This window comes from Callithrix jacchus, chromosome 6 (assembly GCF_049354715.1).
Source record: "Callithrix jacchus isolate 240 chromosome 6, calJac240_pri, whole genome shotgun sequence".
Lineage (NCBI taxonomy): Eukaryota > Metazoa > Chordata > Mammalia > Primates > Cebidae > Callithrix > Callithrix jacchus.
In genome coordinates, this window is record NC_133507.1 from 137,101,619 (window position 1) to 137,162,566 (window position 60,948).

The 60,948-nt window shown below is 41.3% G+C and overlaps 1 protein-coding gene and 1 non-coding gene across 4 annotated transcripts; both read left to right on the forward strand.

Moving 5' to 3' along the window:
• The first annotated feature begins 15,355 nt into the window (after positions 1-15,355).
• LOC118155189 (small nucleolar RNA U13) lies at positions 15,356-15,455 on the forward strand. Its single transcript, XR_004745403.1, has one exon. It is a non-coding gene; the product is annotated as a small nucleolar RNA U13 (small nucleolar RNA).
• Positions 15,456-21,159: 5,704 nt separating this feature from the next.
• Positions 21,160-60,332, forward strand: ATIC (5-aminoimidazole-4-carboxamide ribonucleotide formyltransferase/IMP cyclohydrolase). Of its 3 annotated transcripts, none has more exons than XM_078328439.1 (16): positions 21,160-21,262; positions 21,599-21,725; positions 23,176-23,252; positions 25,010-25,076; positions 30,364-30,452; positions 31,077-31,228; positions 31,896-32,052; positions 39,288-39,413; positions 40,414-40,521; positions 41,954-42,039; positions 43,231-43,320; positions 46,593-46,721; positions 51,913-52,005; positions 53,842-54,024; positions 56,911-57,066; positions 60,224-60,332. In XM_078328439.1, exons 1-16 carry the CDS (start codon positions 21,244-21,246, stop codon positions 60,248-60,250), a joined length of 1,686 nt encoding a protein of 561 aa, XP_078184565.1. In that variant the 5' UTR covers positions 21,160-21,243; the 3' UTR covers positions 60,251-60,332. The 3 variants fall into 3 exon arrangements, with proteins under 3 accessions (XP_078184565.1, XP_002749795.2, XP_054113889.1); XM_002749749.5 differs by lacking the exon at positions 60,224-60,332 and adding an exon at positions 57,348-57,568; XM_054257914.2 differs by lacking the exons at positions 23,176-23,252; positions 60,224-60,332 and adding an exon at positions 57,348-57,568.
• The last annotated feature ends 616 nt before the right edge of the window (positions 60,333-60,948 follow it).

Here is a 60,948-nt window from a genome sequence, read left to right on the forward strand (position 1 = left end):
AGAGAGACCTGATAAGTGAGAATCTCGAGGAAATAGCACAAATCCATTGGCCCCAAAGTAACTGCAGTTGTACATCCCAAAGTTCACAGGTTGATCACATTCTTTATCACGGTATAGCAGCTATAGAAATGCGTTAAACCTGGAGCTCATGAAATCCAGTAATTTCTTTCTTGTGCTTTTTTAAATTTTATTTTAAAAAAAGGAAGAATGAAAGATAAGAATGTTCATCATCAAATTTCATAGAATGCCTTAGTTTTAATAATCCATTCACCGGGACACAAGGAATCTGAGGTGTGGGAGAATTAAAAGCTGAAATAGGATGATCAGGCCTGGCGCAGTGGCTCATGCCAGTAATCCCAGCACTTTGGGAGGCCAAGTAGGGCACGAATCAACTGAGGTCAGGAGTTCAAGCCTAGCCTGGCCAACATGGCAAAACCCTGTCTCTACTAAAAACACAAAATGAGCCAGGTGTGGTGGTGAATGCCTGTAGTTTCAGCTACTCAGGAGGCTGAGGTAAGAAAACTGCTTGAACCCAGGAGGCAGAGATTATAGTGAGCCAAGATCACACTACTGCACTCCAGCCTGAAAGACAAAGATTGCGCCATTGCACTCCATCCTGACCGACAGAGCAAGACTCCATCTCAAAAGAAAAAGAAAGAAGAAAGAAAGAAAGAAAGAAAGAAAGAAAGAAAGAAAGAAAGAAAGAAAGGAAGGAAGGAAGGAAGGAAGGAAGGAAGGAAGGAAGGAAGGAAGGAAGGAAGAAAGAAATAGGATGGTCAGAGCAGACATTGCCAAGAAAGTGCCATTTAAAGAAATCAAGTGAATTAGCCATACAAGGGTCTGGAGAAAACATTGTTTGACCAGAAGGTATGATCTCAGCTCACTGCAACCTCCACCTCCTGGGTTCAAGCGGTTCTCCTGCCTCAGCCTCCCAAGTAGCTGGGATTACAGGTGCATGCCACCATGCCTGGCTAATTTTTGGAATTTTAGTAGAGATGGGGTTTCACCATGTTGGCCAGGCTGGTCTCAAACTTCTGACCTCAAATGATCCATCCATCATGGCCTCCCAAAGTGCTAGGAATACAGACATAAGCCACTGCACCCAGGGTGTCCTTCAACTTCTCATTTCTCAGAGAGACAGACATATGCTTCTAATCCTTGTAGTTCTAATACAAAAGGAAAACAGATGGATTTTTACCTGTGAATTGTACATTTTGGGTTTCATATATTTTCAAAATATCTCTGAACTCTGAACCCTGATTAACAATTTTTTTTTTTTTGAGATGGAGTCTTGCTCTGTTGCTCAGGATGGAGTGCAATGGCACGATCTCAGCTCACTGCAACTTCTGCCTCCCCAGTTCAAGCAATTCTTCTGCCTCAGCCTCCCAAAGTGTAGCTGGGATTACAGGCCTGCACCACCATGCCTGGCTAATTTTTGTATTTTTAGTAGAGACAGGGTTTTGCCATGTTGTCCAGGCTGGTCTCAAACTCCTAACCTCAGGTGGTCTGCCCATCTCCTAATCTCAGGTGGTCTGCCCATCTCCTAACCTCAGGTGGTCTGCCCATCTCCTAACCTCAGGTGGTCTGCCCATCTCCTAACCTCAGGTGGTCTGCCCATCTCCTAACCTCAGGTGGTCTGCCCATCTCCTAATCTCAGGTGGTCTGGGATTACAGGTGTGAGCCACCGAGCCCAGCCTATAAATCTTAAATTGTGCTTTTTGTCCTTTTTTTACTCATCTTTAGGAAGGTATAAGTGACAAATAAAAATTTTATATACTTGTAGTAGAAAATAAATAAATAAGATTTGAAAAACAATCCATTTACCAAAATATTAATTATTAATATCCATTAAGCTAGATCTTCTCATATAGAAAAACTGATTCTGCTCTAACTGTCACTTTTGTATGTTGTAGCTTTATCTGACACTAACCTACCCTCAGGCTTCTTTTTAACTCTAACTTACTTGTCTTATCCAGAGATTGTGGATTCCCTGTCATCAAATCGGTCTAAAGGGTGTTAAAACCCTGCAGCCCTTATTTCTTTGCCATAGGCTTTAGGTAACTTAAAAAAAAAAAAAAAGTACTCTCACTATCTAAGGACTGCCTCTCTTAGTATCTCTACATAGGCAAGAAATTGGTTTTTCTGTTTTATCTGATAAAAGAGAGATATGAGAAAGAGATAGAATTCTTTCTTGAAACAGAGAGAAATATTCCTATCTCCTATCAAGTATTTTTATCGTTGAATTTCCTACACTAAGTCCAACAGGATTTTATACCAAAAGCAGTAGCTTTTCTAAAGTCTATTTGGTACTCGTTTTTTGCCGAAGTCTATTCTCTCTTAAACAGATTATATTTTTTCAAGCAACGTTTTACACACATTCAAATGAGAGAAGCTTCTCTCAGAGGCTTTGCGCATGTATCAGGCAATTTTCTCACTCATTATATGTGCTTCTGTGTGATACATTAAGCAAAATACTAATGTTACTCTATTATTCTATTTTTTTGCAGTGACTCCGTGTTGTTTTTTAAATTTCTTTTTTCGATAGGTAGACTCAGGTTTCAGAATGTCTATTTTTAAATTCATACTTGCTACATGCGTTCATGGTAGATTATTTGCATATTACCAAGAAGATTTTGTCAAGGGACAAATTCAGTAATTTGTTTTAGAATACAATAGGAATACTGCTTTTTTTTTTTTGAGACGGTGTCTTGCTCTGTCACCCAGGCTGGAATACAATGGCATGGTCTCGGCTCACTGCAGCCTCTGCCTCTCGAGTCCAAGCAATTCTCCTGCCTCAGCCTCCCAAGTAGCTGGGATTACAGGTGCCCACCAGCACGCCTGGCTGTTTTGTATTTTTAGTAGAGACGGGTTTTCACCATGTTGGCTGGGCTGGTCTGGAACTCCTGACCTCATAATCTGCCTGCCTCAACCTCCCAAAGTGCTAGGATTACAGGCATGAGCCACCATGCCCGGCCAGGAATACTGCATTTTAAAAAAACGTGTTGCCAAACTTAACCATCAGTACCCCCACAGGATAAACACCCTCTGTGTGAGCTGGACATGCCACTTGAAAATCTATACTCCAAATGAGTACATTACAACTATGGTGCAATGAGGTCATTTTCCCCAAGTTACCTTGCTCACTGGTTTCCACAGGACAGGCAACCTAGCAGGGCACTCCCTTTATGAGGTTATGAAAAACACGTTGTACTCCTATAGACCACACACAGAACCCTCCCACATCATGCTTATTGCCAAATACTGAGCTTCCTGATGGCTTGGTGTTCAGTCAGAGAGCCAGGAAGTCCAAACCCAGCCAGAAAAATGCACAAGAGCTCAGCAGAAGCAGCTTTAATAGGAGCTTAGGGAAACTTCCATTGCTCCCATCCTGGGAAAGCATGAAACAGCACAAACTCTAGCAATGGACAGGCCTCAGGTGATATCCTGGAGCTGGCTGGGCTACTGGCTGGGTTGTCTCAGATAAGGTCATGTCTGAGCTTCAATTCCATCTTTTCAGCTCTTTGTAAAATGGAAATGATCAGCATACTACCTACAGTTGAACCCACTGGTCAAAAGCCCTTGCCAGGTCTGCCACTGTTAATCTCAATGTCTGAATGATTACTGCAGGCAGTCTATGTACAGGAATCTCTCTGGCTTGAGCCATTTCCCCAGTGGTTGGCACTGTGCCCTTTTTTCCTCTCTAGATGCAATCTAGAACCCAGGAACCTAGTTATGCATCCTCTCCACTACAGTGTCTTGGGAATCCTTTTGTATTTAACTGCTTGGATACTAGAGGAGATTGAAGTTCTAGCTCAGTAATTCCCTTCCTAGTTCTTCCTTCAATATCATCAAAGCTGATTCAACATGTAACAGACTGTTCAACTCTGTTATTTTATTAGAGAAGCTATCATAAGTTAAAATCACTTCACATATAAAATTTGTAGTATGTTAGATGGTGATAAGGCTACATAGAGAGAAAACTGTGCGAGGAAGGGAAAGAAAATGCAGGAGAATGTGAGGTGGTTTTGCAAATATTTGAGTAACCTACTGTCTTCTCCTTCAAGTCTTTGTTTATATATCGTCTTAATGAGGTCACCCTGATAACCAGATTTATGTTAAAAAGCATTACTCATGCGGTGGCTCATGCCTGTAATCCCAGCACTTTGGGAGGCTGAGGTGGGTGAATCACCTGAGGTCAGGAGTTCGAGACCAGCCTGGCCAACATGGCGAAACCCAGTCTCTACTAAAAATACAAAAATTAGCCAGGCATACTGGTGAGTGCCTGTAATCCCACCTACTCGGGAAGCTGAGGTGGAACAATCGCTTGAACCTGGGAGGTGGCAGTTGCAGTGAGCCCAGATGGTGCCACAGCACTCCAGCCTGGGCAATTACATGAGACTTCATCTGTCTTAATAATAATGGTTTAAAAACCGTTACTTTTGGTCCTCCATAATGTGCTCTACTTTTTCTTTTCTCCTTAAGATTTAGGGCCAAATTTTATGTCTTTATGATGTTTATTGCCTATTCTCTGTCTCCACTTGCTCCATGAGGACAAGCATATTTGTCTGTTTATTCCTAAGGTTCTAGAATATTGCACGGCGCAGAGTAATCAATAAATACATACAGAATGAGTGAAAAGCGTAGTTGAGAATAGCCTCTCTGAAAAGTTGACAATGAGGGAAGATGTAGAGTTGGTGAGGGGGTCAGCTCTGAAGGAGGAGGCATGGGCAGGCTGTTGAGGCAGCAGAGAGTCCACTGTGCTTGCAGTGGGACCAACAAGATGGCGAATCACAGAAGGAGGCAGCAAGGGACCAGACGGCATCCAGTCCGTAGGTTATTATCAATACAAGTACTCTGGCTTTACTGAGAGTGAGAGGGGAGGCTACTGGAAGTTTTAGAGCAGAGGTGTAAGATGATGGGATATGTTTTTAAAAGCACTGCTTTGGCTTCTCTGTTTAAAATAGACTGCAGTGAGTAAGGGTTGAAAGAGGCCATTTAAGAGGCCATAGCAATAACCCAGGAGGAAGATGCCAATTACTTGGCCAAGCTGATGGCTGCCCAGAGTGGCCAGAGTCTGTATACATGTGAAAGGTAGAGTTGATGGGATTTGCTGACAGATTAGACATGGAGTATGACAGAAAGATGTTCAGGGTGACTTTAAGGTATTTCACAGAAGCAGTAGTTGAATAGAAATCCCATCAACTAGATGTAATGGCTATGGGAGGCATTCTTGAGGGAAGAGAAGCAAGTGTTAGGAAACAACACTTTTCTTCCAAAAACCCACCCTTCCCCGCCTAGACAAACACACACACATCCCACATCACCTATGTGGATGAGCTGCAAAGGTTAGGATTAAATTCTAGGCCACAATATTTAGCCATCCTTTGAACCCAGGCTGCTTGGCAATAGCATATATTCACTTTTTTCTACGTATGTTTTTGTTTTCTGAGACTGATAACATTGAGGACCTACAGCAGTAATAGATATTTAGAGCTGAAATGACCCTTTATAAATCATTCTAGCATGGTACTTACCAAACAAAATTGAATTTCCACATCCAATCAAAGATGCCATTGATCGTAATATGCACCATTATTTTTTGCTTTGCTAAGAAAGAATAACAGCCACTTGAAATATGATTGATATTTTCTTATTTATCTATGACTTACTTGGACATGGACTTTTAAAAATTCATATGCTCTTATGCATATGTAAAAAGGAAAATACAAGCAAAGTATTTCCAAAATGTTTTCATTTTTTAGGTAATTAATTACATTTTATTCAATGTTACAAAGTTCTCGCTTATGCAACTAGAGTTAGAACATTATGCCCCTACAGTCCGTAACTCTTTCGCTTTCATGCAGCTCCCGTCAAAATTTAAAAAAAAAAAAAAAAAAAGAACATTATGCCCCAATTAGTATTAAGTTCATCAATTTCATCAATAAATTATAGGAAACATGGATTAGACAAAATAGAAAAGAGAAAGTAGAAAATAGGCCAGAAATTAAGGGCAGAAAATAGAAGATAGGTTTGGCCTCTCCTGCTACCAAATTATGTTTAAGTCTAACACTGATTTTAGATCAACCGTTAAAACTAGATAGACCAGCTTTAGTCAGTTTGGGTTGTAAATAAAGCATGCATCATTGTATGAATGCCTTTGGGCCCTGAAACTTCCTGGTATTCTGAGTCCGACTCCTCTGAAACATTTCATTTAAACCTATATTAGTTGTGCGACAAAGTACTCCCAAATTCAGGAGCTTAAAACCACAAACAGTGAATATTTCAGTTTCTATGGGTCCCAAGTCCAGGAGTGGCTTACCCGGGTGGTTCTGGCTGGGAGCCTCTCCTGAGGTTGTGTCTCACTGTTAGCTGAGGCTGCAGACTTCTGCAGGATTGACCGGGGCTGGTCCTTAGGTCCTTGCTGGCTGTTGGTTGGAAACAAGTTCCTGGTTACTTGGGCTTCTTCGTAGAGCTGCTCACAACGTGACAGCTGGTTTCTCCTGAGCCAGTGATCCAAGAGAGAGGAAAAGCCAATGAGAGCCTGAGAAGAAAGCTGCCCCATCACCTTCACAGGATGTTACGGGGCTCAGCAACCAACCCTGCTGCAGTATAGACAGAATCACACAGAGGTGACAAGACGGAAGGTGAGCATTACTGGGGCTATTTTGGAGGCTGACTTACAAATTTAGTTTTTTCAATTTCCATGTTTCTCTGCACGATAACTCCCAGTGTGCCATCAAGAGAATTGACAATGTGGTGGGATGCAGTGGTTCACACCTGTAATCCCAGCACTTTGAGAGGCCAGGGCAGGCGGATCACCTGAGGTCAGGAGTTTGAAACCAGCCTGGCTAGCTTGGTGAAACCTCACCTCTACTAAAAAAAAAAATAAATAAATACAAAAATTAGCAGAGATGGTGGCTTGCACCAGTCATCCCAGCTACTCGGAAGGCTGAGGCAGGAGAATTGCTTGAACCCAGGAGCCAGAGGTTGTAGGGAGCTGAGATCACGCCACTGCACTTTAGCCTGGGCAACAGAGCAAGTCTCCATATCAGGAAAAAAAAAAGAGAAAGAGAGAGAGAGAGAGAGAGAGAGAGAGAGAATTGGCAATGCAATATTTGCTGGGGGGTTGTTTGACTAATACTTCCTTCCATAAGGAAGCTGGGAGAAAGGATTTCTGCTAAGCTACTGGCAGCCAGTTTGCATTTGATGTTGGCACTGTCTTGATCTTAGCAAGTATCATTGGAAAATTTTTTTTGTCTGAAAACTATTTATTTATCTTAATGTTCCCAGAACCAATCTATGCGCAAGACACCTGATAGGTATTCTATAAATATTTGTTGAATGAATGAACTTCTCAGATGATCTAATCTAATTTCTTCATTTCAGTATTAGCCCATGGTTTCTAAGCCCTTCAAAAACCCCGGCTATCGAAGCAACGATATTTCCTACTTACTAGAGTTGCCTGGTCATCATTGGCAGGTGGAAAAATACATAAGGCAAGAAAGAGGGAGGCGTAAGGATGCAACATGATAAGGGTGGAGAACAGATTCACCCCCTAGCGTTATTGAAAGGTGTTGCAAAGTCAATCTCCACCAAAATATTTTCTCTTTGATACCCATTACCACTACTACCTGATCTAAAACTGGGTATTGCCTTTTTAAAAGGAATAAATACTTTTGAGAAAGGAAGAAAATGAAAGGATTCTACCCTGGCTTTGCTAATGAATCAGGACTGAGCTGACAAGCATCACTTTGAAATTTCGAATGAATGTTGGCCTTAGGGCAATGAGATGAAAATGAAGACATTTCAGTAAGAACGAAAAAGAGGGAGCATTAGGGACACAGGCCAAGGATGACAAGAGCATAGACCCACTGTCCCACTGTGCGTCCTTCTCTAAAAGACTGTCAGCACATGCTCAAAAAGGATACTGGAATGGTTTATAGATACTATTTTCTGAAGTTTATAGCACGCATTTTTTTTTAATATTTCAATTTTCTAAAATTAGAATGCGACGTAATGTGGAATGTTATACTTCTCCTCAAAAATAAGCACTGAATACCTATCCTCAGAAGCAACGAAGAGAAAAGCAATGGCACACAGTCGAATTCTAAAATTCAGTGGTTGCTCCTTTCCAGGCTGAGATGCATGCTCCAGGAGGGCACATTATAATTATTTATTTAGTGACACAGTGTTGCTCTGTTGCCCCAGCTGGAGTGCAGGGGTGCAATCTCGGGTCACTGCAACCTCCGCCTTCCGGGTTCAAGTGATTCTTGTGCCTCGGCCTCCCAAATAGCTGGGATTGCAGGCACACACCACTGCATCCAGCTAATTTTTGTATTTTTAGTAGAGACGGTGTTTCACCCCATTGACTAGGCTGCCCTTGATCTCCTGACCTGAAGTAATCCTCCTGCCTTGGCCTCTCAAAGTGCCGGGATTACAGGCATGAGCCGTGGTGCCCAGCCCAGGAGGGTGTCTTTTAATAGTTAGTTCTCTACGCCTAATTAGCCCAAGCATTAGGCTAGCCCATGCTTACTTCAGAGTAAGAAAAGGCAGTTTCAAGTCTACCACTTCCTGGCACTGTGACCTTAGAACTTCTACAGGTCTTAATAGAATGTCTGTCTTTGGGTTATAATGAAAATGATTGATAAGAGCATTTCATTAGCTGGAAGTCGTTGGGCAAATGTAGTTGGTTGTCCTTGTCTTTGAAATTCTGAGTTGATACCGATGCCTCAAGGAACAACCTTTGCTGCTCCCTAGTGGTGGCATGTTCTTCTGAAAGCACAGCCCCTAGAAATAAATCAATCTCCTTTCAATTACCCTTGGAGGAGATGCTTCTCTGTTGATATGCTTAAAATTTTGTGTGGAACAGCTGCATGAACTCATTGCATAAAGAATACATGGAGAGGTCGGGTGTGCTGGCTCATGCCTGTAATCCCAGCACTGTGGGAGGCTAAGGCAGGCAGATCATGAGGTCAGGAACTCGAGACCAGCCTGGTCAACATGGTGAAACCCCGTGTCTATTAATAATTCAAAAATTAGCAGGGCATGGTGGCACATGCCTGCAGTCCCAGCTACTCAGGAGGCTGAGGCAAGAGAATTGCTTGAGCCTGGGAGGCAGAAGTTGCAGTGAGCTCGCACCACTGCACTCCAGCCTTGGTGGCAGAGCAAGACTCCATCTCAAAAAAAAAAAGGAATACATGGAGAATAATTAAGCAGGGAAAGGTTGAAGTGTTCTCCGCTTGCACCTTCTTAACCTTCTCTGTTTCTCCACCCTTGTTAAGCCTAAATGTCCTCAATGCCCTCCTTGCATCCATTTCCATTTGCCTTGTCTTCTCACCAAAGTTTTGGTGAGAAGGAGAAAGTCTATAAATAAATTTGTGCTGTGGGCACTTTGATAACTCACATTGATGTTCTGTTAACTGTAGGTCTCTGTCCTAGCTTGCATCATCCTTAAAAATGAAAGTATTTTTTAAATAAAAAAAATGTTTATTTGTGTGTAGCTTTTTCTAGATTCCTTTCCCTTTAGTCAACACAAAAGTTTTTCCTGAGGAGGCAAGAATCATGTTTATTCTCTCCCTCTCTCTTTTTTTTTTTTTTTAGATGGGTCTTGCTCTGTAGGCCAGGCTGGAGTGCAGTAGCCTCAAACTCCTGGGCTCGTGCAATCCCCCCACATCAGCCTCCTGAGTTACTGGGGCTACAGATGTGCACCCACCAAGCCCAGCTAATTTTCTTTTTAGAGACAGGGTCTCACTATGTTGCCCAAGCAGGTCTTGAACTCTTGGGCTCAATGGATCCTCCTATCTCAGCCTCTCGAAGATTACAGGGATTACAGGCCTGAGCCATGGTACCTACCTGTTTATTCTTTATTATGTTGATTTAAGAACCCCATCCTTGCACCCGTACTCTCCTCCTATTCATATTCATGCTGACTCAACTCTGTAAGCAAATAAAAGAGACACATAAATTTTCTTTTTTGAGATGAAATCTCGCTCTGTTACCCAAGCTGGAGTGCAGTGGCATGACCTTGGCTCACTACAACCTCCACCTCCTGGGTTCAAGCGATTTTCTCACCTCAGCCTCCTGAGTAGCTGGGATTACAGGTACCCACCACCAAACCCAGCTAGTTTTTGTGCTTTTAGTAGAGATGGAGTTTCACCATATTGATCAGGCTGGTCTCGAACTCCTGACTTCAGGTGATCCACCTGCCTCTGCCTCCCAAAGTGCTGGGATTAAATGCGTGAGCCACTGCGTCCAGCTGAATACACATTCTTAAATGCTGATTGAAAACCTAGCATTAAAGAGCCAAAGTAAATTATATTTTATTCCTTTTTTTTTGAGACGGAGTTTCGCTCTTGTTACCCAGGCTGGAGTGCAATGACGCAATCTCGGCTCACCGCAACCTCCACCTCCTGGGTTCAGGCAATTCTCCTGCCTCAGCTTCCTGAGTAGCTGGGATTACAGGCACTCGCCACCATGCCCAGCTAATTTTTTGTATTTTTAGGAGAGACGGGGTTTCAACATGTTGACCAGGATGGTCTCGATCTGTTGACCTCGTGATCCATCCTCCTCGGCCTCCCAAAGTGCTGGGATTACAGGCTTGAGCCACCGCGCCCGGCCTATTCGTTCACAGTAGATGAGGAGAAAGAAAAGAAATATATATATGTATATATATATATATATATATATGTTTTAAAAGGATAAAATTATGTTTGGGGTTTCACAATACTTGAACTGAAAATTTGTATTTATTTATGGTTGACATGCCTTAATATCTAATGATAAAAAAATGTGATAATAAATTATACTGACTGATGCTATTCCCAAATGTTGCTTCTGCTTGAAGGATCTTTTGACATTTAGGTTCAATAACAAATAGATGCAATGTGTGGTCTCTTGGGTCTGATATTTAATCTTAATCCTAAACTAGATTGTTTAAAGGAAAGAAGACATATGACAGATGACGATTGTGTTTCATCTTATAATCGAGCATATGGAGTCTTTCTTCTTACTCCTGAAGGGTGACACATTTTCTGCTCCAAGAAAAACATCCAAGTATTTTATTATGCTCTTATTGTTCCAAGAGATCCAAAATATTTTTCTTTTGCTATTGATTTTTATATGGATCTTTTCCAGATATTAGATTGAAGATTTTAGTTTAACCTTGTAGACTGAACTTTTCTTTCAAAATGCTTAGGATAGTGGTTCCAAGTTCTGAAAACATGATGTATCATTAAAGGTTTTATTTCTTCTAAATAAATTCTAAGAAAGTACATCTGATTCAATGAGTTCGTCTATGTAAAGTGTAGACAACAGCGTGTGGCATGTAGTAGTGATATATGACTATTAGCTATATACTTATACTGGGCATTGTCATAGCTATACATTTATAATGGGCACATATACATTGCTAGACATCAGTATATTTTGTTGAATAAAGTTGTATCAATAAATCTATACAAATTATTTTCCCTAAAAATGAAGGCAGATGAGGTTTTTTGAAAAAATCCTTAAAATACGGAAATTTACTTTCCCAGGTATTCAGCCATGATATATACTTTTAAAATTTATGTATATATTCAATTATTTTACTTTGAAAATTACAGAATTGACATATTGGCAAGCATCCCTAAGATAAAATAGTATTTTCACATGGTGATCAGTTTTCAGCCCTCAAGCATGTGGGAAAGGACTCAGTTTACCCTCCTCCTCAGAGTTTCATATAGAAATAAAAGGATAGTCTGTATCAGGCTGCAGATTACTAAAGCTTTACTGGGACTGCCATAGCTTACTAGGGCTGCCATAACGTAATAATACATACTAAATGGCTTAAAGCAGAGAAATGATTTTTTTACAGTTCTGCAGTCTGGAAGTTCAGAATGAAGGTAACGGAAGGTTTGGTTTCTTCTGACTTCTCTCTCCTTGGCTGGCAGATGGCTGCCTTCCCGCTGTGTCCTCACATAATCATTCCTCTGTGGGGGCGCATCCCTGATGCCTCTCCCTTTTCTCATAAGGACACTAGTCATTTTGAATTACGGCTCACCCTTATGACCTCATTTAAACTTAAGTATCTCTTTAAAGGCCCTATTTCTAAATATAGTCACATTATCTCTCACATAGTACTGGGGGTTAGGGCTTCACCATGTGAATTTGGAGGGACACAATTTAGTCCATAACACAGGCCCTGTTCTACTTTTTTCTAATGTTAATTACACTTTTATTCTTTTTGGTTTTTTTAATTACACTTTTTTTCTTTAAACGGAGTTTTGTTCTGTTGCCCAAGCTGGAGAGCTATGGCACAGTCTTGGCTCACTGCAACCTCTGCCTCCAGGTTCAAGTGATTCTCCTGCCTCAACCTCCCCAGTAGCTGGAATTACAGGCATCTGCCACCATGCCCACTAATTTTTGTGTTTTTAGTAGAGACGGGGTTTCACCATGTTGGCCAGGCTGCTCTCAAACTCCTGACCTTAGGTGATCCACCCGTCTCAGCCTCCCAAAGTGCTGAATTACAGGAGCGAACCACTGCGCCCAACCAAATTACACTTCTAAAATAAAGTTTTAATTTAACTCTTCTTATTATTAGAGACATAACCAATCATAGAACTCAAAATCTAGAATTTTAGAATCAGAGGAACTTACATTTCTGATCTAAAGAATTAAAATAGTACAATATACATTTGTCCCTGTATATTACTTAGCAACCTAGAAACAAGAGTAAGATACAAAGAATACATCTGTAAGGGTCTGGTACCAAAATTCTGAATTTATGCAAGCTAGATTCTATATAATCAATTCTGAGTCTCTGGATTTTTAAAATAAATTCTGGCAAAACCAAGCATATATTGGTTACCCCTTTTCTAGTTTCAGATAATTTCTAAAATTTGTAACTTATAGTTGAATCATGCTATATAAATACTAGTTTAAAAGTGTTAATATAAACCTTTTCAAAAAATTCTATGCCTTACCTCAGCTAGCAATCGACAGACAATTCTTAGATTCCACCTAGATCAGTGCCGTCCACTGGAAATATAATGGGAATGACATGTGTAATTTTATTTATTTATTTATTTATTTGAGACAGAGTCTCACTCTGTCACCCAGGCTGGAGTGCAGTGTCACCATCTCAGCTCACTGCATCCTCTGCCTCTTGGGTTCAAGCCATTGTCCTGTCTCGGCTTCCCGAGTAGCTGGGATTACAGGCATGTGCCACCAAGCCCAGCTAATTTTTATATTTTCAGTAGAGATGGGGTTTCGCCATATTGGCCAGGGTGGTCTCAAACTCCTGACCTCAGGTGATCTGCCTGCCTCGGCCTCCCAAAGTGTTGGGATTACAGGTGTGAGCCACTGTGCCTGGCCAACATAGGTAATTTTAAATGTTCTAGTAGCCACATTTAAAAACTAAAGAGAAACAAAGTTAATTTTATTAATATATTCCATTTAACCCAATATATCCTAAATATTGTCATTTTAACGTAATCAATTAAAATTATCAGAAATATTTTATATTATTATTGTTCTGGTCTAAGTCTTCAGAATGTGGCCTTTGTTTTATACTTACAGAACTTCTCAGTTCAGGTTGGCTGTGTTTCAAAGTGTTCAATAATCACATGTGGCTCATTGCTCCTAGAACACAGTGCAGATCCAGATCGTTGGTTACTTCAACAGTCAACAACACATGATATTAGGTGTGGATCCATCCCATCCTTTGCTAGTGTGTTTCTGAAACCAGTATATTTATTTACTTTTAAAAATAAATATACTGGTTTCAGAAATTTAAAAATAGCTTAGGATGTTTTCGGTTACTTCTATAGATTTCAAGTCTACTGGCTTCCACAAAAATGACATTGCTTACTCAAATAATAATGTTTGAGAGTAGGATGACCCAAGATTTGGTTAATTCAAAGCCTTCGTAATGACGTAAAAAACCCCAGGCTCCTCTCATCTTTTTCTTAAACGTCAAGATTCTCTCATAGTTAAAGGATGGCTGTCATGGTTACTATAATCATATCCAATAGAAGAAAAGGCATTGCATCTTCCTTAAGCTTCTTTCTAAGAGATAGAAAAAGTTTTCCCAAAATATCCACTTAATACAGAAAAGACAGTAAAAAACCAGAGGAACAAAAAAGTTAGATATATAGAAAAACTAATAGCAAAATGTCATAATTAAATATATCAATAATAATATTAAATGTGGGCCAGGTACAGTGACTCATGCCTGTAATTTCAGCCCTTTGGAAGGTTCAGGTGGGAGGACTGCTTGAACCTCGGAGTTAGAGAATCAGCCTGGTAAACACAGCAAGACCTTGTCTCTACAAAGAATAAAAAATTTAAAAATTAGCTAGGTTGAGGTGGCAGGATTGCTTGAGCCTAGGAATTCGAGTGTGTAGTAAGTTATGATTGTGCCATTGCACTGAGCAACAGAGCAAGATGCTGTCTCAAAACACCACTACTAACAACAAAAAACATTAAATATAAATGGACTAAACAATCAAATTAAGAAGCAGAGATTGTAAAATTTGTCCTCGTTTGGACAATAAATTATGGTTTACCTAAAAATAATATATTTTTATTTGGTTGTAATGTCATTAATAGGTTAAAAACTCATATTGAAATTCTAATTATAATAACATAATTGTAGGACTTTCTCAAGGACAATTCTAAGGAATTACACCCAGAATTTGGTATTGATGTAAAGTATTTAAGGTATCTTTCTCATTCTTGGAATCAGAGATTGAAAAGCAAGGATATTCGATGAGCCAATGATGGGGATATTGACCTTAGCAAAATAATGTAGGAGTTGAGGTAGAAAACAAGATTGTGAACCAGGTCCCCAAATCTCTGTGAATGAATGTCTGTGTCCATGAATTGGAGGTGATGGAAACTAGGAGTAGAGAGCAGTATAGACAGATCTTTTTTCTTTTTTTTGATATGGAATTTTACTCTTGTTGCCCAGGTTGGAGTGCAATGGCACGATCTCGGCTCACTATAACCGCTGCCTCCTGGGCTCGAGTGATTCCCCTGCCTCAGCCTCCCAAGTAGCTGGAATTACAGGCATGCACCACCATGCCCAGCTAATTTTTTGTATTTTTAGTAGAGACGGGGTTTCTACATATCAGGCTGGTCTCAAATTCCCAACCTCAAGTGATCTGCCACCTCGGCCTCCCAAATTGCTGGGATTACAGGCGTGAGCTACCCAGCCCGGCCAGAGACAGATCTTTTAAGTCTCTATAGTTAGTATGTTATCTACTAGTTATTATATTAGGCACTCAGATAAGCACAGAGAAATAAAATGTAGTCCCTGTCCATAAAGGGGGGTTCAATGTGATAGGGGAGACAGCTTTCTAAAGAAATAATTGTGATCCTTTTGCAGTACATAAGCATGATGTTTGGGTTTTTCATGTGCATCTGTGATAAGTACCTTCCTCAAACCCTGTTACAATGGTGGCTCACATCTGTAATCCCAAAACTTTGGGAGGCCAAGGTGGATGGATCTCTTGAGGCCAGCAGTTTGAGACCAGCCTGGCCAACATGGCAAAACCTGTTTCTACTAAAAATACAAAAATTAGCCAGTTGTGGTGGGCCACGCCCATAATCCCAGCTATCTGGGAGGCTGAGGCCCAAGAATCACTTGAACCCAGGAGACTGAGGTTGCAGTGAGCTGAGATTGCATCACTGTGCTCCAGCCTGGGCAACAGATCAAGTCTCTGTCTCAAAAACAACAACAACAAGGAAAGAGAGAAAGAAAGAAAGAAAGAAAAAAGGAAGGAAGGAAGGAAGTAAGGAAGGAAGGAAAGAAGGAAGGAAGAAGGAAGGAAGGAAGGAAGGAAGGAAGGAAGGAAGGAAGGAAGGAAGGAAGGAAGGAAGAAAGGGAAAGGGAAAGGGAAAGAGAAAGGAAGGGAAGAAACAAAAACAAATCTTGGCTGGGCACAGCAGCTCACGCCTGTAATCCCAGCACTTTTCAGGGGATGAAGTGGGCGGATCATGAGGTCAGGTGTTCAAGACCAGCCTGGCCAACATAGTGAAACCTTGTCTCCACTAAAAATACAACAATTAGCTGGGTGTGGTGGCACATGCCTGTAGTCTCAGCTACTCCAGAGGCTGAGGCAGGAGAATCGCTTGGACTCGAAAGGTGGAGGTAGTGGTGAGCCAAGATTTTGCCACTGCACTGCAGCCTGGGCAACAAAGTGAGACTCCATCTCAAACAAAACAAAACAAAAAACCTAGTTACAACGTCAGAACATTGGCACATTTCCTATCTAACATTAAAAAAAGAAAGAAAGAAAGGAAGGAAACAAATGAGCACAATTCACTGACACACATGTTATAATTAAATAAGCTCCTGGATCCAAAAAGGGGAAAGAATCAGTACCTCACATGGAGAATATAGCAATCAAGAGAGCCTTTAGAGAGAGAGGTAACATAAGACCTATTTGCTCTTGGATTCATTTTGACATTTTATTTGTAGAAACATTGGTAGTAGGAGTCCAGGTGCTGAGAAAGCTGTAACAACTATTAATGCTGATGGTGGCTATTCAGCCAAGTGTGAGATATGATAGAGACTGGAGTCAAGCGGTTGACATAAGTAATCTAAAAGGCAGAGGCCAAGCACGGTGACTTATGCCTGTAATCCCAGCACTTTGAGAGGCTGAGGCAGGCAGATCACAAGGTCGAGAGTTTGAAACCAGCCTGGCCAATATGGTGAAGCCCTGCCTCCACTAAGATTCCCAAAAAACTTAGCCAGGTGTGGTGGCTGAGGCGGGAGAATCACTTGAACCCAGGAGGTGGAGGCTGCAGTGAGCCGAGATCCCATCACTGCACTCCAGCCTGGGTGACAGAGAAAGATTCAGACTCAAAAAATCAAAAAACATTTGAGTTTTTGTTTTTTTTTCTCTCTCAGGTTATCTACCAGACCTAATTAAGCAAGTTTATTTTCTTCCAGGCTTCAACTACTACTTGAATTTCATTAACTTTCCACATTTATTTATTTTTAACCTCACTTTCATTCCTGAATTTCATTTGTATTTCCAACAATTTGCTGTTTCATTTTGACTGTGTCCTCCAATTATCTAGACTTTAAAATCAATATTTAGAAACTCAAACATATTTACCCAACCACTCACACCGACTTTACATTAAAATAAGCACATGCCACAACTATTCTTTCTCTTACATATATTTTTATATTTCGGGTATTGCCTCAGCAGCTACTCGCATGACAAAGCTAGAAACGATGGCATAATCCCTAGTTCTTTTCTAATATTTCCTAAATCTAATTGATCCCCACATCCTGCTGATTTTACTTCTTTTCCACCTTCTTATGTGTGAGTGGATGCAAAACCTTCCTAACCAGTTTCTCTACTTCCTGCTATTCCAATCCATTCTTTGTATTACTGTCAGCTTTATATTTCCAAACACCTCCAGAACCTTCAAGAAAAATGTCTGCATTTCATAATAGGTCATAAATTTAACTTAAACTTCTGAACTACGGTACAGTGGAATCTTGTACCAATCTCCTGGGAATCACTTTATATAACAAACTACATCCATTTGAGTGGACAAACCCTTGGAGCAAGTCAGCTCAAGATGATGCAGCTTTATTAATCCTTGAAGTCCAATAGGAGATCCAGGATTTGGAAGGGAGATGGAGGTTTTTCAGGGAACGTGCTGAGTTTACACAAGAAACAAACAACATAAGGGCAAAACCAGATTATAGCACCTTCAAAGAACTGAAACAACTTGTGTACATTAAATATTTTAAGGAATATTAATACAATTTCAGGGTCTTTGAGCTTCCTGTAGGAGGTGTGTGAAGTAAAAAGAAATGAAAATGTAATCGTTATAGTGCATATATGTTCTTTCTGTCTTTCTGAAACAATAATGCTATGATAAATGACTGGTGAAAGATGCATTCTTATCTTTGTGAAAACATCTCCCATTTCTAAGAGACTAGCTTGCTGGTGACCAGATCTTTGAAGACATACTTTGGTGCCCAGAAAGATACCTGATTAGCTAGAGCAAGGGAACCAAGAAGGAGATTATATCTCTATGTTACTCTTAGTAGTCTCTTTGCAGTTGTACTTTCAGTAGGCTACCTGTACTTAATTTGCTTCTTAAAATATGATGAAGACTGCAGAAAAAATATTATGACCATATTACAGGTAAAGCAACAAAGGTCCCCAAAAGATGGAGTGACTTGGCCAGGATCACAAAGCTAGTTAAAAACTCATTTACTCTTTATGCCATTAACATATTAAGTCCTATCAAGTCAGGATTCTAAAACTATGGTAGAATTAATCAGAGTAAATATCTTTGTTTTCATTTTTTGAGACAGAGTCTCGCTCTGGTTGTGCAGGGTCTGTTGTCTCAGGTCACTACAACCTCTGCCTCCTGGGTTTAAGCGATTCTCCCGCCTCAGCCTCCCAAGTAGCTGAGAGTACAGGCACCACCATGCCTGGCTGTTTTTGTATTTTTTTTTTAGTAGAGATGGTATTTCATCATGTTGCCTAGGCTGGTTTTGAACTCCTGAGCTCAGACAATCCACCCACCTCGGCCTCCCAAAGTGCTAAGATTACAGGTGTGAGCCATGTGCCTGGCCTACTTTTTGTGTTTTTAGTAGAGGTGGGGTTTCACCTGTTGGCCAGGCTGGTCTTGAACTGCTAACTGCTAACCTCAAGTGATCCCCTGCTTCAGTCTCCCAAAGTGCTGGGATTACAGGCATGAGCCACCATGCCCTGCCGGTTATTTTTTAAAAATTTTCTTTAGGAGACAGAGTCTTGCTCTGTGGCCCAAGCTGAATGCAGCTGAGCAATCATAGCTCACTGTAACCTCGAACTCCGGGCAAAAGGGATCCTCCCACCTCGCCCTCTCAAGTAGTTAGCCCAGGCTGGTCTCAAACTCCTGGACTCAGGATTCTCCTACCTCTGCCTAAGTACTGGGATTACAGAGATGAGACACCACACCAGGCCCCAGAGTAACGTCTTTAAATGAAAGAGTCTGCAACGTAAGAGACTCTACAAAATCAGTTTAATGCTATGTTTTCTCTTTCTATTAATATTGTTTTGTTATACTTTCTGTGTCTACATTCTCATTCCATCATGAGCTCCTCAAGGACAGTGCTTAGGTGATATTTATCTCTGTCTTCTGACACTGTCACTGACACCGTATTTCTGGCATTCAAGCAGAAAAAAGCTCAATAAAAATGTATTGAATCAAATGAATATTTGTAATTCACATGACAAATGCCTGATGGCTAAGCAACTGTTTATTTCTCCTCATCAATAAATGTCAGCATTGTTTTCTCCTTTCCCTGCTTTCTCTTTTTAATTTTTTATTAATTTTTATTTTTTTATTTTCTCCTTTCCCTGTTTTCAATTGAAAGCTGTAAAACCTAATGGTGACTGGCCAAGGAAATTTCCTTTTTAAATTCAAAGTTGACAAACACACTGAAGACATTGTGATAATCTTAATCTATTCCTCTTAAGTATTCAGAGCAAAGAGTCAATATATTTAGAGGTCAAAAAATTGATTTTAGTAAATAGGTTTTTATTTTGGGGAGTAAAGAGATGGGAAGAATTAGAGAAAGATGAAAAGCAAAAACAAATAGCATGTGGATAATGAGAAAATGACTACGTTTTACAGCTGTTTGAGTTCAGACTAAAAGATAAGCAATGCTCTTTAAAGAAAAAAAAAAAAAGGGCCGGGAATGGTGGCTCAAGCCTGTAATCTCAGCACTTTGGGAGGCTGAGGTGGGTGGACCAGCTGAGGTCAGGAGTTCGAGACTATCCTGGCCAATATGGTGAAACCCTGTCTCTAAAAAAATAAAAATAAATTTAAAAAAGAAAGAAAAATTTTAAAAAAGATAAGCAATGCTATTTTCTTGTAATATATTTCTAATATTGAACATTAAAAAAGACTTGTAGACCGCGATATGTATTTGTTTTGTGGCAAAGATGTTATTTTTAGAAAGAAACATGTACAATTTTGTTTTCCCTGTTTTTAATAAATTAACTTTTAACTGTCATAATTTCTCTAATCCAGGCTTGGGGAAAAGTAATATTTACAGGTTTGCAAGAGAAAGGAGAAAATAAAAATATTTACAAGAAGACACCATCTTTAAGGAGCATTTAGGCACTTTTACAATACTGCCTAAATATTACAAGATAATATAAAAATTAATTTATATATAATACAAAATTTATAATATAAAATTAATTTATATATTATGTAATATATATTTATATATTTAATATATTAATTTATATATATTTAATAATATATAAATATATGAAAATTTATATATTATATAAATATATTTTTAAAAGTATAACTTTACAACATGGAAATCAACAATGAATGTCAATTTCACATTTTGACTGTCATCTGTGGCCTCTGAAGTCCCTCACTTAAACCACTGGGCCTAGGTTTAATTTTTTAAGACTATTAAAAAGGAGGATGGGGCTGGGAGTGGTAGCTCACATCTGTAATCCCAGTACTTTGGGAGGCCGAGGTGGGAGGATCATTTGAGGTCAGGAGTTCAAGACCAGCCTTACCAGCTCGGTGAAACTCTACTAAAAACAAAGTTAGCTGGACGTAGTGGGTACCTGTAGTCCCTCCCAGCTACTCGGGTGGCTGAGGCAGGAGAATCTCTTGAACCTGGGAGGTGGAGGTTGCAGTGAGCCGAGATCACACCACTGCGCTCCAGCCTGGGTGAGAGAACGAGACTCCGTCTCAAAAACAAAAAAATCCGGAGGATGGTAGATGACTGTCCAGATACTTTCCAGCTTTGCCGCTATATGAACTATTCCTCTTGTTTAGTTTGTTTTCAGCATGGGTGCTTCTGGCACTTTTATCTACATTCCAGCCTGTGGGGACTGGCTGCCTAGGGTAAGAGGCGTTTGCCCCAGAGCCCGTGGGATGGCCTCACTTTGGGGGCGTGGGCAGATCGCTGGCTCCCACGCCTTGACTTTGGGATCGCCGGCGGGATCATTTCCAGCCCAAGCTCGCCGCCCAGGCGCGCCACGCAGAGCCCCGCCCCACCTCGTCGTCCCCTTCCGCCCCTGGGCAGCGATTTTTCCTATGAAATTGCGCGGAGCAGGGAGCGGGGCGGGGCTGGCGGGCCATGTGGGAAGACGGAGACAGCTCCGCCCATCTGCTTCCTGAGCCGCTCCTCAGAGCCGCCCTCCTCCCTGCAACACGTGGTGTCGCCGGTGCTGCCTCCCGCTCGCCTCCGACCCAGCGCCTGCCGTCATGGCTCCCGGCCAGCTCGGTGAGCGCCTAGCGTAGCGGCGAGGTCTGCGTCCCCGCTTCCGAGCCCTACGCTCCCGCCATGGCGAATGCCGGCGGGACCTGGCATGGCAGGGGCGGCGCTGCGGGACTGAAATCCAATCCCTACGCCCCGGCCCGCCCCAGCCCGCGTGGGTCCCGTCTTAGAGCAGCTCTCGGGTGTAGGACGTGGGAAGGCCCCCGTCAGGCCTGCGAACGCTGGGCCCTGGTGCTGGCCTTGCGATTCGAGACTCTCCTCCCCCAGACCCTCCCAAGGCCTTGCAGAACACAGTGCAACAGTGTGCTGGGAATCATGAAAAACAATGTCTTCTTTTTTTAGCCTTGTTCAGTGTCTCTGACAAAACCGGCCTTGTGGAATTTGCAAGAAACCTGATCTCTCTCGGTTTGAATCTGGTCGCTTCCGGAGGGACTGCAAAAGCTCTCAGGGATGCTGGTCTGGCAGTCAGGTAAGGCTCAGCTAGTCCCATCAGGAAAAAAGTGTGATCACATTAATCAGGAAGTGTTGTATGGCAGCCACCAGGAGCAGAATGCCTTATTTATTCCTTCCAGTAGCCCTGTGAGATTGGTGCATTACTTACCCAGTTTATGGAAAACGAAAGTGAGGCTCAGAACTTTTAAGACCCTGGACGGCCGGGCGCAGTGGCTCACATCTGTAATTCCAGCACTTTGGTAGGCCAAGGTCGGTGGATCACTTGAGGTCAGGAGTTCGAGACCAGTCTTACAACATGGTGAAACCCAGTCTCTTAAAAAAAAAAAGGTAGTAAAAATGGATCGTAATTCTTAACATGTTAATATATATTTTTCTAGCATGTTTATAAGCATGTACTTTATTTCATAGCTTACACAGAAGAAAGATGCAGTTTTGCTTCCTGCTTTATTTATATATTTATTTATTTGAGATGAAGTTTCGTTCTTGTTGCCCAGGCAACAAGATTGTGCAGTGGCGCAATCTTGCCTCACTGCAGCCACTGCCTCCTGCCTTCAAGCGATTCTCTTGCCTCAGCCTCCTAAGTAGCTGGGGTTACAGGTATCCACCACCATGCTCGGCTAATTTTTTGTGTTTTTTTTTAGTAGAGATAGGGTTTCATCATGTTGGCCAGGCTGGTCTCAAACTCCCAATCTCAGGTGATCCACCTACCTCAGCTTCCCAAAGTGCTGGGATTACAAGCATGAGCCACTGCTCCTGGCCAAGGTTATTTTTAATGCTTTTCGTTATATACTGCCAAATTCTCAGTTGTATTTCTTAGTAATATTTAATTCGTATGGCATATGATTCAATTTCTAAATTCTCTGAAAATTATAAAACTAGTACTGGACTATTTACCAGCTTTTTCTGAACATACAACATGTAGGAGATACATTTTTTGTTTTTTTAGATTTTTTTTTTAAGAGATGGGGTCTTGCTGTGTTGCCCAGGCTGGAGTGCAGTGGCTACTCACAGGGGCAATCCTACTACTGATCAGCATAGGAGTTTTGACCTGCTCCATTTCCGACCTGGGCTGGTTCACCCCTCCTTAGGCAACCTGGTGGTCCCCACTCCTGGGAGGTCACCATATTGATGCCGAACTTAGTGCGGACACCCAATCGGCATAGCACACTACAGCCCAGAACTCCTGGACTCAAGCGATCCTCCAGCCTCAGCCTCCAGAGTAGCTGGGACTACAGGCACGTGCCACTGCGTCTGGCAGGAAATATGTAAAATAACATTTTTTTTTTAAAGTAAATGGAATTTTACATAAGAAATCGAGTATAGCGGAAGACTGAAAAAACAAATCAGAATTTTCTTGTTGAATTCAGGCTCAAAATCTTTTGGAATGAAAACAGTAGATGCTTTGAATAGTGTAAAGTAATAATTCAGCCACACCAGTAGTACTATTCTGTTTATCTGTTTTTCAGAGATGTCTCTGAGTTGACAGGATTTCCTGAAATGTTGGGGGGACGTGTGAAAACTTTGCATCCTGCAGTCCATGCTGGTAGGTGGTTGGTATCGTCAGTGTAAAACAGTGATTTTCAGGAATACGTTAGTTGATAGCATCCTAAAATAAAGGAAGAAAAAGGCTCAAGAGAAATTTACATATAAAGTTAATATTATGAAGTTGCTGCCACATTTCATAAAACGTTAGAACCTGTTTAAAATTTGGCTTGTCTTATTACTTGATGAATTTAGATTGTTTTCTTCCACTTGGTATTAGTCCTGACCTGGTACCTAATGTAGAGTCTGGTATTTCCTATGTGTTGCTGAAGATATTTAGATTTTGTAGTAGGAAAGACTTTTATAATAATTCAAACTTAGAATAAAGCATCACAATGTAACTGATTTGCAAAAGAATTTTTCTTCAAAGTGCTTTTACATTTGTTCACTCACCTGAGAATGAATTGTATATAAACCAAAATGGCAAGTAACTAATATACTTCTAGTTTGTCAGTTGTGGTACAATTTGAATAAAGCTGAATGGCTACAGATCATCAGACAAGCCATTGACTTATGGGAACACAGACTGTTCTGGAACTAGCAGCAGTTTTGTAAAATTCCTTTTACATTCTTTGCATTTTATTGCTCAAGGAAAGGGGATCAAGAACTAAAGAAAAAGATTTTTAAATGTGTCTTTTTTGGGGGGCGGCGGAGACAGGTTTACACTCTTGCCCAGGCTGCAGTACAGTGGTATGATCATGGCTCACCACAGCCTGTCTGCCTCCTAGGCTCAAGCAATTCTGCCAACTCAGCCTCCCATACAGCTGAGACTACAGGCATGTGCTACCATGCCCAGCTAATTTTTGTTTTTTTTAGAGACAGGGTCTCACCTTGTTGCCCAGACTGGTCTCGAACTCCTGGGTTGAGGTGATCCTGCTGCCTTAGCCTCCCAAAGTGCTGGTATTACAGGTATGAGCCACTGTGACCAGCCAAATTTATCTGCTAATTGTAATTTTTTGTTTAATAACTCTTCAGCTATATGTAGAGTATAATTCTATATGTAGAGTAGAATCTTTAGTATTCTTTAATTAAGAATATTACGCCAGGCATGGTGGCTCTAACCAGTAGTCCCAGCACTTTGAGAGTTGAGATAGGAGAATTGCTTGAGCCCACGAGTTTAAGATCACCATGGGCAACATGGCAACTCCCCCCTTCTCTCTTTTTTTTTTTTGAGACAGAGTTTCGCTCTTGTTACCCAGGCTGGAGTGCAATAGCGTGATCTCAGCTCACCGCAACCTCCATCTCCTGGGTTCAAGTAATTCTCCTGCCTCAGCCTCCTGAGTAGCTGGGATTACAGGCACGCGCCACCATGCACAGCTAATTTTTTGTATTTTTTTTTTTTAGTAGAGACGGGGTTTCACCATGTTGACCAGGATGGTCTCGATCTGTTGACCTCGTGATCCACCCGCCTCGGCCTCCCAAAGTGCTGGGATCACAGGCTTGAGCCACCGCACCCGGCTCCCCCCCCCCCATTCTTTTTAAAAAATAAAATGACCAGCTGCAAGGGGTTGGTGCATGCCTATAGTCCCAGCTACTTGGGAGGCTGAGGTGGGTGTATTGCTTGACCATGGGTGGTGAGGGCTGTGGTGAGTTGTGATAATGCCACTGCACTCTAGCCTGGACAATAGAGCAAGACTGTCTCAAAAAAAATTTTATTTTTTAAATCAAGAGGATTTCGTTTGATGGAAGACACCATTGAAAGAAATTTTTTAATCTGACCTGTTTTTTGAACCTAATACTTTAACTTTGTTAAATTAGGAATCCTGGCTCGCAATATTCCAGAAGATAATGCTGACATGGCCAGACTTGATTTCAATCTTATAAGGTAAAAACCTGAAGCTGAACCTTTAACACATTTTGGACCAACGACAAAGACTATGACAAACCCGGTATCCCTGTTTTTTCTTACTCGCTATAAACCTTTACTGTGTACCTTCTGTGTGACTTTGTGTGTAAGCATTGCCAGATTTATATTACCAAAATACATACTTAAGTTTTTTAGGAAGTTATCATCTAAATTTAGTATGTGTAGATTGAGTATTCCTTATCTGAAATGCTTGGGACCCAGAAGTGTCTTGGATTTCAGATTTTGTAATATTTGCAGATAATATCAATTGAGCATCTCTCAGAAATCCAAAATGCTCCAGCGAGCATTTCCTTCAAGTGTCATGTTGACACTCAAAAAGTTTCAGATTTTGGAGCATTTCAGATTTCAGGTTTATTTGGAGCATTTCAGATTTTAGGGATTATCAGCCTGCACAACCAACTGAAGTTATTTGCATAAAGATACTGGCTATTTCTTTTAAATATATGTAACAGCTCTATTGAGATCTAATCCACATACCACATAATTCACCAGTTTAAAATGTATAAATCAGTGGTTCACAGAAGTTTTGCAACCATTACTGTGTTAGTCTGTTCTGCATTGCTATAAAGGAATACTTGAAGCTGCGTAATTGATGAAAATAGGTTTATTTTGGCTCGTGGTTCTTCAGACAGTATAAGAAGCATGGTGCAAGCATCAACTTCTGGTGAGGGCCTCAGTCAGCTTATAATCACAGTGGAAGGCAGAAGGGGAGCTGGTATATCACATGATGTGAGAGGAAGCAAGAGAGAGTGAGAGGAGGAGTTGCCCGGCTCTTTTATTTTATTTTTTTAATTTTATTTTGAGGCAGAGTCTCGCTCTGTTGCCTAGGTTGGAGTTCAATGGCACTATCATGGCTCACTACAACCTCTGCCTCCCGCATTCAAGCAATTCTCCTGCCTCAGTCTCCCTAGTAGATGAGACTACAGGTGTTTATCACCACGCCTGGCTAATCTTTACTATTTTTAGTAGAGATTGGGTTTCATCATGTTGGTCAGGCTGGTCTTGGAACTCCTGAGCTCAAATATTCCTCCCGCCTAAGCCTCCCAGAATGGTGGAATTAGGTGTGAGCCACCGTGCCTAGCCTGCCTGGCTTTTTTAAACAACCAGCTCTACGTGAACACAGAATGAGCACTCTTTATGGGGAGGGCACCAAGCCATTCGTAAGGGATCTGCCCCCAGGCCCCAGTCAACTCCCACCAGGCCCCACCTCCAGCGTTGGGGATCACATTTCAAAATGAGATTTGGAGAGGGCACACATCAAACCATATTAATTGCCACATCCAATATTCGAACGTATTCATCACCCCCACCCCAAACCCCATACCCATATGCATTTACTCTCCATTTCCCCAACACCCTCCAGCCTCGGCAGCCATTGATTGTTCTGTCTCTGATTTGCCTGTACTGGACGTTTTCATGTAAACAGAATCCAACAGCATATGGTTGTTTTCTTCCTGGCTTCTTCCGCTTAGCGTGTTTTCAAGGCTTATCCGTGTTAGAGCATAGTATCAGTACTTCATTTCCTTTTTAGTGCTGAAAAATAATCCACTGTGTGGTCATACCCTGTTTTATCTATGAGCGCATTTGTTGATGGGCGTTTGGGTTGTTTCTGCTTTTTGAATATTGTGAATAACGCAGCTCTAAATATTTGTGTATGAGTGTCTGTGTGGACATATATATTCCTTTATTCATTTCATTGGGGTGTATACCTAGGAGTGTAATTCCTTGGTCATATGGTAACTATGTTGAACTTTTGAGGAACTGCGACCCTGTATTTTAGGGTGCTGCAGTGTTTTACATTGCCAGCAGCAGTGTGCTGGTTGGGGGTCCCAGTTTCTCCACATTCTCATCAACATTACTATCTGTCTTTTTGATTCAAGTCATTCTAAGGGGTTGTGAAGTGGCATCTCATTGTTATAATTTGCTTTCCAAATAATGTGAAACACCTTTGCAGGTGCTTCCTAGCCAGTTGTGTACCTTCTTTGGAGAAATGTCTGTTCAGATCCTTTGCCCATTTTTAGTTGAGTTACTTATTGAGTTGTAAGTTTTCTCTCATTCTGTGGATTGTGTTAGCCTTTCTTGATGGTGTCCTTTGAGTGTCACAAGTTTTTTTTTTCGAAGATAGAGTCTCGTTCTGTCACCCAGGCTGGAGTACAGTGGTGATCTTGGCTCACTACAACCTCCCTCTCCTGGATTCAAGCGATTCTCCTGCCTCAGTCTCTCTGACGGCTGGGATTACAGGCGCATGCCACCACACTTGGCTAATATTTTTGTATTTTTAGTGGAGACGGGTTTTCACCATGTTGGCCAGGCTGGTCTGGATCTCCTGACCTCAGGTGATCCGCCTTCCTTGGCCTCCCAAAGTGCTGGGATTACAGGCATGAGCCACCGTGCCCTACCCACAAAAGTTTTAACTTTTGATGATGTCCAGTTTATTTTTTCTTTTGTGGCTTGTGGCAATGGTGTCATAACTAAGAAATCATTGCCTAATCCTGGGTGATAAAGTTTTTTTTTTTTTTTTTGAGATGGAGTTTTGTTCTTGTTACCTAGGCTGGAGTAGAGTGGCATGATCTCGGCTCACTGCAACCTCCACCTGCTGGGTTCAAGCAATTCTCCTGCCTCAGCCTCCTGCGTAGCTAGAATTAACAGGTCCCCACCACCACACCTGACTACTTTTTTGTATTTTTAGTAGAGACAGGGTTTACCATGTTGGCTAGGCTGGTCTTTAGTAGAGACAGGGTTTACCATGTTGGCTAGGTTGGCTCAGGTGGCCTGCCCCCATCAGCCTCCCAAAGTGCTGGGATTGCAAGCATGAGCCACTGCACCTGGCCTGTGTATATTTTCTTTTAAGAGTTATTTTAGTGTTAGCTCTTATCCTTCAGTCTACGGTTCATTTTAAATTAGTTTTTATATGTAGAAATGAAACAGAGGTCTTTATTTTCCATGTGGCTGTCCAGTTGTCTCGAACTCCTGACCTCAGGGAATCCACCTGCCTTGGCCTCACAAAGTGAGATTACAGGCATGAGCCACCACCCCTGGCCCAATTTCGTTTTTCTTATTCAACATTGCTTTGACTCTTCAGGGTCCGTTGCATTTCCACATGATTTTTAGAGTCAGCTTGACCATTTCTGCAAAACAACACAGTTGGAATTTTCGTAGGGATTGTGTTGTATCTATAGATCAATTTGGGAAATGTTACTATCCTAAGAATATTAAATCTAGTCCTTGAACATGGGATGTCTTTCTATTCATTTAGATTCTCTTTAATTTCTTTTAATATTGTCTTGTGAGGTAGAATTGTTTCTTAAATTTTTTTCTCATTCATTGCTAATGTATATTTTAATTCAATTGATTTTTGTATATTAATCATATATCCTGCAGCTTTGCTAAACTCATTTATTTGTGCTAAGAAGTTACTTTTTGCAAGTGCCTTAGGATTTTCTGTATACTAGATGATATCATCTGCAAATAGAAATAACTGCACTGCTTTCTTTCCAGTCCCGATGGTTTGTATTTTATTTGCTAATTGCCCTGGCTAGAACTTCAAGTACAGTGTTCAGTAGAAGTGGTAAGAATAGACATTCTTGTTTTATTTCTTTTGAAACGGAATTTCACTCTTGTCACCCAGGCTGGAGTGCAGTTGTGTGATCTTGGCTCACTGCAACCTCCACCTGCTGGTTTCAAGCGATTGTCCTGCTTGAAGCGATTCTTCAGTCTCCCAAGTAGCTGGGATTACAGGCGCGTGCCACCTTTCCCTATATAAAAATAGCCTACTATTTTTAGTAGGGACAGGGTTTCACTATGTGAAAGACCAGACTGGTCTCGAACTCCTGACCTCAGGTGATCTGCCTGCCTCGGCCTCCCAAAGTGCTGGGAAGTGTGTGCCACCACACCTGGCTTCTTGTCTTGTTTCTGAGTTTAGGGGAAAAGTATTTAGTCTTTCACCATCAGGTATGATGTTAGCTGTGAGTTTTTCTTACACTTTGTCATGTTCAGTAAGTTCCCTTCTATTTTTAATTTGTTGAGTGTTTTTATATGAATAGCTGTTGAATTTTGTAAATGCTTTTTGTACATCTATTGAGATGATCAGGTGGTCTTTGCATTTGTTAGTGTTTTGTTGAGAGTTTTTGTGTCAAGATACCTAAGAGATACTGGTCTCTAGTTTTCTTGCAACATTTGTCTGGTTTTAGTAGGAGGGCGTAGACCTAATAAAGAAGGGCTTCGAAGTGTGTCCCTTCCTCTTGTTTTTCTGTTTGTTTGTTTTTTTAATTAGTTTTCAGCAGTTAGACTTATTTCACTAGGGAGCCTGTCCCAGAGCTCTTCACACTACAGTCCTAGGGATGGAAATGTACTTCACTGATGGTTAATTTTAGATTACTTCTGTATTTAATTTAATTTTTTTTTTTTCTTTTTTTTTGAGAGAGAGACAGAGTCTCACTCTCCCCCAGGCTGGAATGCAGTGGCATGATCTGGGCTCACTGCAACCTCCACTTCCCAGGTTTGAGCAATTCTCTTGCCTCAGCCTCCTGAGTAGCTGGGATTACTGATGGACATCACCACACCCGGCTAATATTTGTATTTTTAGTAGAGATGGGGTTTCACCATGTTTGTCAGACTGCTCTCGAGCTACTGACCTCGTGATCCACCTGCCTCGGCCTCCCGAAATACTGGGATTACAGGTGTGAGCCACTGTACCTAGCCTACCTCTGTATTTCAAATCATTCTTTTGGCATTCCTGCTACCATCATTTTTATGACCTCTCTGAAGGCAAAACAAATGTCTCACCCTTAGAATGCACCAGTATTTTTCGTCATTGTACTAATCCATTGGAAAGAGAATAAATTCTAATGTCCTGGACAATAGTGATCACATTCCAAAATGAGGATGTTATCTGTAATCTTGTACTTTATACTTCTGTTAAAATGTTTTGTAAATTTTTGAGGGCTTGGTGGTGCTAGGTAGCTAAGGTTATGCAGGCAGTAGCATAGCAGTGTGGCGTGGAGAGAGGGAGTACTGTATCCAGATGCAGAGAGCACCTGCTGACTGAATTACCTCTGCTCTACCCCAGCAGGACACCCTGACTTTTTAACACACTCTTTAGAATTCTAAAAGGTCAGGCTCACAGTTTATATTTTAGTTCTTATGGCTTTTGGTCACATTAAAAATACTGGCTTGTTTTTTCCCTTGGATAGCTGTAAATCATGAGTGGAGTTTTTAACGACAGCCAAATTCATCTTTGTTATAGAGTTGTTGCCTGCAATCTCTATCCCTTTGTGAAGACAGTGGCTTCTCCAGGTGTAACTGTTGAGGAAGCTGTGGAGCAAATTGACATTGGTAAGTCAGAAAAACCATTTTAGAAGACTGAGAGAGGAGAGGATTATTTACATTTTAATGAGATTTCACTTTGACTTTCCTTATTGAGGAAATAGAAAGATACTTCTACTGGATTTTGTTGGGAGATTATTATAATTTATCTATATTTTCTAAGCTATTTTTTTTGTGTGTGCAGAGATTCATCCAGGTTATTTCCTGATTTTTTTTTTTTTTTTTTTGGAGACAAGTCTTGTTCTTTTGCCCAGGCTGGAGTGCAGTGGCACAATTCCGGCTCACTGCAGCCTCCACTTCCTGGGCTCAAGTGATTCTCCTGCCTCGGTCTCCTGAGTACCTGGGATTACAGGCGCACATCCTCATGCCTGGCTAATTTTGTTTTGTATTTTTAGTAGAGATGGGGTTTCGCCATGTTGGCCAGGCTGGTCTTGAACTCTTGACCTCAGGTGATCCACCTGCCTCAGCCTACCAAAGTTCTGGGATTACATGTGTCAGTCACCACGCCTAGCTTATTTTTCTGATTTTTAAGTCAAGAATTAAAATGAAAGTACATGCATAGTAGCTTTATTTGAAAGAGGTTTGTAAGCTGATGGGGACATACAAAATCAATACATCTTTTGTTCCTCAAAGGTGGAGTAACCTTACTGAGAGCTGCAGCCAAAAACCACGCTCGAGTGACAGTGGTGTGTGAACCTGAGGACTACGTGGCAGTGTCCACAGAGATGCAGAGCTCCGAGAGCAAGGACACCTCCTTGGAGACTAGACGCCAGTTAGCCTTGAAGGTGGGATGCACATTCACGATATTGTAAGTTACATCCATGGAGTGCAGTGTTTGCCAAACCAAGCAGTATTCAGTTACCGATAGACTGTATCACCTACCAAAGCTCTGTTTGGAGCTGCTATCCTTCTGTTAAAAATAGAGAGACCAGCTATAACAGGTATTCTGTCAAAGCCATTGAAAGAGGGCTGAGTGCAGTGGCTCACGTCTGTAATCCCAGCACTTTGGGAGGCTGAGGCGGACGGATCACCTGAGGTTAGGAGTTTGAGACTAGCTTGGCCAACATGGTGAAACCCTGTTTCTACTAAAAATATAAAAATTAGCCAGGTGTGGTGGCATTGCGCCTGCAGTCCCAGCTACTTGGGAGACTGACGCAGGAGAATCACTTGAACCCAGGAGGCAGAGGTTGCAGTGAGCCGAGATCGATCCTCTGCACTCCAGCCTGGCAGCAGAGTGAGACTCCCTCTCAAAAAAAAAGATGGAAAGAATTGGAAAGGGGTCATTTGTTGGGCTGTTCAGTTCTTTGCTGTCATTCATATGAGTATGTGTTGTGCAGCCACCAGATAGCACTAAATGGTGAGGACATCTTGTTTGCTGTGGACCTAGAAAATCTTTGTGTCCCCACTTTGGAAAGTGCTGCTAGTGTCTCACAAAACTTCCGCTCTTTGTAGGCATTCACTCATACGGCACAATACGATGAAGCAATTTCAGATTATTTCAGGAAACAGTACAGCAAAGACGTATCTCAGATGCCCTTGCGGTATGGAATGAACCCTCATCAGACCCCTGCACAGCTGTACACACTGAAGCCCAAGCTTCCCATCACAGGTAAAGCCTGAGCGTTCCATGGCATGGTTTGTAGTGTCTGGAGACGTGTGTGTTTCTCCATTGCATCTGGTGTGGTTCACATTTAGAAGATGATACATTCCATAGTGCCTCTTGTAGCCATCTGATAACCATCTGGTTTGAGATGCCATTTGGACTTAAGAGTACAGATGTTGAGGTACTCTGGAGTTCTGAAAAGATGTCACCAGGGAGATGGAGATTGGAATGTCTCTGCCATATAGATGTTTTTGAACACATGAGACAGGATGGGCTGGCCTGGGTTTTATAGAGAGGAGGATCAAGAAGAGTTTGCGGGACTTCTAGGGTTGGTGGGTATACAGTTGATGAAACAGCAGAGAAAACTTGTGCAATTCCAGCCTTTTCGAATGCATTTGAGAACAGAAAAGGGACTGTTTGTTTTGCATATGTTGTAAGAAGAAACAATTTCTTTGTAATGTTGGATCTTGTAGCCCGATTGAAGTGGGCCAAAGTAGAACTGTGATGTTAAGAACTAACAATGATGAAGATATTTCTTGGTGGCATGTGCCTATTGGATACCAGCCCCAACCCCATACGTGGGTACCCGTACTCCTGGCGGTGACAAGGGCTTGAGGAAAGGAAATAATGACAGACACAAGAGTAGAATTTACAGCGTGGGTCCAGGGGACCAACACAAGCATGGGAACCGCATGGGCCCCGAGCTCTAGGCTCCAAACACTTTTATTATGTGCCTAATGTCATTGATCTTATGGGCGCGAAAGGGGAGGTTGAAGAGGTAGGTAAGATGGCAGGGAGCACATGAGCTCCTTCTAAGACATGCTAAACTAGCTGCACCAGAAGTATAGTGGATGAGGAGCCACCCGGTCTGACCACACCCAGTGCATCAAGGGGCTTTTGTCTCTCCATATTCCGAGAACCTAGGCAGAGCCTGAGGCGTTCCCTGATCTCTGCCCTTGCCAGCTCCCATCTGCAAAGACCCTCCTGGATCTTGTGAGCAGAGTTGCCTCCCTTCTCAGAGATCTTTGCACAAGCCCTCTTTATGAGACCCTCTTGGAGTCTCCATGTTGAGCAGGCATTCGTGGGACCAGAGCAGTGTTGCCTGCTCTGCAGCCACCCCGCGGTGTTCCCCGGTGTTACTGTGCTCTCAGATGGTCTTTACCTTAGGCCTCCTGTTGCCGCTTGATTTCCAATTAACTGCGCCAATGATATAGATCAGTTCAGTGTATAAACTTCAGTGTACTCTGAGCCAAGCAAGCTTATGATTATTTAGCTAGAGTTAACATAGGTCTCCCCTGGCCATCTTGACCCACATGCACCTGCAGTCCCAGCTACTGAGGAGGCTGAGGCAAGAGAATAGCTTGAACCCAGAGGGGGAGGTTGCAGTGAGCCTAGATGGTGCCACTGTATTGCCTGGGTGACAGAGAGTGAGACTCCGTCTCAAAAAATCAGAAAAAGAAAAAAAAAAAAAAAAGAGAGCTGTCTGGGAACAGAGATTAGGACTTCCCATGGGTTTGTAGAGTTATCAGAGGGTTTTTAAACTTGTGTCCTGTTTTGTTCCAAAGGTGTGCTATGAGAGCCTGTCCTGCTCTGATACACGGGAGAGTGGGGGCAGGGACAGAGGTGAGAGCCACAGGCATACTGGCCTTGGAAGCACTGCTGGGTCAGCTGGCCTTGGGCGAGAGCAAAGGCAGCCTCCTTCTTGCCTGGAGCACGTGGGTCAGCATTTGGTGGGAGGTGCAGCCTGGCCTTCCTTTCCCTGTCACCAGCTGAGAGCGGGAGAAGAATCTGAAATAGTCTTCATGTTTAGTAGATTCCCACATTCTATTGTTCCACCTCAGCTAGATTTTTTTTTTTTAATTAAGATGATGGAGTCCCACTCTCACCCAGGCTGGAGTGCAGTGGCACGATCTTGGGTTCAAGCAGTTCTCCTGCTTCAACCTCCCGAATAGCTGGGATTACCAGGCACCACCATGCCTGGTTAGTTTTTGTATTTTTAGTAGAGATGGGGTTTCACCATGTTGGCCAGAGTGGTCTCAACTTCTGACATTAAGTTACCTGCCCACCTTGGCCTCCCAAAGTACTGGGATTACAGGCGTGAGCCACCACACCTGGACTCAGATACGTTTTGACGCTAACACTTCCCAAGTCCCCACAGACACCTGTAAAGTCCCCTAGACTGAAATAATCTTAATTAATTTGTTTTTTCTCTTGGCCTTTCTGTGCTTTGCAGCACAGTAATCTTTTAAAAATGGAATCAGATGATGTCAGACCCTACTTAAAACCATTGCTTGCCTTTTTGTTTTGTTTTTTTGAGAGGAATCTTGCTCTGTCGTGTACGCTGGAGTGCAGTGGTTCCATCTTGGCTCACTGTAACCTCTGCCTCCCAGGTTCAAGTGATTCTCCTGCCTCAGCCACTAGAGTAGCTGGGACTACATGCACACACCACCACGCCCAGCTAATTTTTGTATTTTTGGTAGAGATGGGGTTTCACCGTGTTGCCCAGGCTGGTCTCAAACTCCTGAGCTCAGACAGTCCGCCCGCCTCGGCCTCCCAGTGTGCTAGCATTACAGGTGTGAACCACCTCGCCTGGCCTCCTTGGCTTTTCTTAACGCACCTTGTCCTGCCCACAAACCCTGTGGCGCCTGCCTCCCTCCCGTCTGCCCCATCTGCAGCTCTCTGCCCCTGTTCCTAGTGCATCTCCAGTGGGCCCAGCTCTTTCCACTCCAGTGGCCCTGGCTCCTTGTCCCCTTCACCCAGAATTCTTCCCTCTGCCCTTCATGATCCTGGTTTCTTGTCATTCAGGCCTCACCTTCTTAGAGAAGCCTTCCTTGACCACTCAGACCAAAGCAGCTGCCCATCAGGCTTTCACCCTGTCATCCTGTTTTGCTGCACATGTTTCTGTTCAGTCTGTTAAAGTTGTCTTCCCCTCATTAGAATGTCAGCTTCTTTTTTTTTTTTTTTAAGACAGAGTTTCACTCTTGTTGCCCAGGCTGCAGTGCAATGGCGTGATCTCAGCTCACTGCAACCTCTGCCTCCCAGGTTCAAGTGATTCTCCTGCCTCAGTCCCCCAAGTAGCTGGGAATACAGGTGCCTGCCATCACACCTGGCTAATTTTGTACTTTTAGTAGAGATAGGGCTTCATTTTATTGGCCAAGCTGGTCTTGAACTCCTGACCTCAGGTGATCCACTGGCTCAGCCTCCCAAAGTGTTGGGATTACAGGCATGAGCCACCACGCCCGGCCTGGATGTTAGCTTCTGAGAGCAGAAACTATCTGTTTTTGTTCGTTGCTGAATCCCCACTGCTTAGAAGCCTGCTTGCCACATTCCCTAAATGTTTACTGAATGAATAATTAGAAACCTGACATTTTACACAAATTTTTACTTCTAGGAGTTGAAACAGATTGGTCTGCTGTTATATCCGAGATACTTCCTGCTTGTAGTTTATATTCTCCATGAAGATTCTGAGGCAAAGAGTAACCCACATGTATTTTCAGTTCCCATGCTTTTCATTTTCCAAAGGATTTTCATTGGACTATATAAAAGTCTTCATTGTTCCTTAGTTAGACTGTGTTTCTTTCTTTTGAAGTTTAAAGTATTGTTTGTGGTAAACATGGCAGAGGCAGCCCCGGACACATAAATAAGCGTTTCTTGTGCAAGATTCCCACAGTTTCTACCCAACATGGGCTTTTTTCCACAGCAGAAGAGGCACTTTGCCTTTTCATATGGTTTGAGTATTTGGCAGTGATGTTATTACAAAGTGTACAGTTGTATTTGTGTCTGAAACAAAATTGAAGCAAGAACGAAGAAGGGGCTGTGTGAATGTGCGTATGTGTCTGAGATTTTAATGATTGGTTTGCTTATGATTGGAAACAAGATTCCTATTTATTTCAGCTGTTTACTAGATTAAGCAACTTTCATCATTTATGTGACACTTTCTATTTTGAATGTCTTTGAAAATTTGGGTTTTGAAGGGGAACCAGATACTGTTTTTTTTGGAGGGGGGTGGAGTCTCACTCTGTCACCCAGGCTGGAGTGCAGTGGCATGATCTCTGCTCACTGCAACCTCCGCCTCCTGGGTTCTAGCAATTCTCCTGCCTCAGCTTCCCAAGTAGCTGAGACTATAGGCACACTCTGCTATGCCCAGCTAATTTTTTGTATTTTAGTAGAGACAGGGTTTCACTGTGTTGCTCAGGCTGATCTCAAACTCCTGAGCTCAGGCAATCCACCCACCTTTGCTTCCCAGAGTGCTAGGATGACAGGCGTGAGCCACCGCACTGGGCCACTCTTTATTTTTTTTTCTGAGACAGAGTCTTGCTCTGTTGCTCAGGCTGGAGTGCAGTGGTATGATCTCGGCCCACCTCAACCTCTGCCTCCTGGGTTCAAGCAATTCTCCTGCATCTAGTTGGGATTACATGAATGTACCACCACACCCAGGAAATTCCTGTATTTTTGGTAGAGACGGGGTTTCACCATGTTGGCCAGGCTGGTCTTGAACTCCCAACCTCAGGTGATCCACCTGCCTTGACCTCCCAAAATGTTGAGATTCCAGGCATGAGCCACTGTGCCTGGCCACATACTCTTAACTATGAGATGTTTCAGAAAGTTTCTCCCACTTACCAACCTTAGCCTAAACCATCTATGAGGGGGAGATAGAGAAGTTGTATATATAGTGTTTTTTGTTTTTTTTTTAAAGACAGCGTTTCACCATGTTGGCCAGGATGGTCTTGAGCTTCTGACCTTGTGATCCGCCTGCCTTGGCCTCCCAAAGTGCTGGGATTACAGGCGTGAGCCACCACACCCGGCCCAGTGTTTTGTTTTATACTGCATGTCGTATGCCGTAGAGGATATCGTTTACTGTTTATTGCCTAGTTTGTTTCTTCTCTGCCTCCCATAAATTTCATGAAGACAGTGATTTCGACTTGATTTTTGGTTGGGGGGAATTCGTTTTTTCAAGTTCTTTTTAAAATGGGCTTTATTTTTTTAAAGTGGTTACAGGTTTACAGAAAAAATATGCAATGATTTTAGGGAATTCCCATATATGTTCTCTTCCCCACAGTTCTTCCTATTACCATCATGCATTAGAGTGGTATGTTTGTTACAATTGATGAACTGATTTTGATTCATCGTTATTAACTAAGATTCATAGTTTAACATTCATTCTTTGTGTTGTACATTCTGTGTATTGGGAAAAATGCATAGTATCATGTATCCGCCACTACAGTATCGTGCAGAATAGTTCCAATGCCCTGAAACTCCTGTATGCTCCTCCTCCTCAATTCTCCTTTCCCCTCTCCCCAGCCCTTGGCAGCCACCGTCATCTTTTACTCTTCTTTTGACTCTGTACCCATTTCCAGAATGTCAGATAGTTGGGATCATAGAGTATGGAGCCCTTTTGGACACTTTCACATAACAACATGCATTAAGTTTCTTCCATGTCTTTTTGTGGCTTGGTAGCTTTTTTCTTTTTCTTTCTTTTTTTTTTTTTTTTTTTTTTAGATGGAATTTCACTCTTGTTGCCTAGGCTGGAGTGCAATGGTATTGTCTTGGCTCGCTGTACTCTCGTCTCCCGGATTCAAGTGATTCTCTTGTCTTAGCCTCCCAAGTAGCTGGGATTATAGGCACCCACCATGCCTGGCTAATTTTTGTATTTTTAGTAAAGATGGGGTTTCACCATGTTGGTCAGGCTGATCTTGAACTCCTGACCGTAGGCAATCCGCCCGCCTTAGCTTCCCAAAGTGCTGGGATTATAGGCGTGAGCCACTGCACGCGGCTGGTAGCTTATTTCTTAGTGGGGAGTAATATTTCATTGTGTATGGATGTACCCACAGTTTATTCATTGATGAGGAGCATCAAAACCTCAAGGACAATTTGTGGGAGTTTATGAACAAAATTGCTCTAATCATTTGTATTCAAGTTTTCAACTCATTTTGATAAATACCTAATATTTTCTTTTATTTTATGCTATTTATTGCCTATTTTTTAATTTGCTGCTTCAATAAGCTCCATAAGGACAGTGCCCTTTTTTTAAGGGGGTACTAGGGACAGTTTTTTTTTTAATTGATGTATCCGGAATACCTAGAACAGTGCTTAATAGCATAGTAGGCATTCAGTAAATATTTGGCAAGATCTTTGAAAACTGTCTTAACAGGCTGGGGCAGTGGCTCACGCCTGTACTCCTAGCATCCTGGGAGGCTGAGGAGGGCAGATCACCTGAGGTCAGGAGTTCCAGACCAGCCTCGCCAACATGGCGAAACCCCATCTCTACTAAAAATACAAAAATTAGCGGGGTGTGTTGGCACTTGCCTATAGTCCCAGCTACTCGAGAGGCTGAGGCAGGAGAATTGCTTAAACCCAGGAAGTGGAGGTTGCAGTGAGTGAGATCACACTACTGCAATCCAGCCTGGGAGACAGAGCAAGACTCCGTCTCAAAAAAAAACAGCAATGAAGAAAATCCCCAAAAAACTGTCTTTACCCATGAAGGACATAAAATTATACATTTTTGTTTTTACTGCTGGCCCACCATTTCTTTCTGTGTGCTGAACTTCTTATGTTTATTCACAAGAGATATTAGCTCCTAAAAGAATTCCACCAATGTTAAGAAATTAGGTAATGGAAAACTCTGAAGTTGCAATCTTTTAACTACAATTCCACTTTAGGCAGAGTCTGCTGAGTTTACCATAAAAGAAGAAGAAAAACCACATTATTTCCTCTCCTCTTCTCCCACCCACAGCTGTTGCTTTAGCTTGTAATATAATTTCTTAAATCGATAAGGTTTATAACTTAAATTTTGTACTGCCTCTGTAATTGTTTCATCTTAGTTTTGTATTTACACGAATCCCTGACTGATAACAAGTGTTGTCATAGTGTCTCTCATCCCTAAATCTCTATTGTGAATTTATTTCTAGACTAGCTGGATCCAGTCCTCTAGATGTAGCGCTCGCTCACGAGTGCACGCGTGCCCACGTGTGCATGCCCATGTGTGCGTGCGCGTGTGTGTGTGCGCGCGTTTATGTGTCTGTGTGTGTGTGTGTTCATGTGCACATACATTTTTTTTTTAATGATGGGCTCAGGATCAGTTGCTTTGTTCTTTATCATCAAGATTTTACGTTGGTGTGTATCTGTTTGCCTCTTAATTATACTTAAAACATTTGTGTAGTCATGTTATTTTGTGAGACATCTGCATACATCTGACCTTATCGATCCTGCTTAGTAATGTGAGTGTATATTTTTACATTCAGTTCTAAATGGAGCCCCTGGATTTATAAACCTGTGCGATGCTTTGAATGCCTGGCAGCTGGTGAAGGAACTCAAAGAGGCGTTAGGTATTCCAGCCGCTGCCTCTTTCAAACATGTCAGCCCAGCAGGTAAAGCTCTGTGCTCTGGAACACTGTGGAATTGTTTGAAAGGCATTTCTTCTTAAAGTGTTTTGAATATTAACAAATTTTAATGTGAATATAGACATTCTATGAAGTCCGAAAGTCACTTGTTAACAGTATCAATGTAATAATATAAAATTTGATCTCACACACACACACAACACACACGCACACATACATAGAATTGTGTAATATTGTTAGGAAAATGAGGCAGGAATTTTTTTGCAGGATGGAAACATAAAAGTTTAGAAAATAAAAGTAAAACGTCCTAATGCAATAGACTAAAATAAGTCTTTCCCACATGTTTGAAAATGTAACTGAGTAAACATAAAGAAGAATTTGTTCTTCTGACTCTTCATCTGAAACTTTTTTTTTTTTTTTAAGACAAGGTTTCACCATGTTGGTCAGGCTGGTCTCGAATTCCTGACCTCCAGTGATCCACCCACCTCAGCCTCCCAAAGTGCTGGGATTACAGGTGTGAGCCACTGCACCCAGCTTAGCTAAAACTTCATATAGTCATTGTATGAGACACTTTTTTTGCCTTTGTGTTTAAATCATTAATTCAGCAATCAAGTTGTCTGTACACCACATCTGCTGACAGTTCAGCGCATGATTTGTTCTCAGATGTTTATTGGATGTTAAAGTGATGTGAGTGGGGAAGAAATAAATGATGTGTGATATCAAAGGGATACCAAGCAGAACAGGAGAGAGTGAGTCCATAATGAAGTAAACCAGTTTCACATGTACGCTGGGTGCTGTCAAGCTTCGGTGACTCTGGTTTCAGAGCCCAGAGAGGAGACTTCCATCACACTGCTCCCATGACTGTATTTTTAGCGTTTAATTATCTGGCTAGATTTCTGTTTAATTTAGCACAGGCGCTAGAAAATATGCTGTATAGACTGGATGATAAGAAAAATGTCTTGATTTAGGAGTTGACAGGTAGTAACTTCAGTTTTTTTGGTGTATTATTTTACTGTTTTCTAACCAGGTGCCGCTGTTGGAATTCCACTCAGTGAAGATGAGGCCAGAGTCTGCATGGTTTTTGATCTCTATAAAACCCTTACACCCATTTCAACGGCATACGCAAGAGCAAGAGGTCAGACTAATAGGGCTTTTTGGTTTTGGGGGAGAAACAAAAAAGCAATATTTTATCCGAATAGAATAAAAAGTCTAGAATAAAGAAAAATTGTATAGTCTATATAATATGTAGATGAAATTAAGGACTTACATATCTGTATAAATGTATAGTTATTCTATATAATATAGTTTGAATAAAAGAACCTTTGTTTTATTATAGGGTTTTGAATTTAATGTGTTTTATTAATATTTGAGAATGATTATATGAGATCCTCAAAATATATTTGTTTATAAAAGTTTATGTTAGGCTGGGCGTGGTGGCTCACTCCTGTAATCCCAGCACTTTGGGAGGCCGAGGTGGGTGGATCACAAGGTCAAGAGATTGAGACCATCCTTGCCAACATGGTGAAACCCTGTCTCTACTAAAAATACAAAAATTAGCCGGACGTGGTGGTGGAGACGTAGTCCCAGCCACTTGGGAGGCTGAGGCAGGAAAATCACTTGAACTCGGGAGGTGCAGGTTGCAGTGAGCTGAGATTGTGCCACAGCACTCCAGCCTGGGCAACAGAGTGAGACTCCATCTCAAAAAAAAAAGTATATGTTGAGTGTTTTAATGTAATAAATGGAAACACAATTGAAATTTGGTGAATGTAATTTTGCTGATGTAGGCTATTGAATGTGTTTGTGATTATTTAATATGTGACCAAAATTGAAATTGTATAGCTATTCTTTTATTGTTGTTGAGACAGAGTCTTGTTCTGTTGCCCAGGCTGGAGTACAGTGGTGCAATCTTGGCTCACTGCAAACTCTGCCTCCTGAATTCAAGTGATTCTCCTGCTTCAGCATTTCAAATAGCTGGGATTACAGGCGTGTGCTTCCACACCCAGCTAATTTTTTTTGTATTTTTAATAGAGACGTGGTTTTGCCGTATTGGCCAGGCTGGTCGCCAGTTCCTGACCTCATGGGATCCACCTGCCTCAGCCTCCCAAAGTGCTGGGATTACAGGCGTGATGTCTGGCTATTCCAACTTTACTAAATTTGGTTAGAGTCATGTTTTATCCCAGACATTTACTTGTTGAATTTAATAACTTGTGAATATTACTGTAATATTTGTGGACGTTCTTGAGAAACTAATATCATAGTTTATCATCTACAGCAGTGGTCAGCAAAATGTGGCCCTTCAGCTGAGTCAAGCCTGCCACCTGTTTTTGTGAATATAGTATATATATTATTTGATCCTTCACAGAAAATGTTTTCTGAGCATCTCTCTAGAGGGTAAAATTAACAAATACTTTCTTACTATTTACTTCCATTAAATGACTTATTGATCTGTTATAATCTTATCTGTTAGCTTTAGAGAAGTGAATTTTATGTGACAGTGGAGAATTTTATTACTTTTTCTCTATCAGGATACTTTGTGATAAATACCTCATTTTAATTTTTATTTGCAGGGGCTGATAGGATGTCGTCATTTGGCGATTTTGTGGCATTGTCTGACGTTTGTGATGTACCAACTGCAAAAATTATTTCCAGAGAAGTTAGTGGACATTCATGTATCTTAGTGTATAATTGAATAACGCTTTATTTGTTCATAATGTTCATTGAAACCATAACCTATAATATTTATATTTATTAATACCTTTAAATTAGCTGTTTATCATGTAATATTCATATTTTAAGTAGAACATGAAACAAATTGTTAATTTTGAAATGTAGTGAATTAATATTTCAAATGGACATTTGGCTGTTACAGTAATGGTTTTTACTTACATACTTATTCTGAATTCTTGTCTTCCTGCGGAAGTTATTGTTTCTGAAGAGCACAAGTTGTCATCTTAGGTGGTGATAGGAGAATGAATGTTACTGTGTAACGGGAAACAAATAGAAACTACATTAATAAACTTACCCCATCAGTTGACTACCGAACAAGCATTCCAGACAGGTGGGGTTACTGTTGATAGTGGGAACACAGGAAGAAAAGAAAAAAAGGTTAAATAGCACAAAAGGGAAAAAAAATAGGCAGAGGTGAAGGCTGAAGGGGCATATGGCTTGGCACTATTTTGTTGCTTTAGGATTCTTTCCATGCCCACTGCCATCCCTAGGTTACAGGTTACAGGAGGCTGTGGCATTTGTATCTTTCATCATGTTAAATCTCTGATTCAATCTGATCTTGCTGTTAAGGAAAATGCTTGCTGGAAGAAGTCATTTAACTCTGTACTAGCACAGCCAGGACTAGAATGTGCTCTTGCTCATTCAGAACACTCCCTGAAGAAAATACATACTAAGAAATAGTTCTTCCTGAAGTACATGTGTTAGAGCAAGTCACTCATATTTTCTTAGTTTAAACTGAAATGACCAAAAACTTTGAAAGTACAGAAAGTTAGGATCTGCTGTATTGAAAGCTGTATTCTAACATGGATTTCTCTTTTATTTATTTATTAATTTTTTGTTTAGAAATGGGGTTTCACCATGTTGGTCAGGAGGCTGGTCTGAACTCCTGACCTCGTGATCCGCCCACCTTAGCCTCCTAAAGTGCTGGGATTACAGGCATGAGCCACCGTGCCCAGCCAGAATTCTCTTTTTCAAGTATAGTGTTAGCATTGTCTTTTGGAGGCAGAAACCAGAATATGCTGCCACATTATTTAAGACTGCTAATTGCTGCTAGATTTCTTTTAGACGTATTCTCTGATTTTTAAAAATAGAAATTAAAATTTAATACATTTTGCAGGTCTCTGATGGTATAATTGCCCCAGGATATGAAGAAGAAGCCTTGACAATACTTTCCAAAAAGAAAAATGGAAACTACTGTGTTCTTCAGGTGAGTGCAATCATGTTTGAAAGTAATCTGCTTTTTCATTTGGTGTCTCTTTCCCCCTTGTTTAATCTTTTCTTTATACTGGTATGTTTGTTGTTGTTTCGTTTTGTTTTGTTTTTATGGAGTTTTGCTCTTGTCACCCAGACTGGACTGCAATGGGGCAGTCGTGGCTCACTGTAACCTCTGCCTCCCGGGTTCAAGTGATTCTCCTTCCTCAGCCTCCTGAGTAGCTGAAATTTATAGGCATGCGCCACCAGGCCCAGCTAATTTTTTGTATTTTTAGTAGAGACGGGGTTTCTCCATGTTGATCAGGCTGGCCTCAAACTCCTGACCTCAGGTGATCCACCCGCCTGGGCCTCCCAAAGTGCTGGGAAAACAGGCATGAGCCGCCACGTCCAGCCATAGTTTATCCTAATTATAGTTTTCTTTTTCCCTAATTCTGCATTTAAAAAATACCATTAACTTGGGGGTTTGAGACGAGGGTAGCTTTCTTACCCTCAATTTCAACTTTTTTCTGGGTGTGATAGTACATGCCTATAGTTTTAGCTACTTCGGAGGCTCATGTTGGAGGATGGCTTGAGGCCAGGAGTTGGAGGCTGTATTGTGGTCGATGGTGCTTGTGAATAACCAGTGCACCCAGCCTTGGCAGTGTAGCAAGACCATATCTCTAAAATACCACCAGTAATAACAATATTTAATGAAAAGTCTCTCTATCCTTCTGCCACTGAAAAAATACCTAATATTTTGCCAGACATGGTGGCTCATGCCTATAATCCCAGCACTTTTGGAGGCTCAGGTGTGTGGGATCACCTGAGGTCGGAAGTTGGAGACCAGCCTGGCCAACATGGTGAAACGCTTTCTTTACTAAAAATACAAAAATTAGCCAGGCGTGGTAGTATATGCCATAATCCCAGCTACTCGGGAGGCTGAGGCAGATAATTGCTTGAACCTGGGAGGCAGAGGTCGCAGTGAGCCTAGATCATGCCACTGCACTCCAGCCTGGGAAACAAGAGTGAAACACCATCTCAAAAAACAAAACAAAAACAACTAATATTTACAATTTCTTGCTTATCTTTCTGGAAATAGTCTATATATTCAGCAAATATTTGCATTTACATTTCTTTTTCTTTTTTCCTACTGACACAAGTGAACCCTGCAACTTTTTGGAAGTTTGTCCTGTATCTGTGTATTTTAACTTACCTAGATAGTCACCAACCTTTAGTACAACCTTTACTACAAATACCCTGCAATGAATAACCTAGGAAAGTCCTAAGAGTGAAATTCAGGCTTAAATAACAAGCTATATGTGTATTGGTAATATAGATTGATACTGCCCCTTTTAGATGTAGACAAATTCAGTGTTCGAATTGAAATATACAAGGATGCCTGTTTCCCAAAACCTTTGCCAGCATCGTGGTTTTATACTTTTAAAAAGTCTCAGCAATTAGAAAATGGCATCTCAGTGTAGTTTTAATATCTCATTGTGTGTGGTCTGAGCATCTTTTCATGTTTGAATGTTTATCCCTGTTTATGAACTGTCTGTCCATAATCTTGGATGATTTTCTACTAAGTTGTGAGCTTTTTTTAAAAAAAAAACTAATTTTTATGAGCTCTTCTGTATTAGGGAAACTAGTCCATGGTCTAAGATGCATTGATAAAGCAAAGAGTTATTTCAATTGGAAGTAAAATTTCCTAATGCTACTTTTCACAAAGTGTTGATATCAGAACTCTGTGGAACTCAAATTTCATATAAGGAAAGTTATTAAGTATATTTTCTTGATTGTAAGATACCAATAATTTCATAGTTCACCATAGATTCCATGTCAGTTATTCAAGGAAAGAAGAAAATACCACATTAAATATACATTCTTTTTTTTTTTAAAGCTACTTGACAGTCTGTTGCCCAGGCTAGAGTACAGTGCCACAATCTCAGTTCATTGCAACCTCTGCCTCCCGGGTTCAAGCGATTCTCCTGCCTCAGTCCCCCACCCGAATCAGCTGGGACTACAGATATGCACTGCCACACCTGGCTGATTTTTGTTTTTTTTTTTAATAGAGATGGGATTTCACCATGTTGGCCAGGCTGATCTCAAACTCCTGACCTCCAGCGGTCTGCACATCCTCGGCCTCCCAAAGTGCTGGGGTTACAGGTGGGAGCCACCGTGCGTGGCCCCCAATTTCTTAATCCAGTGTTTCTTTGTTGTTGTTGCTGTTGTTAAGAGTATTATGTACTTAACAACCACTAGCAGTTTCTTGTAGCATCATCGGAAATATTTTCCAAAACCTGAGTCATTGTCTTGACCTCTTTAACAACCTGATAGGACCTTGTTGGAGATTGTCAGAGGAATATCACGACTTCAGTGGTATTTTACTTATTTGAGAATTTGGCTTAATTTGCACATAGGACACATGATTATAAGCATGAAACGACTTATCCCCCTACCTGACTAAGGATAAGTTTCTCCTAGCATCAGTTAAGAGGAGAGCATATCAATTTTAGAAATTTTATAATGCATAATACAAAGGAACATTTTAGAATTGAAGAAAATACAGATTAAACACATAGTATTTATGGAGGCTTGATTATAAATTATAGATTATTTCAGTGCTTTCTAAATCAAAGATCATTCAAAGCATAAAGAAGAAATATTGTCAAGTTTAAAAGAATATCTAGGCAGAGAGCAATATTACACATATTATTTCACACACTTTAATGTTTTCTCAGTTCAAAATTTGGGAGAGGAAGATGGCAGTAAATGCTACAGATTCCTTCCAAATAGTGAAAGCACAGATTATAAATTCTGTTTTCTCACTTTAGCTTTTAACTCAAGGGTTAGCTGGGTATTTTGTAACAGATTACTAGAAAGGAAAATTAGAATTTAGTTTTTGTGCTACAGCTTATTTAATTTGCACATGTGTTTTATCAGCTGACTTTCTGAAAGAGCCATACAGTTAGGAACTTAACCAAAAATAACAGTCACTGGAATCCTTGTTTTTTAACATGTTGATATAGGTTGTAAAATCTATAAAATGCTATTGGGTAGGTAAACCTATAAAAAAAACTTTGGAGAAAAATATTAGTGCCTGACTGTTGTATTGTATCATACCAGAATGATTTTACACATTCAAAAAAATTAGAAAATTAAAAAAAATATGTAAAAAGTTAGAAACATGCATATAACTTTACTTAAAATGAAATCTTTTGTACATAAATTACATGAAAAATTTGAAGGAAGTGGATAGATTACCTTTAACTTTTAAAATTTGTATTTTAGATGGACCAGTCTTACAAACCAGATGAAAATGAAGTTCGAATGCTCTTCGGTCTTCATTTAAGCCAGAAGAGAAATAACGGTGTCGTTGACAAGTCATTATTTAGCAATGTTGTCACCAAGAATAAAGATGTAAGTCTGAAGGTATCTGAACTGACTGCTAGGAACTTCAGTTGGTCTGTTTTCAATACTTATGAGCTTTACATTTCTTAAGGTCTGTATTTAGCACTGGTTTATATGCACACAGCTAGCTCATCTTTGAGTCGGAATATGCATGCTTTGGAGTTTAAGAAATGAATCAAAGGCCATGTAAGAAGCTTCTGTGCCTGGGTACATACTAGAGATTTGTAGCTTTAATCGTACATAAATGGGATTATATCTTCCATAATCTGGCTCCTGTAACTTGCCTTTTTTCCATGTACTAGGCTACAAATGTGTTTTTGTAGCAATAAATACAGATGCCGGGTGTGGTAGCTGATGTCTGTCATCCCAACACTTGGACAGGGCAAGGGGTGGATCTCTTGAGTTCAGTGATTTAAGACCAGCCTGGCCAATGTGGTAAAACCCTGTCTCTAGAAAAAGTACACAAATAAGCCTGTTGTGGTAGCTGCGCCTATGGTCCTAGCTACTCAAGAGGCTGAGGTGGGAGAATTGCATGAGCCTGGGAAATCGAGGCTGCCATGAGCCATGTTTGCACCACTGCACTCCAGTCTGGGTGACAGAACAAGACCCTGTCTCAAAAAATAAATGCATAAGTATTCATATCTTTCTCTGAAAGTCCATATGGCAGTCAGTCAGTCCATGTGTAGATATACTAATATGGATATATATTTTTAATTTTTAAATTTTTTTTTAAAGACTGGTTCTTGCTCTGTTGCTCAGGCTGCAGTGCAGTGGAGCAATCATGGTTCACTGCAGCATGGATCTTATGATGGATATTTAGATCGCTTACATTTTCAGTGCTATAATCACTGTTTTTATATAGGCAAGTTTTTGGACATGTGCTCTTTGTTATCTCATAGTAGGGATGTGTTCCTAGGATGATAATGGTGATTTTTGTGTTTTGCATATATTATCACATTTAGCACTTAGGTCCCTCTTCAGGGGTGGTGACTACCGCCATGTCTGTTGTGAAGATCACAGACAGTTCAGACATTTGTCTAGAGTTACGCAATATAGAATGGACAAGCTGATCATTATTTTCTGGAATATCTTAATTGGGCCTTCGGTTTGAAGGATATTTTTCCTGGGTCTAAAGTAAGCTGTGTTTGTTTTTCATTACTTTGAAGGAATCATTCCACTGGTCTCTGGTCCGTCTGCTGATAGCTTGGAATTTTTTACTGAGTGTTAGTCATTAGGTATGAAAAAACTGTAGCGATATTTTGAGGGCTGTGGTGTTATTTTTCTCTCCAGAGTTGACTTGTCCTTCTGTGGGCAAATAAGATACAGGAAATACCTTCATTCTGTCAGGAGTTGTTGAGCTGATAGGAATTTAGCCTTCAGTCTTTGTGAGGACTGGTCTGTTTACGGTTCACTCCTGCTCTCCTGAGTCCCTAGGTAGCTACTGTTGTAGGCTGAGCTCGGCATTTGTCTTTTAGTCTTTGCCAAAAGTTGTGCTCAGCCAATTTACCTTTTAGTTTATTGCATGCAACTTGGAAAATGTCTTGAGGAGAAAAGCAAAGACCGTCAGGCCCATTTCTTCCAGCTTCCGTTATCTCTGGGATCTTTGCCTGTTAGTACTTGCCGTCTTTCAGCTCTGCTCAGCTTTTCTGTTTGTTACTGGAAGAGGATTGGTCTCTTAACAAGCTATTTGCTGTAACAGAAGGAGAAGATGGGGGGCTGTAACTTGCTCCCAGGTCTGACTCCTGAGGCTTTTTCAGTAGAATTGCTGGAAATAAGCCTTAAAATATTTATCCAGAGAGTTCTGTCTGTTGATAAGCTTACAATGATTCACACATCTTTTTTTGTTTGCTGATTTAATGGATATGCTTTCATTTCTATCTTTGACTATGGTGTCCTGAATTAAGGAAACATGTAGGCATTTATTTTTTTTAATTTATTTATTCTTTTTTTTTTTTTTTAAAGAGACTGGGTCTTGCTATGTTGCCCAGGCTGGAGTGCAGTGACTATTCACAGGCACTATCCCACTACTGAACAGCCCGGGAGTTTTGACCTGCTCCGTTTCCGACCTGGGCCAGTTCACCCCTCCTTAGGCAACCTGGTGGTCCCTGCTGCCGGGAGGTCACCATATTGATGCCGAACTTAGTGCAGACACCCAGTCGGCATAGTGCCCTACAGCCCAGAACTCCTGGGCTCAAGAGATCCTCCAGCCTCAGCCTCCTGAGTAGCTGGGACTACAGGCACATGCCACCGCACCTGGCACATGTAGGCATTATATGTAGAAATACCTTTCAGCCCTTTGGAATCCACTCTGGTTGGTTCATGTATTTTGAAAAATACTGAATGGTTATTGACCTAGATTCCATGGTACCATGTTGACAATTGTGCCTAGCTATTGAGAGTCTTAATTTTTTCTAAGGTTTGTAGATATTGGATTCGTTAATAATTTAGCGATCTTGATAGGCTTTGTGCCTCTGGATATTTTTTACAAGGGTGGTTGGTATGATCGTCATTGTTTATCTAAATTCTTCTCTTCTTGCTTCATATGAATTCTTAGTAGAAATTTGGAAACTTAAGGATGAGAGAATGATAGCTTTATTCTCCTTTCTATTTTACCCCCGTCTTTTTAAGTGGATTTTGTTAACATTCCAGCCTCAAAATTATTGGATGTGGAACCATTTCAGTCCTGAGAGAGCCAGACAGGTGGAAAGAATGTTTATTCATACTGAACATGTTTGAATTATTTCCTCTTCTCCCATTTTTCCTGATTAGTACTTTAATTTGTTTTAACTATTCATAGCATGTTTCCAAGACTGGATTCCCTCACTCCCACTCCACTGGCATTTCTCATATTTCTTGATCCTAACTCAGAATGCCAAGTGTATTAGTTTTTCTCATGCTGCTATGAAGAAATACCTGAGACTAGGTAATTTATAAAGAAAAGAGGTTTAATCTTACAATCTTGGCGGACGGCACCTCTTCACAGGGCGGCAGGAGAGGGAATGAGGACAAACAAGGGAAATGCCAGACACTGCCTGTCAGTTCTCCTGAGACTCACTCATTATCATGAGAACTGCATGGGGAAACTGTCCCCAGGATCAGTTCCCTCCACCTGGTCCCGCCCGTTGACCCATGGGGCTTATTACAATTTAAGGTGAAATTTAGATGGGGATGTAGAGCCAGACCATATCACTAAGATTATCTTGGAAGGTCCAGACATCTATGAAGCTAGCTTTTGCTATTAATTTTTCAGGAATCAGATTTATAGTTGGTGGCTCAAATAGCAAATAAAGACAAAAGATATGTAACATTGATAACACCTTAGAGTCATAAGTTCTTAAGAAATCCTAATCGTGTTTTTTAATTAAACTTTTAATTTTGAGGTAAAAATTGTGTAACAGTTGTAAGAGTTCCCATGTAACCTTTGTCCTATTTCTCCTAATGCTAGCATTTGTCAAACTGTAGTACAATACCACAGCCATGTCACTGACATTGATATAGTCAAGATACAGGACATTTCTAACACTGCGGTGATCCTTCATGTTCTTCTGTAGCCCTGCTCACTTATTATTGCTTCCACCCTCTCCTTACCTTGGGCAAACACAAATCTGTTTTTCCTTTCTATAATTTTCTTTTCTTTTCTTTTTTTTGAGACAGAGTTTCACTTTTTTGCCCAGGTTGGAGTGCAGTGACGTGATCTCGGCTTACTGCAACCTCCGCCTCCCGGGTTCAAGTGATTCTCCTGCCTCAGCCTGCCCAGTAGCTGGGATTATAGGCATGTGCCACAATGCCCAGCTAATTTTGCATTTTTAGTAGAGACAGGGTTTTTTTGTGTTGACCAGGCTGGTCTTGAACTCCTGACCTCAGGTGATCCACCAGCCTTGGCCTCCCAAAGTGCTGGCTGGGATTACAGGTGTGAGCCACCATACCTGGCCCAATTTTTATATTTTTAGTAGAGACAGGGTTTCATCATGTTGGCCAGGCTGGCCTGGAACTCCTGACCTCAGGTGATCCACCTACCTTGGCCTCCCAAAGTGCTGGAATTACAGATGTGAGCCTATTATTGAGTTTTGAAAGTTTTTTTATGTTTTAGGTGTTAGTTGTTGGATATGAGGTTTGCAAATAATTTTTCCCCAGTCTATAGCTTGTCTTTTCATCCTCTTTAACCAGGAATCTTTCACAGAGTAAAAATTCTTAATTTTGCTGAAATTAAATTTATCAACTAATAAGTTGGCTGCAGCGAATATCCTCTTTCCACTTATATTACTGACATGGACCATCACCCTTCTTTTCTACTTATATTCATGCTTTATGTTAAAGATAGGGACATTTTTGGCTGTTATTGTTGTTGCTCTATTTGGACTGGTAATTCTTAATGGTTTTTGAACATTTTCTACTTAAAATATTCTAAACAAAAGAGAAAATGATTCTAATTTGATTTTTTTCCAAACAGCCTTGGCTGTGTTTGTGCGCCTCATAATGTTTGTGATGTCTGTGAAACAATTCTCAGCATTGGTTCTAAACATAAATTTTACCATGTCTCCAGATACTTAAAAGTAATCTGGTCAAGAAAATATGTTTGTCAGTTTTGGAATGACATGGTATTTCTTATCTCATGTGATATGAAAAGCCTTAATCCACAATTGCTGCATAATAACATTAGTTTGAGTCTGTGGATGCATTGTGCTAAGTTCTACCACAAATATGTTAAATATTTGATTTTTAGGTAAATCATGGTAGTGTGTAGCAGGAACAGTTGATTTCCCTCTGTCATTGGAGAGGTGTAACTATGTCATAGGTCATTTTTAAATAGAACCAAGAAGCTTAAAGTTGGCCATGCACGGTGGCTCACGCCTGTTGTAATACTAGCACTGTGGGAGACCGAGACAGGTAGATAGATGACTTGAGAGATCAGGAGTTCGAGACCGGCCAGTCCAACAATGGGGAAACTCCATCTCTGCTAAAAATACAGAAATTAGCCAGGCATGGTGGTGTGCACCTGTAATCAAACCGTGAGAAATTTTTTAACCCGGGAGGTGTAGTTGCAGTGAGCTGAGATTGTGCCATTGGATTCTAGCTTGGAAGACAGAGTAAGACTCTGTCTCCAAAAAAAAAGGACAAAAACTAATATTTAAAAACAGTAGCTTAAAGTTATATGAGTTTAAAAGGCCCCATGCTATTCACCATTGTGTATGTGTTTCAGCTGCCAGAGTCTGCCCTCCGAGACCTCATCGTAGCCACCATTGCTGTCAAGTACACTCAGTCCAACTCCGTGTGCTACGCCAAGAATGGGCAGGTAACTGGCTTATTGGACTCGCCTTTGGGGGACTGTTGTTTTATGAAATATTTAAATATCCATCTGCCTTAGGTATTGGACAGGACAGCTTGAAAGGAAATCTTTGCCAAGTGTGTATCTTTTGGGTTTGTCAGCGTTTCCTCAGTACCTTGGTGGACTGTTAAAACTAATGATCAGAAAATATCTTTGGAACCAGGTGCTCAAATTAGTCGTGTTTCTTCTTGCCTCGAGTGGGTTGGCACATTTTGGATTAGTGAGACTCTACTAGCTGCTACAAAACTGGATTATTTACTCTCCTTTTCCCTCACTGGTAGTATTTCCAGGGAAGAGAGGTAAGGAATGGCACTGCCACCCGCCAGCTTTTATTTTTGCAGAGTGCAGGGTATTTTCACATTATTTCTTATGTTGTCTTATCAAGAATCTGCTGAGTAAGAAAGACTGCTGGACTGGGAGTTAACCTGATCTTTAAAATCAGGTTTATTGAAGCATAATTTGTATACAGTAGAATTCACCTTTTTAAATGTACAGTTTGACCAGTTTTCACAAATTTCATAGTATGTGATCACTGCCACAATAAAATACCAGACATTTCTCACTGTGTGCTGTTAAGCAAGATGCTAAACTTCTTCCCCAGTGTCCTGAGCCTCAAAATACAAGATTGAGCTGGTTCATCTCTGAGGTCTCTGCTAGCCTTTTCTTCACACAGTGTCCTGAGCTTACCTCTTGGCATTTGTTAAATTATTTGGCCCACAAGTGATGGGGAGTCAGGGGGATGTGAATTAGCCTATGGCCTGGAAGACGCCAGATTGCCAGTCTCTGTAGTACAAACTCCTGGGAGATGTGTCTACTGGTGTCAGGTTCTAAGAAGTTCTGCAAGTCTATGTAGAATGAGTGCTTCATTCCTGATGTCCAGGAGGCACAGGCTGCACAGGTGTTTGTGGTCTCTTTTATTCTCTTGTAGCCGTGGGCAGGGTTGCCAGCAGCTGTGCTCAGAAAGAGACGGACTTAGACAGACAGTTGAGGGACCGTTCATTATAGAAACTAAAACCAGAAAACACACCTGTGCATTAAAGCCCTTGGTGCTTAGAATTCAACGCATAGCAATAGAGGAAGGAAAGAAAAACATTTTACCTGGTGGAATTGTTTCTACTTTTAGCTGCTCCTGTCAGATCCTTATCTCAGTTTCTGAGAGTTGATATTTTAATGTAATTTATACACTGGAGCCAACAAAGACTTTTGAATAGTCATAGTTATTTTTGTGGTCATTGGTTTTATTTATTGATATTTTTTGTAGAGAGGGTCTTGCTCTGTTTTCCAGGCCAGAATACAGTGACACGCTCACAGCTTACTGTAGCCTTGGATTCCTGGGCTCAAGCGATCCTCTCACTTCAGCCTCCTGAGTCACTGGGACTACAGGTGTGCACCACCGCCCCCAGCTATTTTTTTTTTTTTTTAATTTTTGTAGAGATGGGATGTTGCCATCTTGCCCAGGCTAGTCTCCTGGGCTCCCAAAGTGCTGGGATTACAGGCACTTGCCAGTGCACCCAGCACTGGTCATTTATTTTAACTCTTTTTTTTGGGGGGGGCCTCAAACCATCAATTTGATTGAGTTCTGGAATGTTAATAGTCATACGTCAAATATCACTGAAGAAGTATAAATAGTAGTTATAAACCTCTTACCCCCCTCCTTTATTGACCTAAAAAATATTTATATTTATTTTGGCCTGATATGTTCTTCCACAAGACTAATAGGTTTTGGAGAATGTGCACAAAAGATCCTTTTGAGAAGAAAGCGTTGTTGGAAGCGGTGCTCAGTTTCATGTCTGTGTTCCTCAGGTTATCGGCATTGGAGCTGGACAGCAGTCTCGTATACACTGCACCCGGCTTGCAGGAGATAAGGCAAACTACTGGTGGCTTAGACACCATCCACAGGTGCTCTCGATGAAGTTTAAAACGGGAGTGAAGAGAGCAGAAATCTCCAATGCCATCGATCAATACGTGACTGGAACCATCGGCGAGGTAAAAGACGTGTCACTGGGTTCTGGGCTGTGCTCATATTCAATTCACCTCTTTATGTGTAACCGATTTTAACTTCATCACCACCCAGAGAAAAAGGTATTTTCCGAAATCCTGTGTTGTCTAAAATTGGTCACTGAAGCTTATTACACATTTCTCATTTTCTTCTGTCTCATGTAACTTTTTTCATTGTTTTTGCCCCCTTTCTGAAACCACAGACCTCTGTCTTTTTAAGTTACAGCTTTGGTGTAGGTTTGTATATTTGTACTTACAGGCTTGTTGACAAGGACCGCTTTTCACTTACGTTGAGGTGTCCGCCACTGTGTCCAGCATGGTGCTTGCTGTCCAGTGGGTTTATGTTGAACATTAACTACAAATTGTGCCAGGCTTGGTGGCTCATGCCTGTAAATCCCAGCACTTTGTGAGGCTGAGGTGGGTGGATCATGAGGTCAGGAGTTCAAGACTAGCCTGGCCAACATGGTGAAACCCTGTCTACTAAAAAAATACAAAAAGATCAATTGGGGTGGTGGTGGGCACCTGTTACCCCAGCTACTCAGGAGGCTGAGGCAGGAGAATCACTTGAACTGGGGGGTGGAGGTTGCAGTGAGCTGAGATCGCACCATTGCACTCCAGCCTGGGCAACAAGGCGAGACTCCATCTAAAAAAAATAAATAAAAAATACAAATTGCCCAACGGCAGGTAACCCCAGGATCTTCCCCCACCACATTCTCTACATGTGCCATTAATAACTTGATATATTTTGTACATTTCATGTTCTTCTGTTTGAAGAAGGTATGTGGGAACTTTACAATTGCAAACGTTAGGTAGGTAGGCTGCCAAAGGAGAAGATCTAGCCCAGTTTCTGGACATATTGAGTGCCTAACAAAATACTGGTTGGAAGACAGAAGCTTGCTAATCAAAAAGTAGTTGATCTTGGCCAGGCGTGGTGGCTCACACGTATAACCTCAGCACTTTGAGAGGCTGAGGCGGGCGTATCACGAGGTCAGGAGATCAAGACCATCCTGGTCAATATGGTAAAACCCCATCTCTACTAAAAATCCAAAAATGAGCTAGCTGGGTGTGGTGGCGTGCTCCTGTAATCCCAGCTACTGGGGAGGCTGAGGCAGGAGAATCGCTTGCAGGGAGTCAGAGGTTGCAGTGAGCCGAAAACGCGCCACTGCACTCCAGCCTGCCAATAGAGCAAACCTCCGTCCCCCCAAAAAAGTAGATGGTCTTCTGAAAAGCCAGTTGACTACCTACCCTCAGTTTTTACTGAGGAGCAGGAATCAACATAAGTGTCATTGAAGAGTGAGGCTGCAGAATGTAACTGAAGTACTTTAGATATCTTTTTTTTTTTTAACTTTGATACTTGAATTTTTCTGTTTGATATTACCAGTCAACCCCTGCTACTAGTCCCGAAAGAGTCCTGGAAGTGAACAAGAATAAAAAGTACGTCCAAGCTAAAACATCACCCAAGGTGGAAGCGCCTTGTATTGCATGACTGTCTTAGTCTGTTTGTGCCGCTATGTCAGAATACTGCAGGCTGGGTAACTTACAGACCATAAGACATTTATTTCTCATACTTCTAGAGGCTGTAAAGTCCCAGATTAAGGTACTGGCAGGTTTAAAGTCTGGGGAGGCCTACCCTCTGCTTCCAAGAAGGCACAGCCCCCTCTCTGGAGAGGACACTGTGTCCTCACTTCACAGAAGTGGCAGACTCCCCTTGAAGCCCTTTTCTAAGTCTGTAATCCATTCCTGAGGGCCCCACCCTCGTCGCCTAATAACCTTGGAAAGACCCTGCTTTTTAATACGGTTGTATTGGGGATTAAGTTTCAACATGAGTTTTGGAGGGAATACACACATTCAAACCGTAACAAATACTATGAATCATGTTTTGTCTACAACTGATTTTATATTTAGAATAATTTTTGTATAAACGTAGTTCTAGAACATTCATCCTCATCTCTTTCCTAGATTGGATATGGAGGGTTTTAAAAAAAAAAAAAAACCTTGGAATACAATTTTCTTTTTTTTTTTTTAATTTCTGAGAGTCTCGCTCTGTCTCCAGGCTGCAGTGCAGTGGTGTGATCTCGGCTCACTGCGACCTCCACCTTGGGGTTCAAGGAATTCTGCCTCAGCCTCCCGAGTAGCTGGGACTACAGGTGCACATCATCACGCCCAGCTAATTTTTTGTATTTTTAGTAGAGGTGGAGTTTTACCATGTTGGCCAGGGTGATTTTGATCTCTTGACCTTGTGATCTGCCCGCCCTGGCCTCCCAAAGTGCTGGGATTACAGGTGTGAGCCACCATGCCTGGCCAGAATACAATTTTCTATTTGCCTCCTTTGCTATAGCAGTGCCAAAGCAGTGGATTTAAATTAGATGATAGTCTAATAGACATAAAGTAGTAGGTACAAAGTAGATTTAAATTAGAGATTTTAAAACAATATATTTTTATGTAAGTAGCTTAGCCAAAAATAAATATATTATTTATAATTAACTGATTTAGAAAGCAAAATGGTATTATCTTTATTTGGTAAACTTAGAATCACTTTTTTTCCTTAATGAAAATGTTTCTAAAAGCATCAACAGAGATTCTAGATATGTGAACCTCCATGTAACTAACTTAATGGTCATTATTTACGATGAAGAAGTCCTAGGCATAAGAGGTTTTCAATACCCATTTTTAGAATAAAACAACATTCCTGTTCTCTCTCCCTCTTTTTCTTCCTCTGTCTTCCTCTCCTTCATTCCTTTTTTCTTTCTTTCTCTGAAAAAAAAAAGAAGTCCTAGGAAAAATGCCCAGGTGCTTACTGCCATGGTGATTTGCACCAGGTGGAACTAAAGATGATGTCAGGCTAAGCTCCTTCCTTTTTCTTTCCCTAAATAGGATGAAGATTTGATAAAGTGGAAGGCCCTGTTTGAGGAAGTCCCTGAATTACTCACTGAGGCAGAGAAGAAGGAATGGGTTGACAAACTTAGTGAAGTTTCTGTCAGCTCAGATGCCTTCTTCCCTTTCAGAGATAATGTAGACAGAGCTAAAAGGGTGAGTATAGAATTGGGTGCATTTGCCTTGAGTTGAGCATTATGTAGAAACTGTTTCAGAAATCCTGCTTTTGATTTTTAAAGGTGTGGCAGTATGATACTAGTAATATTCAGAGAATCATTTGACTTCTCCATTGAATGTATGGAAAACCCAAATCCTGTTGTTATTTTGCCTTTTTGACGGAGTGGATCTTTGTTAGCGTATGCTTTTTAGAGGGGGATTCTGAGTTCTGCAGATTTTTACATGAGATCGCGTTTTGAAAACCAATATACTTCCCCCAGAGCGGTGTGGCCTACATTGCGGCTCCCTCCGGCTCTGCTGCTGACAAAGTTGTGATCGAGGCCTGCGATGAACTGGGAATCATCCTCGCTCATACGAACCTTCGGCTCTTCCACCACTGATTTTATCACACCCTGTTTTATGGTTTACTTATATGTAGGTGAAGAGTCATGTGTGAAACTTTGAGAATAACTTTTTAAAAAAATAAAACAGTACATCTTAATCACTGGATCGATCCATCGATTTTGGGAGTTGTGTTTTATGTTAAAGATACAGGCTCTTTCAACTGACACATTATACATAGTTGAGGAATTCCAGAGGACCCCTGCCTGTCTAAGCTCAGCCCATCCCACAGCACTGCCTGTGTAAAACACAAACATTCACGGGAACCCGAGAAACTGAGCAGCCAGAGAACCTGGCACACGTGCCTTAAAGCTCCATGCTTCCTCCTAGGGAAGTCTTCTCGTGCTGTTTGTTTTTAATCACACTCCTGAGAAGATTGGTTGTCTACTTTCCAAACACACAGCAGATTGGCACCTGTGAGCTGGAACCTTAGAGAGGATTAGTAGGTTTTGTTGACCCCCTCTACGGATAATCTGATGCGTAGTTTTTCTCAGTGCTAAGTGAAATGGTTCCCAGAATTTCAGCAGCCCTAGATTCACCCTCTGGAGCTACATAAAAATGTAATCAATGTTTGGTGCCCAGAAATTGTACCCAATGTTCCAATCACAGGCTTATCACTGCAGTGCGCACAGTGGGAGGGCAGTGCCTTCCTTCATCAGGCGGGACAGAACTGTGCATCTGTATGTGCTGCCTGTGTGCTCCTGGCCATTCATGTGCACTGTACCTGTGGTCAGTGCAAACCCTTTGCCATCGTTCACCTTGACAGATGAGTCCTTTCTAAGTTATTTCTACATCTGGTCATCATCCAGCCCCTGAATAGTACCTGCCCACATTGAAACACGGCTGACTTGTGTGATCAATAAAATACTGCAGAAAAAATAATGGCTTTTGAGGTCCCTAATGCATTGCAACTTCAGCCTTAGTTTCTTGGATTATCCTCTGGGATAAGCCAAGACTGTGTTTTAAGATTTAAGCAGCCCTCTGCAAGGAGAGGAGCCATCTTGCTTACACTAGCTGCCAGCCACATGAGTGAGCCACCTCAGAGGTGGATCCTTCAGCTCCAGTCCCAGGCAACACATGATCTGAGCCAGAACTGTTCAAAAAGAGCTCTTGAATCCCTGATGCATCTCTCGGTAGAGAGAGATGCATACTGTTGTAAGCCACAGAGTTCTGCAGTAATTTGTTATGTAGCAGTAAATAGCAAATACAGATTTTATAAACTAAGTGTGCATTGTCTTTTTGATGGTTTTTTGGCTTGACCAAAGGTTAACATTAAGGGTATGATAATGGGAATAGACTGGGCACTGTGTCTCCTGTCTGTAATCCCAGCTCTTTGGGAGGCTCGCTTGAGGCCAGGAGTTCAAGACTAGCCTGGGCAACGTAGCAACATCCTCATCTCTAAAAAGAAATTTTTTAATTAGCTGGGCATGGTGACTTGTGTTCGTAGTGTTCTTCATATAAATGAAGAATAAATAAATGGAGAATATACAACTCCCATGCAGAATTCTAGAAATTGACATAAATACTTTTAAGATGGGCATAACTCTCAGCCCTTAAGTGTGGCCTGTACACAGTGACTTGCTTTCAAAGAGGATACTATGGAAATGGGAATAAAATAGTAGCTACAGTGGAGAAACCTGACAAACGCTTTCTCAGCCAGATGATCAAGGTTAACATCAATAATGTCCTGTTGATAGGAAGTACCTCAGAATGAGAGAATGGCACTTTACCTTTTTAGTCTTCTTTCCAAAACCCTGTACTCTCAGCCTAATCGTGAGAAAAAATATCAGATATAACCTAGCTGAAGGACTTTCTACAAAATACCTTCCCTCTGTCAAGGTCACCAAAAAGAAGAGAAGCATGAGAAACTCATGCTTAGAGGGGCCCAAGGAGATGTGATGACTAAATGCAATGTGGTGTCCTAGAACAGAAAAATGACATTAGGTAAAAACCAAGAAAATCTAAGATGTTTAGTTAATATGTATCAATATTGGTTCACTAATTGTACTAAATGTACCATACTAATGTAAAATACTAATAAAAGGGGAAATTAGGTGTGATGTATCCTCACAGTTTTTTCTGTAAATTTAAAATTATTAGATAACAGGCCGGGCACGGTGGCTCACACCTGTAATCCCAGCACTTTGGGAGGCCGAGGTGAGCAGATCACCTGTGGTCAGGAGTTCGAGACCAGCCTGGCCAACATGGTGAAACTCCGCCTCTACTAAAAATCCAAAACTAGCTGGGCGTGGTGATGCATGCCTGTAGTCCCAGCTACTTGGGAGGCTGAGGCAGGAGAATTGCTTGAACCCCGAGGCAGAGGTTGCAGTGAGCCGAGATTGCGCCATTGCTCTGTAGCCTGGGCAACAAGAGTGAAACTCTGTCAGAAAAAGAAAAAAGTATATAACCACATTCTAGTATCATACTAAAAGGCCAAGCCATTTTGAATATCAAATACCCAATCATTTTTAGATCTCACTCAGTGGCTTTTTTTTTTCCCTCCAGTTTTTCGGTTGTAAAAACCAAGCCTACTACATACATTGCATTTAATTGGCATGTCTCAAGTGTCTTCAATAACCGGTTTCTCCTTTTTAGATTTTTTTCTTGCGGTGAATTGAAGATTTTGGATTCCATAGTTTCCCACATGCGGGGCTGTGCTGTTACATTCCTGTGATGTAATTTAGTTGGTGCCTCTGCTCCTTTCTTTTTTATATATTGATAGCAGTATAATATATAAGAAATTTTTTTACTACAGGTAATTTCTTTTAGTTGGATTTATTGAGAATTTAGAAGAAGGTTTTGAAACCACCCTCCATGAAGATGAGTTTTCCAGTTTCTTCCTGCAGATTTATAAATGTTCACTTCAGCCGGGCGCAGTGGCTCACGCCTATAATCCCAGCACTTTGGGAGGCCAAGGCAGGTGGATCACAAGGTCAAGAGATCGAGACCATCCTGGTCAACATGGTGAAACCCCGTCTCTACTAAAAATACAAAAAAATTAGCTGGGCGCGGTGGCGGGTGCCTGTAATCCCAGCTACTCAGGAGGCTGAGGCAGGAGAATTGCTTGAACCCAGGAGGCGGAGGTTGTGGTGAGCCGAGATCGCGCCATTGCATTCCAGCCTGGGTAACAAGAGTGAAACTCTGTCTCAAAAATAAATAAATAAATAAATAAAATGTTCACTTCATATATATTTGAGGCTAACACTGTAGACACATGTTTAAAGTTATTACTGATTTTGGATTTTGGTTTTCTTTAACGCTTTTTGTCAACCTTTCCCTTTGCACTCAGCCCATTTTTATTCAGTTATTGATATGTTTGAGCCTTATTCTTCCTATCTTATAAAGTTTGACCCTCTTTTAATTTCTTTCTTAACATTGTTTAGAATGTATGGCTCTATTTCCCCTAAAAGCTAAAAGCTGTAACTCCCCCATCACACCACCCCACCCCATTCCAAATTCCTGTTGATTCCTGCACTTGGG

Excerpts from the sequence above, each read along its gene's own strand:
- ATIC (XM_002749749.5), top strand. Across the intron at positions 25,077-30,363 it reads CTTGATTTCAATCTTATAAG|AGTTGTTGCCTGCAATCTCT; the intron begins GTAAAAACCTGA and ends TCTTTGTTATAG. Across the intron at positions 39,414-40,413 it reads CAAACATGTCAGCCCAGCAG|GTGCCGCTGTTGGAATTCCA; the intron begins GTAAAGCTCTGT and ends TTTTCTAACCAG.